A 71542-nucleotide genomic window follows, 5' to 3' on the forward strand; every position below is an offset into this window, starting at 1 on the left:
TGAGGAGATAAATGGACAAACGGTGGGTGGGAAATCTGATCAGAAATGAATGAGGAAAATGGGCGTCATCCCCTCCTTATTTGAAGCTTGGACAATATACAAACTTTCCGAGCTGGGCTACTTCAAAGAGATTTTCAACATGCTGTCTGTCAGTAATAATAGATAGTAGGGTCCATCTTAAATGGTCTGGAATTTCCTCTGTTGAACTTTGTGATAGAGGAGGAGGAGGAAGAGGAGGGGAGGAGGTGGAGGAGGAGGAGGAGAAAAGAAGAAGAAGAAGAAGAAGAAGAAGAAGAAGAAGAAGAAGAAGAAGAAGAGGAGGAGGAGGAGGAGGAGGAGGAGGAGGAGGAGGAGGAGGAGGAGGAGGAGGAGGAGGAGGAGGAGGAGGAGGAGGAGGAGGAGGAGGAGGAGGAGATGTTTAAGATAATATTTTCTCTTTCTTAATAGTGCTCCTTGCCTTATTATTCCAAGCCTTTTAGCCCATAGCAATCAGCACATCTTCTTCCACGCTTGTGAATTTTTGCAGATCTGGATGACAACTTGACAGTTGTGGCACGAAGCTGCCAAGTCCATCAAGAGATGACAGGGAGCCTCCAGCTTCCCCTTAGTTGTTTTCTTCAGCCCTCCAGCTTGTGGTGACATCTGAAGGTTGGTCCAGCTTGAGAGCAACATTGGATCTGTCCCATCCCAATGAGTTGAGTCAACTGACTTGGTGACCATGAAGTTGATATCGCTGGGAATCTGAACAGAATAACAGAGTTGGAAGGGACCTTAGAGGTCTTTTAGTCTAACCCTCTGCTTTGGTAGGGGTGTTATTGCAGTATTCTCTAGGAAAAGTCTGGTGGTCACACCTCTCAAAAACAGGTAGTCTTCAACTTACAACAGTTCATTTAGTGACCCTTCAAAGTTACAATGGCACTGAAAAAACTGCAAGCATCCCCATGGTCACGGGATCAAAATTCAGATGCTTAGCAACTGACCCATATTTATGACGGCTACAGTGTCCCGGGATCCCCTTTTGTGACCTGATGAGCAAAATCAATGGGAGAACCAGATTCACCAAACAACCAGATGACTAACTTATCAACTGCAGTGATTCACTTAGCGACTGAGGCACAAAAAGTCGTAAGATGGGTCGCAAAACTCACTTAACAGATGTCTCCCTCAAGAACAGAAATGTTGGGCTCCATTGTGGTCATAAGTCGAGGACGACCTGCGCTCTGACATTTCAAGAAGAGGTCAATGAGTTTGGGGACCCCCAATTTACATCCTTCAAACCAGGATGCCTTTCCTAATACCCAACTGGAGTTGGATGGCGTTGAAGTAAATGGAATTAATTGAAAATATCCACCCGTTCCGAACTCTGCAATGCAGGTACTCACCCTGTGCTCGTTAAGAGGGAACCGTGCTTGCAAGATGGGTGCAGATTATGGACAGCGCATGTTCCAATGCATTGGCAGGCAAAAGAACAGATAAGGAACAAAGAAGGGTGGAACAAATTAAGGCTAGAAAAATGAGAATGTGAGAGTGGTCAAGCGTGAAAGATTCCATCATCCTTAGTAAAATCTTTTCCTTCCTCCCTTCCTTCCTTCCTTCCTTCCTTCCTTCCTTCCTTCCTTCCTTCCTATCTATCTATCTATCTATCTATCTATCTATCTATCTATCTATCTATCTATCTATCACTGTCTGTCCCTTCCTTCCTTCCTTCTGTCCTCTCTTTTCCATTTATCCCTTCCTTCCTTCCTTTCCTTCCTTATTCTTTGTTCCTTTCTTTTCTTTCTTTTCTTTCTTTTCTTTCTTTTCTTTCTTTTCTTTCTTTCCTTTCTTTCCTTGCTTCCTTACCTCCCTCTTTCTCCCCCCTTTACTTTTTCCCTTCTCTTTTTCCTTTCCTTCTTTCTATCCTGCAAAAAGAGGGAGCGCACACCGGGGGCCGGGGGAAATTAGGTGGGAACATCTTGGACTGTTTCAAACATCACCATATCCTTCCTTCCTGGAAATCCATTTAAACTCTTGGAGCCTCATAAGAGATTAAAGCGAGCTGTTTCCGGTTTCAAGCTCAGATCATTTCTAAGCCCACTTCTCTCTCTCTCTCTCTCTCTATGCTTCTCCCCGACCCCTTCCCCCCCTGCTCCAAACAAACACTGCAAAAACACAACTGCGACACCCACACCTCTCTCTCTCTCTCTTTTTTTCCAGGGCTGAATTTGAACCCGCTGCTCCTATCAAGCTTCTATCTTTGCGGCCCTCAGGAGGTTTACTTTGAGCTGTAAGTATGATTAGCTCCTTCTCATCTAATAGGTCTTTCTGTATATATTATCAAATACTTAAAGAGGTTTTTTTTTTTCCTCCTCCTTCTTTTTGCAAGAGATGGGGAACCATTACAATCCCATGATCGTCCTCAAAGTTTTTTTGGAGCAGTTTTGTTTTGACAGAAAGGCATTAAGGGGGCGAAGCTGATAGCCTAAGTACCACTTACAGGCTTTGATCATGTGAAGTCATTGGTCTCCAAAGGAAAAGTTTTTGTATATATTAAAAGGGGGAAATTAATGTTATTGCCGGCTGCAGGTTCTTCTTCATCCTGCCTCAGCCACCCTCACTGGGCTTTTTCCCCCTACGTTCAGGGTGTCTTAGCCTGACCTAAGTCCTCGGACTAACGACCACGATTAACCCACCAAAATCTCTGCTGTTAAGTGAGACATCTGTGGAGTGAGTTTTGCCCCTTTCTACGACCTTCCTTGTCAACGTTTGTTCCGCGAATCACTGCTGTTGATAAACGAGTCACACGGTCGTTAAGCAGATCTGGCTTACCAGAAGGTTGCAAAATGGGATCATGTCTCTCTCTCTTTCTCACACACGTATACACACACGCACACCCCTGGGGACGCTGCAATGGTCGTAAGTATGAAGCAGTTGCCAAGCGTCTGAATTTGGATCAGGTGATCATGGGGGGTGCCACAAAGGTCGTAACTGTGAAAAATGGTCACGATTAATGGGCTGGAGGCTAAAACTGTACGATGAACAGTTAAGGAAACTGGGATATCTAGTTTAACAAAGAGAAGGACATGATCAATGTCTTCTAACACTTGAACGGCTGCCCCAAAGAAGAGGGGGTCAAATTATTCTCCAAAGCACCTCCAGGCAGGACAAGAAACAACAGATGGAAACTAATCAAGGAGAGAAGCAGTGTGGAACTAAGGAGGAAATTTCCTGACAGTGAGGACTATTAACCAGTGGAACTACTTGCCACCAGACGTTGTGGGAGCTTCATCACTGGGGGTTTTAAGAAGAGATTGGACAACCCCTTGTCTGGAATGGTATAGGGTCTCCTGCTTGAGCAGGGAGTTGGACTAGATGACCTCCAAGGACTCTTCCAGCCCTATAACTCTATGTTCTATTTATATCCGAAAGGTGATATTTCAAAAGGCAACTGGATTTTGTTTTGTTTTCCCTTGAAGATTTTGTTCCGCTTCTCATCCAAGAAGCTTCTTCAGTTCTGGTTGAGTACATTTATCTGGTGCATATAATAAATAGTATTGGTATACATTTCTTATTGAGTTTACATTCATGTTATATTATAGTCAACATTATATATCCTCTTATATCATGATTGCATTGTCATTAAGTTTTATATTTCAATTTTGAACTATCCTTAAAGGCGAATCCCAAATCTTACTAAATTATATTCATATTAAAACTTATTCAAAAATAATCAGTTTTAGTATATCATTCTTAATACAATATCCTTTAATTTCTTACTCGAAGCTTCTTCAGTTCTGACTGAATGGTGGAGAAGGGAAGGATTTATATTCCTGCAGTCAACTGGTTGTTAGTCCTCTTTCTGAGAATTATTGAGGCCAATTTGAGGTTTACCTGTGCCCTCAGGATCAACTGAATAGTGTAAATGGGTGTGAAACCCTCTTGGAACTGCTGAAAGAAAGTTTCTCCTGCCTTGAGTAGCGGGTTGGACTAGAAGACCTCTGAAATCCCTTCCAGCCTTAGGAGTCTATGTTTTATCCCACCTGGATGGAAAATGTAGAGGGTGTGGCTTGACGGCCAATTTCCCTTCTTTGAAACTAACCCTCCCGTTTTTTCACTCCTTCCCTTCCTTGACCAGGACACCTTGCAACTGGAAAAGGAAACGAGATAGGAACCACAGCCTGACTACATCAATTTCAGCCGTACCATTAATCTCCCTTTTCTACCCCCTCCTGCCTTGTTCCTCCCCCCAATGTACCCCCTTTGTTCCTGGGAATGCCATATTACAAGAATAACCTTTCCATCAACTTGCATCCCCCTAACCCGCCTCCTTCCCCCAAGGCCCCCTCAAGGGGTGTGAGGACACCCCTGTACCGGCCGGCTGGGTTCTGAGCAAATACGAAGTGTTTATTTTGAAAGATTACTGGTTATCTCTATACTTTCAACCTCTCTCCCTTTAATGAAGAGAAACCGATTTCCCAGCCGCTATCTGTTGACGAAGCTGCGAGGTTGGATGAGATGAGTCACTGGGGGTCTCGCTGTGTTGTCTCCCCACATCCCCGAAGCAGTCGAGGGTCAAGACCAGACACCCAAGCCTGGGGCAGAGAGGAAATGGTCTAAAAATGTGCATTCTGACAAACTTTACATCACGGATTCTGCCATCCGTCTGCCTTCCTCAACACAAGTACCTAATTTTTAGGGAGAGAGAGAGAGGGAGGAAGAGAGAGAACAAGGAGGAGGAGGAAGAAGAAGAAGAGGAGAAGGAGGAGGAAAAGGAGAAAGAGAAGGAGAAGCAGAAGAGAGGAGGAGGAGGAGGAGGAGGAGGAGGAGGAGAAGCAGAGGAGCAGGAGAAGAGGAGAAGAGGAGGAGGAGGAGGAGGAAAAGGAGGAGGAGGAAAAGGAGGAGGAGGGGGAGAAGGAAAAGGAGAAAAGAAGGCGAAGGGGAAGGAGAAGAAACAACTACATCAGTTCAGAACTGATGAAGCTTCTTGGATGAGAAGCGAAATGTTTTCAAAGAAAAAAAAATCAGGAAAGTCCAGTTGCCTTTTGGGTCTACAAGGAGATCTGCCAAATAGGATCAGAAAGTTGTAGTTGTCATTGTTGTAACAGCAAATCACATTGTTAGTGGGAGGAGTGTGATCATTCATAGAACCAAGACCAAAAAGAAATAGACTTTTGTCCTTTTTTTTTTTTTGCTGCAAGCTTGGGGATATTTCCTCTCTGAAGCTGGATTTTTTTGCATCTCAAAACTGCTGCAAAAGACTGCCCCATAAATCACACAAAATCTTCTTTGAATCCATAGAATTTAAAATTGTGTACGTTGACCCTAAACCGTGCCTGGAGTATCTCAAATGGAGGCTGGTTTCATTTTTCTTTAATCACAAGCACAGAATCCAGAAGCGATATCCAAATTAAAAAAAACACATAAATATATTCTCCTCTTTGAATAGAACAATCATTTAACCAAACCTGCTTTATCTTCCTTGCTGTTGAAATAATATGTATTTCTATTAGCACTTAATAATCTTTATAAACTGTCACCATTTATATTAACCAAATTCGCTGTATTTTTTCAGATTCTTTAACCTTAAAGGAAAGCGTTTTGTTTATCCATTCAATCCATCAAATACCATTACTGGCTTAACAACAATGGCACAAAAAGGCATAAAATTGGCTACAACCTACTTAATAACCATTTTTAGCAATGGAAATTCTAGTTCCAATTGCTGTCATAATTTGAGAACTACCTCTATGTGTATCTGCCATTATCATCTGTCATCTGTGAATTTTGTCCCCCTGTAAAATAAATTATCTCCCATAGATCCTTCCTAGAAAGCTTGCACTAAGCATAAAGCATATTTAAGTTCATTGTCATCCATGTGAAAAGCTCCCTCTGAAATCCCAGGTTTCTAGCCAAGGTTTCTCTCTGAAGAGATATTAGAGCAGGAACAGCAATGAAAATCTGCCACTGGCATGTTTTTAAACTGCTACTTCTTCTTCTTCTGCCATATCCATCATTGGACGTTGGTGACCGTGTTAGCAATCCTATTTGGCAATCATGTTGCTGATACTATGATGTAAAAAAGACGTGGAGACTCTGGAAAGAGTGCAGAGAAGAGCAACCAGAATGATGAGGGGACTGGAGGTTAAAACATATGAAGAACGGATGCAGGAATTGGGTTTTGTCTAGTTTGATGAAAAAAAGGACTAGGGGAGGCAGGATAGCAGTCTTCCAATATCTCAGGGACTGCCACAAAGAAGAGGGAGTCAAGCTATTCTCCAAAGCACTTGAGGGCAGGATAAGAACTAACCAAGGAGAGAAGCAACTTAGAACTAAGGAAAAAATTTCTTGATAGTGGGAACAATTAATCAATGGAACAACTTGCTTCCAGAAGTTGTGAATGCTCCAACACTGGAAGTTTTTAAAAAGATTTGGATAACTATTTGTCTGAAGTGGTGTAGGGTTTCCTGCCTGGGCAGGGGGTTGGACTAGAAGACCTCCAAGGTCCCTTCCAACTCTGTTATTCTATTCTATTCCAATATTCTATTCTATTTTCTATTCTATTCTATACTGTCTATTCTATTTTTTATTCTATTCTGTTCTGTTGTATTCTATTCTATTTTCTATTCTATTCTATTTTCTTTTCTTTTCTATTCTATACTATACTATCTATTCTGTTATTCTATTCTATTCTATTCTATTCTATTCTATTCTATTCTATTCTATTCTATTCTATCCCTAATTCTATTCTATTCTACTCTATTCTATCCCTAATTCTACTCTACTCTACTCTACTCTACTCTACATACTATTCTATTCTATTCTATTCTATTCTATTCTATTCTATTCTATTCCATTCCATTCCATTCCATTCCATTCCATTCTATTCTTATCAACCGCTACACGAAAAAGTGCTGTTGACTTTTGTCCAAACTAGTCCCTTAGATTTTGAAGCCATGATATTCTTCTTCTTCTGCCTGGACCTTGTTTGCCTTCACTCTTTCCTTGGAGAGGATTAAGTGAAAGAGGGCCGTATTTTTCTGGGTGTTGCATCACATGTCCAAAATATTCTAACTTTCGCTTTTTTTTAATGGTTGTGATGATTTCCCTTGGCTTTCCCGGGTGGCTTATCACCTCCTCCTTTCTGATTTTGTCAACCCAGCTTATACGTAACAGCTCTCTGTAAGTCCACATTAAGGATTACAATGGACATAATCGAAAAATAGATCGGATCCTTAGACATTCAGATCCTTCAGATCTGGCCACATCGGTGAAGGCTTCGGATGCACCTCCTTAAAATCTGCACAGCCTGGTGTGGTGAGATCCTGTTTAATTTATATAAGCTGTCTCTTCTGTGTACATTTTGACTTTGCTGTCATGTATAAACACCGGGTACCTTGGAGACGAAAAGGGAACCTTTGGCTATTTAAAGACCCCTGTTTCACTGCAGTTTAAATTGCTTGCACAATTACGTTTCAGAATGGTGCAAAGAATTATTTATAAATACTTTATCATCATCATAGCCGTTGTCTATCCACTTGCAGGATGCAGGCCTTTTCTGCATGTTTCCAACCCAGATGGTTCTGAGCTTTCCTTGGCCAATTGGCCCCACAATTCTTACTGATGTTGTGGTTCCTTCTTGTTATGTGACCAGCCCACTCTGTAAGCAGAAACTTTTACGTTGCTAGTAAGAAATCACCAAAGTCGCATTCAATTTCCTTTACTTTTACAGCTGGTACTAAACTCCTAGAAACGATTTCTAATTTATTTATTATTCAGAACTCATTATTTATTATTCAGACCTCATTATACGGAGGTGTTTTATAATGTACAATGTTTATTTATTTATTTATTCCAATTATTGCTCTTCCGCTGAAAGCTCAAGGCAGCTTCTGATGTAAGCAGCCAAGGAAAAAGTATCATAAATTGTATAGACCTTTAAGCCAATTTGGGGGGAAATTTGCCCCCTGGAAGGCAATTTAAATAATACGGAACATGTCCAAGAGAGAGGCCCACCTGGTGCCACTCTGTGATCATTCTTGTGCCAGAAAACGCTATTTTGGATCCTTTTCAGTCTTTTTCATTGCTTCGTATTCCTGCTGTGTCACATCGTTTAAACCCAGCTCAGTTGGGTACCGTTTGGGTTATTATTATTTTTTTTAAAAGGAGTCTCAGCTGTTTCATGAACTGCTGTTTGGGTTGGCTTGAAGTTTCTTGATGGTTTTGCTCCAATTTCATTTGTCATGACCGTTTGTCAGCCTGAGAATTTCTCCTGGGGGACAGAAAGCGAAAAATGCCTTCCAAGAAAAAAAAAAATTAAGTGACAAACTTCGCTGTTCTCACTTTCTCTGGCAAGCTCCAACAACCCCTAATTTCAAATGAAAAACCCTCGCGTTCCTCTCCCCCCCTAAATTTTGTGCAAGGAGGACATCTGAATTCTACCCAACCTGAGATGGTCAGGGACTGACACTTTCCCTCCGCGGTGTCACAACCATCGAGCGAATGTTTCATTTCCACGCTGGATGTTAGCACGCATTATGAACCTTCCTTCTCTCTTAGCCCGGTTGCAAACGATTCGTGTTCAGAGCTGTGAAATTCAGTTTGACAGCTGCATTGATTTATCAAGGAACGTGGCTTCCCCTACTTTGAGTGGTTCAATGGCCACGAGGCCCATGAGAAGAATTGAAAACCATGTTGGCCGAAGCGTGGGTGCACTCGCTTGCCTTCCCCTGCCCTTAAAAGGCACATAAGGTTTTCTTGTTTCCACTTAGGAAGATCAATACAGGATTTGCTAACGTGAGTCCGTAAATGTGCTGCTCTTCCTTCACCTTCTCTGTCTGCCTTCTAATAAAAATCTTTCATCTCCACATCATGGAACACAGAGGCTCTGAAAAAGAGTGCAGAAAAGAACAACCAAGATGATCAGAGGGCTGGAGGCTAAAACTTACGAAGAATGGTTGTAGGAACTGGGTATGGCTAGTCTAGTAAAGAGAAGGACGGTCATGAGGCAGTCCCCCCACGGTCATGAGGCAGTCCCGGCTACGATGGTTCGGCCACGTGAGCCGCGCCAAGGAAGAATCCATCATCAAATCTGTAATGAAGGTGACTGTCGGAGGAGCGAGACCGCGTGGTAGACCTAAACAACGCTGGATGGACACGATCAAGGCCGATCTAGAGATCGCGAAGGCAGACCCGACACACGTGGCAGACAGAGAGGTGTGGAAGCAGTACTCAAGGACATTAGCGGACCTCGCCCGAGCGCGAGACAAACGCTGAAGAAAAAGAAGAAGAAGAAGAAGAAGTAAAGAGAAGGACTAGGAGAGACATAAGTGTTCCAATATTTGAGGGGCTGCCCCAAAGAAGAAGGGGTCAACTTATTCTCCAAAGCACCAGAAGGCTGGACGAAGAGCAATGGATGGAAACTAATCAAGGAAAGAAGCAACCTGGAATTAAGGCGAAATTTCCTAACAGTGAGGCCAATTTATCAGTTGCCTCCAGAAGCTGTGGGTGCCCCATCACTGGAGGCTTTTAAGAAGAGACTGGACAGCAACTTGTCTGGACTAGTGTAAGGTTTCCTGCCTGAGCAGGGGGTTGGACTAGAAGACCTTTAAGGTCCCTTCCAACTCTATTATTCTGTTATTTAACCATCTTGAGAATAACATCTGGATTTTAATTCAAATTATGTCTTCTTCTTCTTCTTCTTCTCCTCCTCCTCCTCCCCCTCATCTCTCATACAAATAGTCTGACTTACAATCATTCCTTTAGTGACTGTTCAAAATTACAACAGCACTGAAAAAAATTCATTTATGACTGGTTTTTACATTTACAACCATTGCAGCATCCCCATGGTCAGATGATCAAAATTTGGATGCTTGGCAACTGACTCATATTTTATTTATTGATTGATTTGATTTGATTTGTCAATTGCTTACAAGATAATAAGTATAAGTATAAACATGAGTAAGAATACAGGAGATAGATACAAATAAATGGGGACAATAGGACAGGGACGATAGATACAATGGTGCAGTTATGCACGCCCCTTACAGACCTCTTAGGAATGGGGTGAGATCAATAATGGATAGTTTGAGGTTAAAGGAGAGTGGGGGTTAGAGGATGTAGCAACAATTCTTCTGACAAGCAAAGTCAATGTGGAAGCCAGATTCACTTAACAGCCCTGTTACTAAATAAACTTTTGTGTATTCTGGATTCACAAATCCTAGTGATCCCTTTAACTCCCATGGGGAGTGAAACAATAAAAAAAAAAACCTTTTTCCCCAAAGCGTGGTTCCTCTTCCCACTGAGCTAACCTCAACCAGCTTGGGAGAAAGTGTGATGTGAACACTTCAGCAACCCACCTGCTCTCTCTGTTGAGTTGGCCTTCCAATTTTTCCAACTCATCTCTCCTGCACTTAGGTAGAGCAGAGGAGATGGACCAAACTGGCTTCTGACCCTGGAGAAGCAATAATGGATTGACTTATTGATCCGAGCACTTGGGGCAGCGGTCCATGTGCCAGAGTGAAACCTTCCCTACTGGTAACTTTGTGCCCGGTTCCTGTTCATCTCCCACTCAGCCAAACGCAGAAGCAAGCAAACATTATGTTCGACAGACTAGTTAGCATCAAAATAGCCTCTTCGCTGTCAAAACACACCAGGTGTCCTTGTTCCTATGAGACCAACATGGTTGGCTTTGCCCGCATCAAACCTCTCTCCAGCCCCTGAAGACAGCAGAAATCATTGGCAGCCTCACACTGAGCTATTCAAGCCTATCAAAATCTATTTTTAAAAAGGTAATTAAAGACGGGAAGTATGGATACCCAGCATGAATGTTTATCTTGCCTATCTTTTTGAAGAACCATCTTGCAAGAGTCCACCTTGTGTGAAAAATGTACTAAGAAGGATTTGTAGGCAGGATCTCCATCCAGGGAGAACTTATCCTGGTTGAGTGACTCAGGTGTCCAATGTTCCTTGTCCTTTTTATTTCCCGAGAATGTAGGAAGTAATAGGAATTTAATTAACAGAATCACCGAGTTGGAAAGGGACCTTGGAGGTCTTCTAGTCTAACCCCCTGCTTAGGTAGGAAACCCTACACCATTTCAGATAAATGGTTATCCAATCTCTTCTTAAAAACTTAGTGTTGGAGCATTTACAGCTTCTGGAGGCAAGTTGTTCCACTGATTAGTTGTTTTAATTGTCAGGAAGTTTCTCCTTAGTTCTAGGCTGGTTCTGTCTTTGATTAGTTTCCATCCACTACTACTTCTTCTACCTTCAGGTGCAGATTGTTGATCAAAAATTTATCAAAGTGTCCATTTTAGATATCAACCCATCTTCTGCTGTCTGTGTGAAGGAGAACATCAAGAGAAAAAAAATACTAAAATGGAATATGTTAAATTAGTTCCTTCAGAGTTCCTTTGCTTTTACAAATAGCTATCATCAACAGAGCTCGAAGGGACCTTGGAGGTCTTCTAGTCCAAACCCCTGCTCAACCAGGAGGCCCAACACCATTTCAAACAAATGGCCATCCAGTCTTTTCTTGAAAGTGATAGAGCACTTCTACCATTTCTGGAAGCAAGCTGTTCCACTGGTTGATCGGTCTCTGTCTGGAAATTTCTCCTTTGTTGTTGTTAGTTGCGAAGTTGTGTCCAACCCATCGCAACCCCATGGACAACGTTCCTCCAGGGCCTCTTGTCCTCTACCATCCTCTGGAGTCCATTTAAGCTCACGTTGACTGCTTCAGTGACTCCATCCAACCACCTCTTTCTCTGCCATCCTCTTCTTCTTCTTTTGCCCTCCATCATTCCCAGCATTAGGCTCTTCTCCAGTGAATCCTTCCTTCCTTCTCATGAGGTGGCCAAAGTCTTTGAGTTTCATCTTCAGGATCTGGCCTTCTAAATAGCAGTCAAGGTTGATCTCCTCTAGGACTGACTGCTTGGATCACCTTGCCTTCCAAGGGGCTCACATGAGTCTCCTCCAGCACCCAAGTTCAAAGGCCTCCATTCTTGGGCGCTCAGCCTTCCTTGTGATCCAACTTTCACAGCCATATACTGCACCTTGGAAAACCATAGCCTTGACTCTATGCACTAATTCTCCTTAGTCCCCAATTTAAGGCTGTAATTGAGCCTTGATGGTCACTAAATGGATCATCCTGAGACCTCATCTGATTTTACAATTTTTTTTTAGTGGTCATTAAGCAAGAATGATGGTTGTTAAGTGCACCCAGCTTCCCTTAAGTGCCTCAACTTCTACAAAAGCAGCGGTGAGACCCCCTGAAAACTCCAACCACGGATTCTTTGGCGTCTCCTCAAACTCTTTCCCCCGTCCTGATGATAAAAGGAAGCCAAGATGCTCGGCAACCTTTGCTGACATCTGCAGCACGCCAGGCCTTGAGAAGATACAGGAGGAATTCTTAAAATATATCCTTTCGCAGACCACAATCTGTTCCATATGCTCCAAAACGAATGTGGAGTTGGGCATTCGGCAGCTACCTCTGGCAAATGTTTCCTTCCCACACTGGGGAAATGCTTATCAGGGCCCCTCCCCCACCTTCGCAGCTGGAAAGAATTTAGAGGCAAATCCTACAGGCTGCTTCAGAGGAAGACTCAGCTCAGAGAAGCTGCACATCAAACCCACGACGGCTTGGGAAGGCTAAAAGATGCCAGCCACCGAGACCGGTTCTCCTTCCTTCCCTCCAATGTGTATTTATTATGTGTAAGTCCTGGGGCCTTATCTGTAACGAACCACAGGTATGAGTCCGCATCTACTCCAGAGGCGGTATTCAGCCGGTTCAGACCGGTTCTGTAGAACCGGTAGCGGGAATTTTGAGTAGTTTGGAGAACCGGCAAATGCCGCCTCTGACTGGCCCTGCCCCATCTATTCTCCACCTCCTGAGTCCCAGCTGATTGGCTGGGTCTTCTTTGGTTGCCCTGCACAGGAGAACGGAGCTGGAAAGCAGGTTAGTGGGGTGGGGAGGGAAGGGGGACCTTGCAGTAACCTTCCCCTGCCACGCCCACCAAGCCACACCCACAGAACCAGTAGTAAAAATTTTTGAATCCCACCACTGGGCTACACTTTTCTTCTGTGGAGCAGAACAAAGAAAGGAAACTAGAAGGGAAGGAGAGAAAAAGAAGGCAAAAACAACAGATCCAACAGAGGGATAAAAATTGAGATCGCGTGAAATGTTAATACCACTTTACAATGCCTTGATAAGGACACACCTAGAATATTGCATCCAATTTTGGTTGCCACCATAAACAAAAAGACACCGAGCCTCTAGAAAGAGTGCAATCAATTGATCAATCAGAATAGAGCTGGAAGGGACCTTGGAGGTCTTCTAGTCTAACCCTCAACTCAAGCAGGGGACCCTATACCATTTCAGACAAGTGACTGCAAAATCTCCATTACCTTCCCACCCCACTAACCTGCTTTCCAGCTCCTTTCTCCTGTGCAGGGCAACCAAAGGAGACCCAGCCAATTAGCTGGGACTTGGAAGGCGGAGAATAGATGGGGGTGGGGCCAATCAGAGGTGGGATTTGCTGGTTCTCCAAACTACTCAAAATGTCTGCTACTGGTTCTGCAGAACCGGTCCGAACCAGCTGAATCTGACCTCTGATGTAAGAATCTTTTTTGCATCGTGGTGACCAGAACTGTGTGCTGTATTCCAAGGGTGGCCTCACTAGTGTGGTAGAACAGAATTACCGAATTGGAAGGGAACTTGGAGGTCTTCTAGTCCAACCCCCTGCTCGACCAATTCAGACAAACGGTCATCCAATCTCGTTCTTAAAAAAAAACAACACCAGAATTCATTAAGAAATAATTCTATTTTTTAAAACCAATTTTATTGATTAAATTATTAAAACATTGGACATGGTGTGATAGTCCTGACATTCCTTTTTGTCATACATGTTATAATTATAATACATACTTTATATACATTTGTATCATTTGTTTCTATCCAAAACTACCCATCTACAAATCCTGCTTTTTATTCTGGGTCCTTCCTTTCTTTTCCCACCATTGATAAAATTTATTCCATAGCTTGTAGCATTCTGTCTCATCCTTACATTTTTTTAATTCCAGGGTCAATCTATCCATTTCAGCACATACCAATATCTTCTTTACCACCTCAACTTCGTTGGGAATTTGTCTATTTTTCCATTTTGGGGCAAAAGTCATCCTTGCTGCCGTGATAATGTGTAAATCTCCTCTTTACTATATCTTTCTGTTCGTAATTCCAAGTAAAAATAATTCTGGTTTATAATCTATTTTCTATCCGGACAGAAGAAATAATTTTGAAAACGCAGGGGGCATTTTTACATTCTTTGGAGAACCTGGATAGGTATCGTCACACAATCCATCTAAGAGCAATCCCAATTTTGCTGCTAGACCTGGAGAGAAGGGAAAAAAAAATCAAAGGATTTGGGGAAGAGTCATTCCCCAAGGAAAGTCTCAAGAGCTGCAGCGGGAAATCACCCGCTGGACTGGCCTCAGCCATGCAATGGCATATCTGCAAAATGAAATGGATTAACAGCTCACTTTCAGTCAGCTTGAATTATGAGCTCAACGATTTGCCGGACATTTTACATGAACCAGAAGATGTGTTATCTGATGAAAATTACTTAATTTAATATCCCGGCTTGACAAGGCAGTGAACTGTACATCTTTCGGTGAAGATGCCAAGGAGGTTGGCTTTTACTTAGCTGGGAAGATTAAGGAACCTGCTCTTTTTCTGTTTCTTACACACATACACACACATACACACCACAGTGAACACCATCCTACTTAGATTGGGTAAAGGGCCTGGGAGCAGAGGTGGTATTGAGCCGGTTCGGACCAGTCCTGGAGAACTGGTAACGGAAATTTTGAGTAGTTTGGAGAACTGGCAAATACCTCCTCTGATTGGCCCCACCCCATCTCTTCTTATCCATAACAAACCATGTGTATGAGTCCGTGTCTCCTCCGGAGGTGGTATTCAGCCGGTTTGGACCAGTTCTGCAGAACTAGTAGCGGGAATTTTGAGTAGTTTGAAAAACCAGCTAATCCCGCCTCTGACTGGCCCCGCCCTCTTCTCCGCCTCCCAAGTCCCAGCTGATTGGCTGAGTCTCCTTTGGTTGCCCTGCACAGGAAAACGGAGCTGGAAAGCAGGTTAGTGGGGTGGGGAGGGAATAGAGATTTTTCAGTATCCTTCCCTGCCATGCCCACCAAGCCACGCCCACAGAACTAGGAATTGAGAAAAGAGCAACGTGGGTTGCATGACTTACAGGGGAGGAAAGGGCCCTGATTCCCTTCATTAGCCACAGCTGGGAATGAGATGCATGCTGAGTGTGGCAACTGCTGGGGACAAACGTGAGTTTATCTTGTGTTGACTTTAGTTATCTGTGTTCCTGGCATCTTCCCAACTGCGTTAAATTACTACTTCCTTCACGTCTGGAATTCCTTCTCCTGCCCTGCCAGACTAATTACCTCATTTTGCCTTGATTGGACTTATAGTTACAGTTTTTGTTGACCACGTTTTGGACTTGGCTGTTCCTGGGAGAGTTTTTCTCCAACCCAGCAGGTAACCAGGACATTGGGGGCCAAGTTGGAGCTAATAAAGGGACTCCTCCTGATTATCTGATTGTGTTGCCTTTGTGCCACGCCCATCACACTTAGCTTAGATATCCTGTGTACGGAGGCCAAATTCTCTCATACAGCCTTTTGTGATCCATTTAGCAGAATTTTTCTTCTTCTTCTTTTCATCCGAAAGCTGTTAGACGGCTTCATTTTTTTTAATGGTAATTTCTGTTTGGCTTGAGAGCTTCCAGGCCTGTTTCCCTCCACCCCAACCCCAAAAATACAAAACCCAAGGTGAATTTGTCTTTGGGGTTTGCATTCAATCACTTTTTTTAATATCTAAAACTTCTGTTCAAGTCCCTTCTTTTTTTTTTTTCCCCTCCCCCCAAATCCCGTTGAATTCATGCCTCTTCTTATCTGGCCCGCATATTCTCCCTACGACCGCAAGAGAATGCAGCTAGTATTTTAATGCGGTTTTCATCCTGGCTCATGCCTAAGACACCGGTAACTGTATTCCTTTTCTTGATTCACTTCCAGATCCTGGTAGAATATCTCCCTGTCTGTCTTCTCCATCTCTAATGTCTCTCTACGGGCAAAGATAAATTGAAAAGCACAAAGAAAGACTGTCATGATTTATTGGATGCCTGGATCTTATCTTTTTGTTTGGGGTTGCTGTGTTTGAGTTAAGCCGAAGTAACCTTGGAAGAGAGGCTGATCCATCCATTTTTCATATGGAAATCAGATGTAGGGAGTGCCTTGCATTCATCTCCTTTACCTTTCTATTGAGCTAGGTTTGCCCACGCATGTTTAACTTTTTTTTAAAAAGCGGTGTGTGTAAGGCACCAACGTTTTCTCAGTCTTTGGGGTGTACACGATCTGTTCTTTTTCCTGGCTGCAGTGGATACCTCATCAATCCTTCTGGATCATGCCAGATTGATTAGCTGATGCTAGAATGCAAGGGAGTAAAAGATGGCTCTTATTCTTTTTTTAACATTATTAATCTTTTATATCTTTTAAAAACAAACAAAGGTTATACATATCTTGACATTGACAGTTTGTGACATTCATCTCCCATACTTCTATTTTGTGTATTATTTACAAATACTGTATATACAATTTATGCGAATGTAAACATTTCACCTATTTGATGCTTATCATTAATTCTTTCATCATCTATCTATCTTAGCTCAATCCAATCATACCATTTTCTCCAAAGAGTCCTCTTTCTCTTAACATCAGGGTTAATTTATCCATCTCCGCTCAAGTCATTATTTTTTGGATAACCAATTCATCTGGTGGTGTGTTTTTATCTTTCCAACATTGGGCATAGGCAATTCTAGCTGCTGTAATATTATATATTTTATATCTCTCCCATATTTCTTTCTAAATATCCCCAGCAAAAATAATTCCGGTTTCAATTCTATTTGTTCCTTAGTAATCGCTTGCAACCATTTTTTAATTTTTAGCCAAGATTTTTGATTCTCCGGGCAAGACCACCACATGTGATAAAACGTACCTTCTTTCTTCTTATACTTCCAATATGCCGGATTCATGTTGGGGTATATCTTCGCCAATCTCATGGGGGCAGGTACCATCTGTAGAACATCTTATAAATGTTTTCTTTGTATACAGCCAATTTTGTTAATTTATAATTTTGACTCCAAATGCCTTCTCATTCTGCCAAATTTATGCTATGTCCAATATTTTGTGCCCAGTCTATCATGCATCCCTTAACCACCTCTTCTTCCAATTCTACATCCAGCAAATACTTATAAATTTTTGTAATATTCTTTTTATCTGGGCCTGTTAGAATTTTATCCAGTTGTTGCAAATTTCAAATGTATTCCAAAATCTTTTATATCTTTTTTATACCTATTTTGTAACTGAAGAAATGCCCACCAGTCAATATTTATCCCTTGATTTTGGAGGTCCTGTGTCGATTTTAAATTTCCTTGAGCATCTAAGACAGGATGGCTCTTATTCTTAGCTGTGGAGAGTTTACTGGTGTCTAAACTTGAGCATTTCCTTGTAGACATTTCATTGCCCAACTAGGTAACATCATCAGTGCTAGAAGAGAGTTGGGTTTATGGAGAGGAGGGGAGGAGGAGGAGGAAGATTGTGGAGTCCTTGGTGCTCTCTGAGCTTGGTGGTTTCCTTGCAGACGTTTCATTGCCCAACTAGGTAATATCATCAGTATTAGAAAAGAATTGGGTGTGCAGAGAGGAGGAGGAGGAGGAAGAGGAAGAGGAGGAGGACTGTGTGGAATCTTGATACACTCTGAGCTTGCTTGTTTCTTTATAGATATTTCATTACCCAGTTACGTAGCAACATATCTTCATTGCTTGAACGCTTCTGTTATAATAGTTCCTAGCTGTTATCTGAATTTTTTTTTCATAAACAACAGGATTGCTTAATTGAAGTGCTCCTGTTCGGTCAAGAATCAATTCATTGAATCAATTGCTTTTTAAAAATTAAATGAGGGAAAGTGTCCATTAAGCTGGAACCAAGCCAACTTAATGGACAAGTGCAATAATTCCACTCACCCATTAAGACATCTTTACTCGCTGAAGGGTGCTTTGCAATTAACCCATTTTTTAAAAAATAGCTATGTTGGAAAAGCGCAGAAATTTGTGCTGTTGCTCTAGCTGCAATATTTAAGCAGTCTACACTGAATAACAGAAAAATAGAGTTGGAAGGGGCCTTGGAGGTCTTCTAGTCCAACCCCCTGCTTAGAGAGGAAACCCTATACCATTTCAGTCAAATGGTTATCTAATCTCTTCTTAAAAACTCCCAGTGTTGGAGTACCCATAACTTCTAGAGGCAAGTTGTTCCACTGGTTAATTGTTCTCACTCTCAGGAAATGACTTTTTTTTAACAGAGGAAGACAAAAGTAACAGAACAAAGATTTACAGATCTGATTTTCAGTAAATTTGCAGGTTTAGTTTTTTAAATTTGATTTTGGGATGCATGCATGTAAGTTAATTCTGCAATATCCTAAATAAAACGAAACATTAATTGCCCTTGAAACAGCCCATTGCTTTGAACATGCTTAATTAAAAAAAAGAGAGAGAGAGAGACAGAGAGATTGCCAAAAGTCATGATTGCCAACAATCATTGCCACCAGTACTGAAAAAAATTCTTCGGATGAAATTAATGCTGAGAGAGCACTCAGCTGTTCACATTGTCCTCCCCCCAAAATGAACGCATCGCTTCTAGCGGCTCACAGGAAGATAATTATTAATACCAAATTATGTGATGTGATTGGATGTAGCATCCCAGTCACCCAGCTTGGCTGGGATCAATGGCGCGATTAAAATTATGAAGAGGAAAATAACTGATGGAGAAAGCAGTAGATTGTCATCAACTTAAAATTGGTTGCTTAGTGACTGATCAAAGTTATATGGACCTCCTTGGGGGTTGCGTATAACTTAGATTTGAAGGTCCAGTGGTTCAATGTCCTGCCCACCGTTACGTGACTCAGCATTGATGGCTGTTGGCAGCATCCTATGTTCACATGATCCCGTTTTAGGATGATTTTGATGAAAACTGACATTTACGTCCAGTTGAGTGGCATAGCTTTATTATAACCTCTGCATCCGCTTAACGACTGCCACAAAAAAGAGTCAGGAAATCAGGTCACTTGGCTCATGGATGACCTTTAAGGCTTTTACGAATTAACAACTCTGATGGGCAGGCTCTCACACAATCATAAGTTGAGGACTACATGAATATAAATGAGTAGAGTTAAAACAGGGCCAGAATGAGCTCAACCACACATTAGGAAGAAGTTCAATTAAAGTGATGTTTTCTATTGTGGTTTTTTTTTTAATTAAGTGGTCAGTTGGGAGGCATCCCTTGATGTTTATGGGCAGGCTTGTTCAATTCAGCCTAGGAAATCTTTCTATGTGTCCTATTAAAATTAAGACTATTGAAAGATGTGAAGCTTTGATTATACTTGGTGTGTGTTGATATAAAGGGGGAAAAAAACAGAACAGAATCGGAAGGGACCTTGGAGGTCTTCTAGTCCAGCCCCTTGCTAAGGCAGGAAACCCTACACCATTTCAGACAAATGATTATCCAATCTCTTCTTAAAAACCTTCAGTGTTGGAACATTTACAACTTCTGGAGGCAACTCGTTCCACGTATTAATTGTCCTCACTGTTAGGAAATTTCTCCTTAGTTCTAGGTTGCTTCTCTTAGACAAGTACATCCATCTGTATATGTACTTAATTTGGATAAGTATATATTTTATGCCGATTTGTGTACACATTTGTACGTGTCTCTCTGTGTTGGCACACACAACCTTGAGATTGAAAGATATCCTCCAGATCAGTGTTTTTCAACCTTGGCAACTCTGAGATGAGTGGGGCACCCATCTTAAAACCACCAAAGTTGAAAACCATTGCTTTAGTCTAGTTCCCCTTTTTAAAAATGAAATTCCCATTCTAATGGGAGTTTAATTCTAATTCTAAGAATTCTGATTCCTCTTAAAAGCCTCCATCACTGGAAGCTTTTAAGAAGACACTGGACAGATATTTGTCAGGAATAGTATAGAGTTCCTGCGTGAGCAAGGGGGCTGAACTAGATGACCTCCAAGGTCTCTTTCAAGTCTGTTACTGTTACAGCAAGTTTTAAAATGAGAGATGAGTGTGGTGTTTCCTACTGCAGTTAGAAAAAACATAAAGGGGTGAATTGGAAGTCCATATTTCGGAAAAGGGAACTGACAGCCTGGTCGAGCAGTGTCCAAAGAAATCTAATAGGATTAAAATAGCTCTCCATTCAAAATAGCTCTTTGCTCTTGAATCGTAGTTTGGCTGTGAACTTTCGTTATGCAAGTTCCAGAAATAAACCAGGAAGGGGAAGAAAAAAAAAAAGATTCCCTTCAGACATTTGCTGGAAGGTAGAAACCTTTTTAGATATTCTGTTATCTACACATTCAAGTTGACTGGTGAAGGAGCTTCTTTCCCCAAAACCAAGGAAGCTTTGGGGAGCATGTGAATCCAGGACGCTGGAAACCCATCGTAAATGGGTCGAAAAACTCTAGAAATAGTGCAGAGAAGAGCAACGAAGATGATTAGGGGACTGGAGGCTAGAACATAGGAAGAATGGATGTTGGAACTGGGTATGTGTGACTAATGAAAAGAAGGACCAGGGGAGACATGATAGCAGCGTTCCAGTATCTCAGGGGCTGCCTCAAAGAAGAGGGAGTCAAGCTATTCTCCAAAGCACCTGAAGGCAGGACAAGAAGCAACGGGTGGAAACTAACCAAGGAGAGAAGCAACTTAGAACTAAGGAGAAATTTCTTAACAGCGAGGACAATTAACCAGTGGAAGAAATAGATCTGGGAAAATTTAAGTTGCTTGTGTATTTAAGGAATATTTTGTTCTCATATTTTCCAACATTTGTCATTGAATCAAAAGAGAAGGGAATGTAGAAAAAATAGACTAAGAATCTTTTATTAACCTTTAATTAACCTTTTAAACTAAACTAAAAATTGGCCATGTTAAGATGACTTCAACTCCCAGAATTCCATTATATTTCTGGATGAATTCTGGGAGTTGAAGTCCACCCAACTTAACATGGCCAACTGTGAGAATCACAGATTTAAACTAAAAGGACCTGTAATGAAAATAAAGGGAAAAGTTGTATCTCACAACTCATTTCAGCTCCAGCTTTTAAAATTCCTGTAAAAAGAGAGAGAGGTGTCCAATTGAGAGGCCGGAAAGGATACAGAGAAAGAAATGGATATGGAGAGGGCTATATATTATCATTTATTACAGAACATTGTCAACCTCAACACCAAAAAAGAAAGGGGAAGGATCAGGAGAAGAAAATTCCACATAGTCTTATTCTTCCCACCTCACCCCTGTTGAAAGGAGATCAAGAAGAGCCAAGAAGCTCTTGACATCTGACTTGGGAGCAAAAATCAAACAAAACCATCGAAGGGGACAGGTTGGTACCAATGCAAAACCCAGGTGGCCAAGTGAGGAGATCACAGGAAAGGGCAAAGATGTGCTGTGATGGTCAGTGGCTTGGAGACACCAAAGAAGAGGCGATAACCACCCCCATGGTATCACCAGAAAAGAGGGCCTGGTCCATCTCTAGAGTGCTTATCTGTGAACGTTCAGTCCAGCTCATCCCTTCCCTTGTTAGCTGCTCTCACTCCATTCTGCAGTCATGCCCACCCCGTGAACAGAATGGTACTGATGTGGGGAAAGTGTTCTGGGCATCCCGTGGGCATAGAGGAACTCGGTTGGCTGTAAGTTTCCAGGAGGAGACTGGATGCTGGCTTGTTGCCGGCCGAGGGGCTGGTGAGGAACGGAGGTCTGATGCTGGAACATGGAATGGGTGTCCCCAAGTTGGGGCGAAGGATGACCGGCTACGGTGGCAAGGCGGGGCATCAGGGAGCCCGAGGTGAAGTGAGCTGAAAAATGTTGGTAAGGCAACCTGTCGATGGGTTGCATGGGAGTTACTGTGCAGCTGCTATAGGAGGACATGGCAGACCAGGTGTTGCAGCTGAGGTCTTCCAAGCTGGGCACCACTTCTGGTGCTGGGGCTGCGCTGGCATACATGCAGGCTTGGCGTTGACTGGACTCAGTCCTGTAGGCGCTGTTAAGTCCTTGCTGCGGGGGATAGTTGGAGCGATGGTAGAAGGCCTCTTCTTCTGCTGGAGATGTTTCCATGTAGGGCTTCTTGTAAGGGAGATCAGCGGTGGGACATTCATCATCTGAGAAGACACAAAGGAGAAGCCTTCAAGAGAAGTGCATTTGGCACTGAGATTTCACGGCCAGAAGGAAGAGAGGAGAAGGAGACAGGAAGGAGGGAATTAGAAGAACAAGGAAGAGAAGAAGACAACACAGGAAGGAGAAAAAGGAAGAGGAGGAGGAGGAGGAGGAAGAGAGGAGGGAGGAAGGAATGAGAAGAAAAAGAGAAAAAGGAGGCAGGAAGGAGAGAAGGAGGAGAAGATGAAGTGGGGAGGGATGAATAAGAAGAACAAGGAAGAGAAGAAGATACAGGAAGAAGAAAAAGGAGAAGGAAGAGAGGCAGGGAGAAAGGAATGAGAAGTAAAAGAGAAAGAGAAAGAGGAGGCAAAAAGGAGAGAAGGAGGAGAAGATGAAGTGGAAGTGGCAGGGAGGAATGAATTAGAAGAACAAGGAAGAGAAGAAGATACAGGAAGGGGAAAAAAGAGAAGGAAGAGAGGCAGGGAGGAAGGAATGAGAAGTAGAAGAAAAACAAAGAGGAGGCAGGAAGGAGAGGAGGAGGAGAAGGAGAAGTGGCAGAGAGGAAGGAATTAGATAGAAGAACAAGGAAGAGGAGAAGAGGACACAGGAAGGAGGAAAAAGAGGAGGAGAAGGAAGAGAGGCAGGACTCTGGTCCAATCCCTCTGCCTCAGCCCTCTGTCTCAGCTCAAGAGGCAGATGGGTCCAGTGGAGAAGGTGCGGAACCAGGTGTAAGGAGGATTACTCAGCTACAAGAACTGTCTGGAGGACTTTGGACCAGTCCTTCTCTATCCATGTGACCCATCTAACAGGGTTGCAAGGAAACATAGGATGCAGTTCTATGCATGATGCCTTCACACAATTCTTAACAGATAAATCAAACCCAGAAGTAAGTTTTTGCCTGAGTTGCCCACTCTGGAGAACATGTGGTCCTGACTAGACCCCTTCCAAGCCAGATATGGGCAGAAAAGCTGCCCACTCCTGAACTGGACTCAACCAGTTCGATTTTCTCTCTTCCTTCTCCCTCTTTTCCCCTCTTCTTCTCCTTCCCCTTCTTTTTCTCCTTTCCTCCTCTCCACCTTCTCCTTCTCCTATTTCTCCCTTCTTCTTGTCCTTTGTCTCCTCTTCCTCCTCTTCCTTATCTTCTCCTTTCTCCATAACTTTCTCCTCTTTCTCCTCTCCTCTTCCTCTGCTCCTTGTCTCTTTTCTGCCTCCTCTTTCCCTCCTCTGCCTTTTCCTTCTCCCTCTCCAAAAATTGTTTTTATTTAAAACCGAATGCCCTCAGACTGAGCCATGCCCTGTAGAGATGCCATTCTGGATGATGATGATGATGATAATAACAATAATAATAATAATCTCTGCAAATTGGCGTTCAAGCCGACCCTGCATTTGTGGGAATATACGAGGAGGAGGAGGAGGAGGAGGAAACAGCCAAAAGAAGCATGCAGAGCTTCCCAACCATGAAAGGACCTGACAGCTTTGATAAATGAGACATATCTTGCCCATCAAACCTGAGTCTTTGGGGAGATAGCAGGGAGACAGGGCCCTCTGTTGTTGTCTCCTGGGATGGGACATGATCTATGCAGCTAAGAGTTGGTGGGGGGGGGGGAAGTGCACCATGGGCAAGATAGCCCTCTTGCACATTACAATGCAAGGAAATGAGATAAAGTGAGCGAGGGGAGACGGCAGGAAACCACCCACCAAGAGGGTATCCCTAAACTAGAAAGAAAGTATTCTCTCTCTCTCTTTTTGTACGTCTTTATCACTCTTCCATGGCTGGAGACAAATGATGGATGGTTTTCACAGTTGACAAGGTGGCTCCAACCAGAGACCACTGCTGCTGCCCCTTCCCCGACTTTCTGTAGTTACTTCTCTGGGGAAGAGAATCAGCTCGCTTTCAAACTATAGGAAGAGGAAGCTTTACTAAATTAACACTAACAGCATCGCCAAAAAGGCATTGAAGAGTTGTTAACCTGATTTTGCGAAGCTTCTTCTGTGGCAACGTTGCATTATTGATCAAGGGCAGACAAAACCTTTGCCAGACCAATTCTCGAATACAGCTCATCCGCCTAGAACCCGCACTGTATATCGGATATTAACAGCGGAGTGGGTTCAGAGGTATTTCCCAAGTATACCACTCCTCTACTCACAATAGAATTCCCTACGCCTCCAGGCTTGAAATTTTGGCCTTGGACAATCTGGAACTGCGCTGCCTGTGGTCCCACTCAGAAGACTGAGAGTTCGATCCTAGGTAGCAACTGATATTTTTCTGTCTCAGGGCGGAAAGAGAAAATATCTACTGTGAACTTCGCATAGGCGTCAGGAAGGGCAGTTCAGCTTTGCAAGGGCACTCCAACCCCACTCCAAATCAAGGGATTATAGGGTTGTAAAAAGGAAAAAAACAAGGTTAAAATTAAATAACTTTAAAAAAATATTTTTTAAAAAAAAATTAAATAATTAAAAAGAATAAGTGGTGGATTGGGAATCAACACTCTGTTCATTTACCTGCTTATCCAATTAAGAAATCTTTTTATGCGTCCTATTGAATCATGCAAGATTTGAAGCTTTTAAAAAATATATATTATGCTTGCAAGCACATGTGAATGTACACATGCATTAAACATACGTGCCCACACACTTATGAATGAAAAGAGGCAATCTTTGTATACACGGATGCATGTGTGAGTGCTAGCCCATAAACCCTTATATGTCGTTTGTATCCTTACATTTATATTGACTGTTTCCTAGTATGATTTGGTTGCTTATTGTACCCTATGACTATCATTAAGTGTTGTACCTGATGATTCTTGATGAATGTACCTTTTCTTTTATATATACTGAGAGCATTTGCACCAAGACAAATTCCTTGTGTGTCCAATCACATTTGGCCAATAAAGAATTCTATTCTATTCTATCTCCTTGAAGTGATGATCAGGAACATTTGACTTTTAGGTTATTTTTCAACACTGAAAATTTCCCAACTATTGTCCATGAAGATTCTCAGTCATTCAGATTTAAAAGCTGAAGCAGGGATCTCTATAAAAAGCAGGGTGTTTTTTTTTATTATTAAAAAAATGATTTCAAAATGATAGTTTACCAAACGCTAGTTTTTTTCCTGTGTGCCTCCATTCCAAATTGGCTCAGCCAGCCAGTTAAAAGCTCTGAAAAGCCTGGCTAATCTCTGGGAATAGCTATAAATTTCAGCCCTCCAAAATAACCTGCCATTAGCTATTTAAGTATTGGAATTAATCCCAGGTCCTTTCTTACGGCCGCCCAACCTGATAAGTTATCTCTAACCCAGGCACCAGTTATCTTCCTGGATGTAGATTCAACTTCTGTAGAACTTGCGGGGGTCACCTCTCTGTATTTTATCTATGCTGCTGTTAGTAATATGGGCTGAAACGCTCGGAAGGGCAGTCAAGACGACTCTGCTAAATGGGAAACAGAACCGGAGAGAGAAAAGACAGTGAAGAAACATAGGAGGATTCAAACCGGAGAAGACCCGAAGCTTCAGGTTTTGGAGTGGGAAGGATGGGAAAAAAATTGCATTGGTTCACTTCTCTCTACTCCAGCCAAAGCATCGTAGGAGACAATTGGATAGCATGAGAGTCAATAACAGAATTGGAAGGGGCCTTGGAGATCTTCTAGTCCAACCGCATGCTCAAGCAGGATGTCAGGATTCCGGCAGTTACCCCAATTAAATCATGAGTCTCAAGCCAAACTCTCAAAACTTCAAAGGATTTATTGGAAGTCAACATGTCGACATGACCTGGATGTATCAGACTCTGAGACACGTAATTCACTGTCACCCTTGACCCTGCTTTTCCCCACACCCCTCTGGGTGTATCATAATTCATATTCTCCAATGGGACACCTCCATAGCCAAGAGTCATCAATCATGTTGTCCAATTAGATTCTTGTGTGGCCTGCTCTTTGAAACTCCCGTCCTTCTTTCTGTTGGCAACTATAAAACGTGTATAGAAAATGTTTTATGAGTTGACACAGGAGAGCCTATACCCGTGATGACAAACCTATTGCACCTGTGCCACAGGTGGCACTCAGAACCATTTGTACCAGCACGTGAGCTGCAGGCAAACTTACCTCACTGCGCATGCGTGTGCCTCACAGCTGATTTTCGGGGGGTTTGAGGCCTTTTTCGGCCTCCCAGAGGCTTAAGGAAGGCTTCTGCAGGCTTTGCAGGCCAAAAACTAGCCCCGTTTCATCACTTCCTGTTTTTCCGACAATACCGGAAATGATGAAATGGGGCTAGTTTTCAGCCTGCAAAGCCTGCAGAAGCCTTCCTCAAGCCTCTGGGAGGCCGAAAAAGGCCTCAATCCGGCCAAAAATCAGCTGTGAGGCACAGTGCAGGTAAGGGGGTGGCGGGGGGGGATTGCGCACACATTTGTAGCGGGTGTGGGTGGCACACATTGCCTTCTGGGTGCTGGCACGTGAGCGCGAGCGTTCAAGCACACACACAATTTTTGGCACAGGAGCCCAAAATGGTTAGCCACCACTGGCCTATACCATTTCAGACAAATGGTTGTCTAATCTCTTCTTAAAAAGATCTCCAGCGAGGAAGCACCCACAATTTCTAAAAGCAAACCGTTGCATCATTCTCAGGAAATTCCTCCTTGGTTCTAAGTTGCTTCTCCCCTTGATTGGTTTTCCATCTATCGTTTCTTGTCCTGCCTTCTGCTACTTTGGAGAATAGGTTGACCCTCTCCTCCAATGTTGGAAGACTGCTATCACGTCCCCCTTAGTCCTCCTTTTCATTAAGGCCAGACATAGCTAGTTGCTGTTCCCGTCCCCACTCGAAAACTCCCAACTCACCTGGTCTCTTGGTGCAGTGGTAAACCTGCCCATGATTCTGAGGCACAGGATAGGGGTTTGCAGGTGGCAATAAGTCCTGGGAAGTGCTAGAGACACCGTTCTCACACGGAAACTGGGATCCAAGGTTAGAAGAAGCCGAGAGAGACCTGCCTTCACTGCTGAAGGGACTGTGGTTAGAAGTCACTTTTTGCCGGATTGTGCTTCTTGGGACAACCGGATACTCCTTGCTGAAATCAAAGGCAAAACAAAAACAATTAATGCCATGGCAGCTTTGCCTACTGTATAAGCAATTCTCCATTTCAAGCCGGTATCCCTGTAGGGATTGGGGGAACCAAGAAAGTGAACGGTTCATTTTCAAGGTCAACATCATCTCTCAATCCATATGCCCAGCATACAACAAGACCAGCAGTGGGATTCAGCCAATTCGCACTGGTTCGAGAGAGGACCACAATTGAGCCCAACATTTCTTCCATTAAGTGAGACATGTGTTAAATGAGTTTTGCTCCATTTTCTGACCTTTTCTTGCTGCAGTTGTGAAGTGAATCCCCTGAAGTTGTTAAGTGAGTCACACGGTCGTTAAGTGAATCTGGCTTCCCCATTGACTCAGCTCATCAGAAGGTTGCAAAAGGGGATCATGTGACATGCAAAGGTCATAAGTCCATGCCCATTGCTAAGCCTCTGAATTCTGATCACGTGACCTTGGGGATGTTGCAATGGTCATTGAAAGTGTGAAAAGCAATCCTAACTTGCTTATTTCAGTGCCGTTGTAACTTCAAACGGTCACTAAATGATGGTACTTTGAGGACAGCCTCTATAGGAAAATATGGTGCTTGGCCAAGGAACCTGTTTGCCACAACTCTGCACTCAGTTTGTGTTCTGACCAAGGCTTCCTGAGACCGTGATTAAGCACACACTTATTTAAAACAATTCTTGTTTTATTTCAACGCTGGGAATTATTTTCATTCCCAGCTGGTAATGAGTCCCAAACAGTCCCTCGAGATAAGCACCCACCTTTCTCTCCTTTGAATGGCTGCCAACAACTAAAGTGCCAAATGACCTATAAAAAGCCAAACGAAGTACAAAGTCCACACAGAGCTTCAAGTTTTAAACCGAACAAAGCGAATGACTTTGCTTCCTGCAAAGGTTTCTCTACCTTTACACTTCCTTTATACCTTATAGGAGGTGCAATCACCTTACTCTCAGATTGTCCCTTTTGTCTCAGCTACTTTTGCCTTCTGGCAGCTCTGTGCACACGCACACTGGGAACAGGCTCCCCTTGTTCCTCTGCCTCGCTGCTGCCAGACTCTGGAGGCTCTGGAGTCAGCACCCCACTCCCCAGATGGTCCTGGCCTCTTCTCTGCATCATACACGGGACCCACATCCAAGTCCTTCCCAGACTTCTGGACCGGTCCCTGTTCTTCCCCACTCTCCGATTCCGCTGCCGTCTGCACCGGCTGCCGGCGTACCACAACAGTTTGCCCAAGGAAGAAAGAATTTGCCCAAGGAAGAATCTGTCATACGGTGTCCAGCTGTCTTCCCCCAATAGCTATCCTTTCACCGGCCGTCCTCTTCCCCCAAAAGAGAAATGCCTTGAAACCTATAAAATGTATATAGAAGGAGAGCTGGAGCATTTAGCCCAATTAGAAACATGTGGTTGTTTCTGTCTGGAACGCAATCTCTTTCCCACCCTGGACCACTGCCTTTTTGTTAAACTTCATCTTCTTCTCCCCAGTTCCATTAGGGCCAAGGATGAGCTGGAATCGGCGTCAACCACCTGTTCGTAATTTCCTACACCCCCTCCACCCGACGAAAAGAAACTTTCAAGGAAAGCCCAAAGCTTGTTTCTGACATGGCTCCTGCTTTGTTTCCAGGACGGAAGAGAGGATGGGGCCACCAAAAGGACGGTGGGTTTAATTTCAGTGGAAATGTTTTGCATTGCATCGTTAGGCGCCACATGTACCGAATTACCTTCCCTTGCATTAAACCCCATTCAGTTTTCGGGATGATCTCGATGTAAAACCTGCCCTTATCGGACTCCCAACCGTGGCTGAGAATCCACTGTGTTTCCCATCTGCCAGATGTCAAGTGAACATCTGGAGCAGGGCTCTTCAAACTTGACAGCTTTTAAGCAGAGGTGGCATTCAGCCCGTCTGACCAGTTCTGGAGAACCAGTAGCGGAAATTTTGAGAAGTTCGGAGAACCGGCCAATGCCACCTCTGACTGGCTCTGCCTCCATCGATTCTCTGCCTCCCCTTGGGACTCAATTCTTGGTTGCCCTGCATAGGAGAATGGAGCTGGAAAGCAGGTTAGTGAGGTGAGGGGGGAATGGAGATTTTGCTAAAACCTTCCCCCAGGAGTAGGGAGGGAAAGGAGATTTTATAGTATCCTTCCCCTGCCAGACCCACCAAGCCATGTCCACAGAACCAGTAGTCAAAAAATTTGAATCCCACCACTGCTTTTCAGACTTGTGGACTTCAACTCCTCCCGTCATGTTAGTTCAGGAATTCTGGGAGTTGAAGTCCACAAGTCTTAAACTTGGCCAAGTGTGAAGCCCCTTGATCTGGAGAGACCGAAAGGTGGTTTTTCAAAAGGCGGCTGGACTTCCTTGGCGTTTTCCCTGAAAACGTTTCTCTTTTCATCCAAGAAGCTTCGAACTTCTTTCTCGCTTCTTGGATGAGAAGCTGAAACATTGTCAGAAGAAAAAAACAAAAAAAAACCCACCAAGGAAGTCCAGTCACTTTTGGAAAAGCGCCTTTGGGTCTCTCCAGATGTTCACTTGACACCTGGCAGATGGGAAACACCCTGGAAAGGTTGAGAGTTCTGGGATCTGGAGTCCACACACCTTCAAGTTGAGAAATACGGCGCTGAATAATAACTTACCTCTGCACCCGAGACATCCGGTGTAATTCCATATCGTCGCTGCCTCTGAATCCTTTTGCGAAAGGGTTGTTTTCGATCTTGAGTTGTGTAATCTGAAATGAAGAATCAGAAAGAAGGGGGGGGGGGGAATCAGTGCTTGTTTGGACAGCAGCTGCCCATCAATCATCTTCAAGGAATTTGCCACAAGGAAGAAGGGGTCTATTTTCCAAAGCAGAAGAAGCGATGACAAGAAGCAATAGATGGAAACTAATCAAAGAGAGAAGCAATCTGAAATTAAGGAGAAACTTCTTAACAGCGAGGACAATTAACCAGTGGAACAACTTGCCTCCGGGAGTTGTGGGTTCTCCATCACTGGAGGCTTTTAAGAAGAGATTGGACAGCCATTTGTCTGAAAGGGTAAGCAGGGGGCTGGACTAGAAGACCCCCAAGGTCCCTTCCAACTCTGTTATTCTGTTATCCGGACCAATGTACAACTATTTTCTCTTTAAGAATTAAACTACCTTCACTCTTCAGCTCCCCTTATCAAAAGGAAATTCATCCCATCCACCTGTGGATCTTGCAATAAAAGCACGTGTTTTTCATGATGACACTTCTCATAATCCCTTCCTCAACTTCAGATATTTGGAGAGAAAGATCTCCAAGACACAAGACTACCACATAGCACCCTAGGCCACCACCTCTCTACCTGTGGAAGGCCCACCCATGAGAATTTCCCCACCACCCATTTTTGTGGGTGGCTTTTGTGTTCTAATTAGTTCCTATGTGGACTTGTCAAGGCCTTTTTGTTTCTTGATAATGTGTAATAGGAAATCAAGGGAAGGGAAGGGAAAGAAGATAAGAGAAGAAATGTGTGATAGGAAGTCAAGAGAAGGGAAGGGAAGGGAAGGGAGAGAAGAGAAGAGAAGAAGAGAAGAGATGTGTGTTAGGAAATCAAAAGAAGGGAAGGGAAAGAAGATAAGAGAAGAAATGTGTGATAGGAAATCAAGAGAAGGGAAGGGAAGGGAAGGGAAGGGAAGGGAAGGGAGAGAAGAGAAGAGAAGAGAAGAGAAGAGAAGAGAAGAGAAGAGAGAAGAGAAGAGAAGAGAAGAGAAGAGAAGAGAAGAGAAGAGAAGAGAAGAGAAGAGAAGACTTTCTTTGGCCAAGCGTGATTTTGGAATTTGCCTCCAGTGCAGAAGTTCTCTGTGTACAAGCAAAGCAAGAGTCTTACATATTGTAAGTATGTAATTTATGTGACCTAATATAAATATGTAAGACAATCACTTATATTATACTTATCCAGAATGGTATCAGGTCTCCTGCTGGAGCGGGGAATGGACTGGAAAACTTCTAAATTCCCTTCCGACCCTGTTATTCTATTATTCTTAAATCAGATTTTAATACTCCCAACATTTTCCACTGAGTTCTTTCGTGGCTTTTTTCTTCTTTTCAAGGAGCAAAAGACAGCTAGGTGGTATCTTTTGACAAACACGCTTCACATTTTAGGAACAGACTGTCTGGGAATTTGAGATATTTCCCCACTGATTTGCAGAACGTTGATTTTCCTGCTGTAGGTTGCTAATTCTTCCATGCCAAGAAGATGTAACTCAAATCGTTTGTATTCTAGATTTAAAAACATAAATGCCTTCTTCCCTTTACAAGGTCAAGGCTATGCAAATGAAAATTGCCCCTCCATACTTTCTTCTTGGAATTCCTGAAGATGATGTGGTTGAGATGCGAGAATACCTTTTCTGTCTAAGAATTTTATTAAAAGACAGCTCTGAAAAGCTCTATTGGGTTAAATCATGGTTTGTCAACCCAAGCCACCATGTTCATAGTTTTCAAAAGAAAGAAAGAAGGAAGGAAGGAAGGAGAGAGAGAAGAGAAAAGGAAGGAAGGAAGGAAGGAGAGAGGGAAGAGAAAAGGAAGGAAGGGAAGAAAGGAAGAAAGGAGAGAGGGGAGAAAAAAGGAAGGAAGGAGAGAGGGGAGAAAAGGAAGGAGGGAAGAGAGAAGGAAAGGAAGGAAAGAAGGAGAGAGGGAAGAGAGAAAGAAAGAAAGGAAGGAAGAAAGAGGATGGAAGGAAGGGTCTCCCATGCACCCTTGGCACTGTACACCATCGTTACCCCCTGATGGCAAAGCTTTTTCCAAAATCGGCCCCTTTACCTTGTGATTCTGATAGGAGGTCACTGCAATGAAGGCCGTCTCTGGGAAGATGTGGGTGCAAAAGGCTGTGTTTTTGGAGCCAAACCCGTTGTTTTCGTCTGCTTTGACAATATGCAGCCTGGGCTGGTATTTGTGCATGGAGTTGAGGATAATCTGCAAAGGAAGGGTAAAAGTAGGGCAGCCTCAATCGGTTGGGGTGGGGGAGTGGGTCACGGGCTCTTCCCACAAAGGTCTCCACCAAAGAGGCTTCTGCATGCCTCCGTTTCAGAGTTCTTCCCAGGAAGGAAAGATCTGCCCACGAGACGTTGTCTTTCCTTTACAAAGGAAAGGCACATCGCGATCAATTATGGTTTGTTCTCCAAACTACAAGGAACCTATTTCATACAACACTTAGCCATAAGCTATGGTTTGTAAAGTTCTGGGTTTGGGATTGTTATCTTGAGCAATGTAAGGATGTGTCAGTGGGGATCATGTGTAATGTAGTCCAACACAGAGAGGAGGGAGGGGGCGGAGAGGGAGAAGGAGAGGAAGAAAGGAGAGGGAGAGAGGAGAGGAAAAAGGAGAAGGAGAGGAGAGTAAGAGGGAGAAGGAGAGGGAGAAGGAGAGGAAAAAGAGGGAGAAGAGAAGAAAAAGGAGAGGGAGAGGGAGGAGAGGAAAAGGGAGAGGGAGAGGAGGGGAGAGGGAGGAGAAGGAGGGAGAAGGAGAGGGAGAGGGAGAGGGAGAAAGAGGGAGAGGGAGAAGGAGAGGAAAAGGAGAGGGAGAAGGGAAGAAAAGGAGAGGGAGAGGAGGGGAGAGAGAGGAGAGGGAAAGGGAGCGGAGAAGAGACAGAGAAGGAGAAAGAGGAAATAGGAGGGGAGAGGGGGAGTAAAAGGAGAGGGTGAAGGAGAGGGAGGAGAGGGAGAGGGAGAAGAGAGGGAGGAAAAGGAGGGAGAGGAAAAGGGAGAAGGAGAGGGAGAGGGAGAAAGAGGGAGAGGGAGAAGAGAAGAAAAAGGAGAGGAGGGAGAGAGAGGAGAGGGAAAGGGAGTGGAGAAGAGACAGAGAAGGAGAAAGAGGAAATAGGAGGGGAGAGGGGAGGAAAAGGAGAGGGAGAAGGAGAGGCTTTTCTATATCACGCGGTCTATTTATGGAGGACATTCTTATCCTAGCCAACATCTCCATCATTCCCGAAAGAACAGACAGAGGCTTCCACACAGACACACACACACACACCACCTTTGCTGCGACACCGCTTATTGGCAGCATGTGTGTGTGTCCTAATTCCCTCTCCTGTTGCCTATTATGCGCACTCCATTTGGACCGGCTTTAAAGAGCCGCAAACGTCATTGCGGGGGAGAGCCATTTCCCAAATGCAGCTCCTTCCCAGCCTTTCCCAGACTGTGGCTGAATGTTATTCTTTGGAACAAGCCCGAAAGGAAAACAAGCAGAAGGAAAACAAAACGAAAACATTGGCAGGCCGACCTCCCTTTCCACAAGCTGCTTTCCAATGCTAGGAACGGGGGTTTCGCCTGCCGTCATAAAGGCCCCGCTGCCCCATCTAGGTCAAACCGTTGAGGAATATTGTTTTTCCTGGCTGGGAAGTTGCTCCAGGTGCCAACAATGGCATCTGGAAGCCAGGAGGAAGGCCTTTTTAAGCCCGGGAGGAGCTTCTTGGAGAAGGAATAAGCCTCGGGAGAGCCAAGAGCACTGGAACCAATCCAGGTTTCCTTCAGGAATTCGACTTGATTTGGTTTTCCTCAAACCAAATAGGAGAAGGCAGGAGAGAATTTCCAGGGGCCCAATCCAAATTCTAAGGTGGCTAAATATGAGTATCAGGGAGACAAACGGATGAGAATTAGCAGGGAGAACCCAAGGCTTTGCCATTCACTTCAGAATCAGGGTAGAGCTGGAAGGGACCTTGGAGGTCATCTAGTCCAACCCCCTGCTCAAGCAGGAGACCCTATCCCATTTCAGACAAGTGACTTGTCCAGTCTCTTCTTAAAAGCTTCCACTGATGGAGCATTCACGACTTCTGGAGGCAAAGCTGTTCCACTGGTTAATTGTCCTCCCTGTTGGGAAATTTCTCCTTCATTCCGAGTTGCAGGTGCTGCAATGCTGGAGGCTTTTAAGAAGGGACTGGACAATGATTTGTCTAAAATTGAAATAGGGTCTCTTGCTTGAGCAGGGGGTTGGACTAGAAGACCTCCAAGGTCCCCTCCAACTCTGTTATTCTGTTTCGGCCAACTGTTTTAGATCGCTTCTCTCCTTGTTTTCTGCCTTCTGCACAGAGGTGGGTTTATAAACTGTACAGATATAGGTAGATAACTCGACAAGACATGCATAACAAAGAACATTTACTGGTTCATCAGGTATCCTCAATAACTCATGTTTGTGACGAAGTTCTTCTTTAATGACCAATCCTTTGCATATCTCCTTGTAGTAAAAGATGATTATCTCCTAACCCATCTCGTAGCGACAGAAAGAAGCTGCTATGAGTTGGTGAGTTCAGGCAAAAGTGAGGAAAACCTCCCCCAACCCATCAAGGGTTAAACTAGTGACCAATCGGGATTACAGATGTGGCCACGTGACATGAACTACATTTCCCAGGATGCCTTTAGCTACATTTACCATGGTGCATTCCCTTAAGGGTACAGCTCATAATTCCTAAGTAACTATCCAATTCCCATAGACTGGCTGGGACAGCACACCTGGATTAGTTTCCCTCCATTGTTTCTTGTCCTGCCCTCTGGTGCTTTGGAAAATAAGTTAACACCCTCCCTCTTCTTTGTGGCATCCTCTCAAATACCGGAATCCTGCTATCATGTTTCCCCTAATTCTTCTTTTCTCTAGAGTGGCCAAACTCAAATCCTGTAACCGTTCTTCATAGGTTGAAGTCTCCAGGCCTTTAATCAATTAGTTGCTCTTCTCTGCCCTTTTTCCAAAGTCTCAACAACCTTTTTTTGTCATTACAGCTCTACTCATGGCCCTGATCACGGACTAGGACAAAGACTCAGCTCAGCCATTTTTAATGTTGGTAAATGTGTGGGCTTAGCAAAAGAAGGACAATGATAGCAAGTTCCCAATATCTGAGGGGCTGCCACAACCTCTTTTCCAAAGCACCTGAAGGCAGGACAAGAAACAATGGATGGAAACTAATCAAGGAGAGAAGCAACTTAGAACAGTTGAGCGAAACAAAATAACGGAGTTGGAAGGGACCTTGGAGGTCTTCTAGTCCAACCCCCTGCTCAAGCAAGAGACCCTATTTCAATTTTAAATCCTTCTTAAAAGCCTCCAGTATTGGAGTACCTACAACTTCTGAAGGTAATTTGTTCCACTGGTTGATTGTTCTCACTGTCAGGAAATTCCTTTTGATTCCAGGTTGCACCTCTCCTTGGTTAGTTTCCATCCTTATTGCTTCTTGTCCTGCCTTCAGGTGCTTTGGAGAGGAGCTCGACCCCCTCTTCTTTATGGCAGACCCTCAAATATTGGAAAACTGATATCATGACACCCCTAATCCTTCTTTTCATTAAACTAGACACACCCAATTCCAGCAACTGTTCTTTATATGTTTTAGCCTCCAGTCCTCTAATCATTTTTGTTGCTCTTCTCTTCCCTCTTTTCCGAGGGAAGTCACAACATCTTTTTTTATATCGTGGTGACCAAAACGGGATACGGTATTCCAAGTCATCAGAATATTGTAGATAAGGATAATTGCTTGGGAAAGGGATTAACAGACCTCCAGGCTTTTTTTTAAAAAAAAAACTCCATTCCACACACAAAACTTAAGCCAGCCAACCTCATCGATCTTCTGCGCTGGCTCTCTTTGCTTAGGATGATATCTTGAGTTGTTTTGCCTGCTAGGGAGAATGCTCAAAATGTGGAAGAGATTTGGGGGCTTAAAAAAAATAAAATAACCCCAAACAAACTAAAAAAAAAACAAACCATGAAAAACTCCATGGAGTTTTTTTTTTTCTTTTTAACCCTGGTGGAATTAAGAACCGACCAAGACATGTTTCAAATGAAGTTGTGCTCTTTTTTTTTTTTTTTTTCCCCAAAGAGCTCCTTTTCTTCTGATTTATGACCGGTAGGAGTGGAGCCAGCCGTACGATTAATTCAAACTGTAACTTGGGCTGGGCTTGACTCCATTCTGGGTTTCCCAGATCGTTTAACACATTGTAGTGATTTGGTTTTACAAGGCCTGGCCGCCTTCCTTTTCATCTCCCCCTTTCTCCCCACTCCACGCGTCCATGAGTGCCACTTGGAGAGGCAAGCGTTCAATTAGAGTCAACTGTTGACAGATTGTGGCGGCTGCCCGGACACCCCTCAACCCGCTCGCTCCCATCAATTTAAGCCCAACCTGATTCGTGGTTAAGCACTCCATTGGCTGAGCTTCAATGCTTCAGCTTCAAGTTAATCAGGGCGTCAAGGCGACGAAGCTTGCCGGAATAATTTGGGTCGTGGATGCTCCATGTTTTTTTGGATGGCAGGATTATTTTTATTTTTATTTTGAAAGGCACACAAATCCTTCAAGGCTTTAAAAGTGGGGTTAGAATAGAATAGAATAGAATAGAATAGAATAGAATAGAATAGAATAGAATAGAATAGAATAGAATAGAATAGAATTCTTTATTGGCCAAGTGTGATTGGACACACAAGGAATTTGTCTTGATGAAAATGCTCTCAGTGTACATAAAAGAAAAGATACATTCATCAAGAGTCAAGAGTCATCAGAAACAACACTTAATAATAGTCATAGGGTAAAATTAGAACAGAAATAGAAATAGAATAGAATAGAATAGAATAGAATGTTTACTGAGAATAGAATAGAATAGAATAGAATAGAATAGAATAGAATAGAATAGAATAGAATAGAATAGAATTCTTTATTGGCCAAGTGTGATTGGACACACAAGGAATTTGTCTTGATGAAAATGCTCTCAGTGTACATAAAAGAAAAGATCCATTCATCAAGAGTCAAGAGTCATCAGAAACAACACTTAATAATAGTCATAGGGTACAATTAGAATAGAAATAGAAATAGAATAGAATAGAACGTTTATTGAGAATAGCAAAGAACAGAACAGAACAGAATAGAATAGAGTTCTTTATTGAGAATAGAATAGAATAGAATAAAACAGAATAGAATTCTTTATTGAGAATAGAACAGAACAGAACAGAATAGAATAGAGTTCGTTATTGAGAATAGAATAGAATAAAATAGAACAGAACAGAATAGAATAGAATTCTTTATTGGCCAAGTGTGATTGGACACACAAGGAATTTGTCTTGGTGCAAATGAGTATACATAAAAGAAAAGACACATTCATAGGAGTTTGAAAGCTAAAACAGAGGATGAACAATTGGCAGGAACTGGGTATGTCTTGTCACATGAAGAGAAGGACTACAAGTGACATGATAGTTATCTGTCAATACTTGAGGGGCTGCCCCAAAGAAGAGCGAGTCAAGCTCTTCTCCAAAGCACCAAAAGGCAACACAAGAAGCCACAGATGGAAACTAACCAAGGAGAGAAGCAACCTAGAACTAAGGAGGAATTTCCTGACAGTGAGAACAATTCACCAGGGGAACAACTTGCCTTGAGAAGCTGTAAATGCTCCAACACTGGAAGTTTTTAAGAAGAGACTGGACAGCCACTTGTCTGGAATACAAGTGGGGTCTCCTGCTTGAGGAGGGGGGTGGACTAGAAGACCTCCAAGGTCCTTTCCAAGTCTGTTATGCTGTATTCTATTCTGTAGCCCTTGGACAGCACACCGAGATCCCCGCCCCCTTTTTTTAAAGCAGCAAGATAGATGAATCAGATTAAAGCATCCAAAGCAAGGTATTTTATCATTGGAAGGAGGAAAATAATTAAGACTATCAATTCCAGAAAGGAATTATATTTGCTGAACGAGACCACCTGCTGTTCTGAAAACTTAAACAGGGTCAGTCTTGGTTAGGATTTGGCAGAGCATCCTAGCACTGGAGTTTAGATTGGGAATTAAAAAAAAAAAATCAGAAGAAGCCAATGGAAAACCTTTAGCCAAGAAAGCTAATAAATGTTTTCACCTAATCACTGGCACTGGGTTTGGAAAAGATTTATTTTATTGCAGCAGATTCTACCGAAGATTCATAGCACTGCAGTTAATATGAAGCAGGAACTGATGGTGGGTGGAACCAAAGCAAAGAAAGGAAGGCAGAAAAAAAGAAAGAAAGAAAGTAAGAAGGAAGGATGGATGGAAGGAAGGAAGGAAGGAAGGAAGGAAGGAAGGAAGGAAGGAAGGAAGGAAGGAAGGAAGGAAAGGAAGGAAGGACGGACCAGTTTGGTCTAGTAGTTAAGGCACCAGTCTAGAAACCAGGAGACAATGAGTTCTAGTCCTGCCTTAGGCAGGGAAACTAGCTGGGTGTCTTTGGCCAATCACCAGGAGACTGAAAGTTCTAGTTCTGTGTTAGCCATGAATATTAGGTGGGTGACTTTGGACCAGCCCCTCTCCCTCTCAGCCAAACTTACTCCCGTTGTTGTTGTGGGCAAAATAAGAAGAGGAAGGCATATTGGGCATTTTCAGTGCCTTGAGTTATTTATAAAAATAATAATTCAAAATTTTATAACAAAATATGGGCCGAGTTTGTAGGATTCTGTCTGTTAAGGTTTTTTTTAAGGTCAAGATGGCAATTATGTACTGTCTATATTTATATATTATATTACACAATATAAGCAGAGCATCTTCTTGTTTGTGTGGAATGATATTTTTACAGTATTAACATTCTAGTATTATATGACTGCAACCTTTAAATATAAAGAAGTAGTTTATATCAATATTAACTGTGATTTCCAAAATGTCAACTTTTTTTCCTTTTCCCTTTTTGTTAATATAGTTATTCATCTTAATACTTTACGTTGCTTCAATACGGTGATATTTATACAGTGTTAAAGTTCTCAAGACTCTTTGGATTGGGTAACTTAAGAGTACTGAAAATAAAGAAGAAACGAAAAGCATGTTCTGTCAGTATGAATTACACTTTAGGTTATCACTATTGCAAGTTTAACATTATTTGACTTTTTCATAGGTCAATGCTGACAAGCATCAGATTGTTTTAAATGTTGCCTCCAAAAGTAAAGGCTTAGGATATTTTCATACCTAAAGCAAAACTGGACATTAAGAGCTGACCTACATTTTCATCTCGTTGTCTCCATCTCTGACCACGTGGTTCCACCTTCAGCCTAACAGTTGAGTCAGCCCCACAGATATATGTAGGCAGAGTTGAGGTGGCATTAAATATGCCATTAGCTTGCAGTTTTTGCATTGCCACAAGCGGTCCAAGTTTAACCCCTCCTGAATTCCATTGATCTTTATCTGGCACCAATTTAGTACTGAATTTCAGTTGACCAGATTCTTGTGTATTGGCTTGAATAAATTTTCTATGCTGCAACCTTACAAATGGTCCCGATAATACAGTTGTTGGGAGTTGGTTCCTGGTCCCATATAAGAAATGGTGGTTTTCATGCTTGACTTAAGATCCACGTGAAGATATTCAGAGACCGATTGAGATTATTCATTAGGACATCCAAAAATACTCTACACCAGGCGTCTCCAACTTTTAAGACTTGTGGACTTCAGCTCCCAGAATTCCCCATGTTGGCTGAGGAATTCAGGGAGTTGAAGTCCACAAGTCTTAAAGTTGCCATGTTTGGAGACCCCTGATGGGATGCTCATAGCTATCAGCAATTATGTCCTCTACTACAGCTACAACTGCAAGAGGTAGGGGGATCTGGCAAACTCTAACGTCAGTCTGGAAAAGCTCAGTCATACTTACATGGCCAAATGGATCAAGATGATTATTGGTCAACTTGAGCTTTTGGAAGGAAACCAGCTGTCTCATCCAATGGGCCCCAGTCGCTGGTGAGTCTGGATGGACATACAATCTTCCAGGCATGGATGGTTCAGCCTTCCCAGTTACTGACCTATCAAAAGCAACACAATATTTTGGAGTTGTACTTCCCTTCTTTCCTCTTTATTTGGCCCTTAACCTGTTGGGAAATCAGAAAAGGCCAAAGCAGCAAAAGACTGACCTAAACAACTCTTTTCTGAATGACACAATGATAGAGTTGGAGGAGACCTTGTTAGGTCTTCTAGTCTAACCCCTTGCTCAAGCATGAGACCCTCCACCATTTCAGGCCAATCGTGGTTCAGTCTCTTCTTCAGAACCTGCAGTGTTGCAACTTCTGGAGGCCATTCGATCCGCTGATTATTGTTCTGTCCTGAAATTTCTCCTTAGATCTAGATAGGATCAGTCCTTGACTAGTTACCATCCATTGTTTCTGGTCTTTGCCTCCAGGTGCTTTGGAGAATAAGGTTGATCCCATCTTTTCTTGGTGGCAGCCCTTCGAATATTGGAACGCAGTTTCAAACAAGGAAGGTAAGATCTACCACCACGCTCTTATCCTTTCGTTCGAGAGCCTGAAGGACCTGACTTTGCCAATTGGCCTGGTGACCAAATTTAGGAGGTCACCGCTGGAGATAGTTGCTGGATTGATGGCAGATTTTACCTCCCACTCTCTGTTCTCCACCCGTCCATCTATTTTGGTTATCCTATTGAAGTTTTATCTACGGAGCTTCTCAGTCCTCCAGGTCCTGGTTGTCCCAAAGTCGCTTTTTTTTCAAGAGGCCACTGGACTTTCTGTTTTGTTTTGTTTTTCTTTTGAAGATGTTTTGGTTCTCATCCAAGAAGCTTCTTTAGCTCTGAGTGGTGGATGATGGTCGCTGACCAGCTGTCTGCAAGGAGTATAAATCCTTCCATTCCCCACCATCCAGTCCAGAGCTGAAGAAGCTTCTTGGATGAGAAGAGAAAAGTCTTCAAAGAAAAACCAGAAAGTCCAGTTGCTTCTTGGAAAAGAAAAACAACTTTGGGACATATTGAAGTGTGTTCTTTTTCATTGTTTATTTTATCGTTCTACTTCTTACTTCTGTTCTATTTGCATTCTTTTCATGTCCTCCTCTATGACCACAATGGAGCCTGTTGTTAAGTGAAACATTTGCTGAGTTTTGCCCCCCACTTTTTTTTAACGGCCTTTCTTCCCATGGTTATTAAGTAAATCTGTTCAGTTAACCCGGTTGTTAAGTGAGCCTGGCTTCCCCATGGACTCTGCTTCAATGGTGGGAATCAATTTTTTTTTACTATCAGTTCTGTGGTCATGGCTTGGTGGGCGTGGCAGGGGAAGGATACTGCAAAATCCCCCTTCCCTCCCCACCCCACTAACCTGATTTCCAGCTCCGTTCTCCTGTGCAGGGCAACCAAAGAAGACCCAGCTGATCAGCTGGGACTCAATGGGAGGCAGAGAAGAGATGGGGTTGGTGGAGCCAGTCAGAGGTGGCATTTGACAGTTCTCCGAACTACTCAAAATTTTCGCTACTGGTTCTGTGGAACTGGTCAGAACCGGCTGAATACCACCTCTGCTCTGCTTGTCCGAAGGTTGCAAAAGCAACTGTGAGAAGAAAAATCGTAAAATCGGGTGAAACTCACTTAATCAGTCTCGCTTAGCAGCAGAAATTTTGGGCTCCATTGTGGTTTGTAAGTCAAGGACCAATCTGTAAAATAAATAAAACACTCTGTGCGATAAATTGGGCTGAATAAGGATGAATGAACCAAGGCCCCTGTCTACGAGTAATCCTCGACTTATGACCATAACCGAGCCCACGATTTCTGTTGCTAAGTGAGCCATTTGTTATGTGAGTCTTGCCCCGTTTTACAACCTTTCTCGCCACCGTTGTTAAGTGAATCACTGCAGTTGTCACCCAGTTGTGAAGCAAGTCTGTCTTTCCCCATTGACTTTGCTTGTCAGAAAGTCGCAAAAGGGGATCCCCTGACCCCCACTGCAACCGTCATAACTATTAGTCAGTTGCCAAGCGTCCGAATTTTGATCATGAGATGATCAGGATGCTGCAATGGACATAAGTGTGAAAAATGGTCATAAGTCACTTTTTTCAGTGCCGTTGGAACTTTGAACGGTCACTAAATGAACTGTTGTAAGTCGAGGACTACCAGTGGACTAGATCTGATATCATTTCCCTTTGGTTTTTATTTTTAGAAGATATTTGGTTCCGATTGGTTGCACGAAATGAAATATCTTGCAGTCAGCCAGGGTCTGTTTTCCTTTTATTTATTTTTTTAGTCAAATTTTTTATTTATATGTAATTATTTTGAATACAGTGTAATGTCTGGGCATTTCATTTTACAAAAGAAAAAAAGATATACTGATAGTAAATGATAATACACAGAGCAATTCTAACCATATTTATAATTATATTCGCTTATTTATGATCATATTAATTATACTAGCATACTTACTGTTATGAACATTCATATTTTACTTATATATAATAATGATCATCCAATTTCTACCTCTTATCTCTAAGCATTGATAAAACCTATTCCATGTTAAGTAATACTCCGTATAGCTTTTATTTTCATTGCCAATCTATCCATCTCTGCACAATCCAATATTTTACGAATGATGCTTTCATCTGGTGGGGTGGTCTCATTTTTCCAATATTGTGCCAATACAATTCTTACTGCTGTCAATACATGTAGCCTTAAATATATAGTCCCTTTACCATAGCTTTGTGGTATAACAGAAATATTTCTGACTCTAAATCTATATGCTGCTTGATCATCTTTTCCAGCCATGTGGGTATTTTCATTCAATAGTTTCTTGCTTTTATACACGTCCATCACATATGATAGTAGGTACCCGGAGTCTGATTACATTTCCAACATTTGGGTTTCTGTTTTCCTGATGTTTGTTTTTAAACTCGGGTTGGATTTGTGATCCCACCTCTAAAGACATACCATTTGTTATCTGCAAATTTGTATCGATGGTCATCGGAGGGTACAATATCCATTAGAAGAATGTACTTCGTTTTGGGGTTCAGTCCGGTGACTTTCACTTTGTAGCTGGGGAACATTCGCCTGAGAACAAACAAAGGACAGGAAAGGAATATCACTCGAGTAAAAACAAATGTCCTGCAACAGAGACTGCGTCCTAATATTAAACAGTAAGATGGACAAGTATGTACACAAACCATAGGAATACAACAGAAGTGTGAAATTTGAGACACTGGGAATTGTAAAAGAGATTTGGAACCTCAACTGGATGGAATATTCCAAGTGTGATCCCAACTCTGAAAGTTGTCTCCTCTTCCTCTCCTGCATATTTATGAGAATTAGGGAGAGGCTTGTCTGAGACACTTTCTTAGATTACATTTCTGTTCTGGACTCAGGTTTCTGTTATCTGACTGTTGCCTTGGTTGAAGCTCTTCCTCTTGTTCTTCAAGGTATTCCCACAGTCCATTACAGAAAAGGAAGAATAAATTTATGACACTTTAGGAGGGGGAGGGGGAAGAGAAGAGGAGGAGAAGGAGAGAGAAGGGAAGAGTAGGAGAGAGAAGAGAAGGAGAGAGAAGGGAAGAGTAGGAGAGAAGGAGAGAGAAGAGAATAGAATGTGAGGGGGTAGAATTTGAGTATATAAACACGTTTTTATATATTGTATAAATACTTGTGCACACATATCTATTGCCTCCACTTATGTAGTGGAAGTGTTGTGGAAGGAGGGAAGGAAGGAAGGAAGGAAGGAAGGAAGGAAGGAAGGAGAGATTTTTTTTCCTAAAAAAAAATGCATCTTTAAACGCATCAGGTTCACTCTCGTGCCAGATCAACTGTTTTTTAAAAACATAACTTATTTCATTAAACAATATAATCGCTCACTCTTTCTGCAGTAGACAAATATTGTTTTTTCTGGATTTTCCCTCCCTCCCCTTTGTCTCTCTGGATCTTACCTTCCAGCTTTTGTTATAATCATTTCGGTTCCCACATCGTGAAATTTGAGCCATAGCTCTCGTTCATGTAAAAATACTTTGATTCCTTCCATTCCCTGGAAAGAAAAAGTACAAAAAAATAATCTGTCTGTCTGTCTGTCTTTCTCTCTCTCTCCCTCCCATCCTCCCTTTCTCTCTCTCCCCGGTAAATATGTTTCTATGATAAACACACACACACAAATTATATACCCGATATATATATTATACATAAAATAATATATTTTGTTTACCGAGAGGAGCAGCTACAGAAACTGAACACACAAACAAATAAATCTACATAAAACCAGAAGAACTTACAACTCCCAAGATAGCCAAGGTGTTTCACCCAGGAGCCCCCAACTCCGAAAAAGGAAATACACCCAAGGGTGGCGAGGGAATGGAAGCCGCCTAAATAGACACCACCTCGTTCACACGTGCTTTTACAACGCACCCGACTTCTGTTTTCATTCCCAGGTACTACTTTCTTTCTTCGGGCTTCCTCTGCGGGCCATCGCGCGCCGATTCCCCCCGGGCCCAACAAACAAACACGCGCGTTAGATCCACTTTCCTCCGCTACACTCGAAGCCCTTTCTCGCCCCCCTTTAAAAGTCCCCTTAAAATCCGAGTTGGCCGGCATCCTTTCACGTGTACTCCCCTCCCCGATCGCCGGAGCCCTCTCTGGCGTTCCACTGCCTGGGCTTAATCCGGGTGGGAGACTGCGTTACGTGTGAATGCGTCTTGGGTGGGGAAGGGGGAGAGGGACCCAGAGTCTGCCTCCCCCTTCCCCTTAGCGATAGCTCGATCTTGCGCTGTCTTTGGCCTTATCCCTCCGATATTCTTGCCAAGAAGACAGTTTTGGGCTTTATCTCCCCAAACGGGGCGGCGGCGGGGGGGCATTTAGGGGAGGGGGCGCCCAAACGCCCCGCATTTTCAGAGCTCCTCGCGCCCTCGGCCGTGAGAGCCGCTCGCAACTTTCCGATACCAGCAGCGGCAGCGCTGATAAGCTCGAGGTATCAAAATAGAAGGAGCTATAATGGGACGGGCTGGAGATTTCCTGAATATTTCTTTCTTTCTTTTTTTTTTCCGGAGGGGGAGAGTGAGGTGGAGGGAGAAAGAGTCTGTAGACAAAGAAGCCAAGAGGCTTGTGTGGGATCCGGAGCAGAGCCCAGGCATGGTTCAGATTTTGGACGAACCAAATCGTTGAATGAGGATCTGGCGGCCTTTATTCAGGATCTCGCCCCGTCTGGGCTCCTCCGTCCAGTCCAGTCCGGGTGAGATTTCTGGGGTCCCGGCTGAAACCCCAAAGTCCGGCTCCGGCACGGCAGTAGGGCGTGTGTGTGTGTGTGTGTGTGTGTGTGTGTGTGTGTGCCAAAGCTATCCTACTGAGAGCTTCACAATTCGAACCTGGGAGGCTGTGAGTTCTAATTCTGCCCCCCAGTCAATGAAGCCCAACCTTCGGCCAGCCGTGCCCCGTCTGAACCCCTGGGGATGGAGGACAGGGCAAACCACTTCCAAAAACTTGCAGGGATTCTTAGATTATATGGGATTATTGTGGGAGCGTCATCACTTGAGACTTCCAAGAAGAGATTGGGCCAACATTTGACAGAAATGCTGTAGGGTCTTCCACTTGGGTGGGGTATGTGTGTATGTGTGTGGACTAGATCAGTGGTTGCCAACCAGTGGGCCAGGGACCACTGGGTAGTCCATGAGAAAATGCTGGTGGTCCACAGAGAAATGTCACCCCCAAAGCAATTAATCCTGTCTGCGTGGGAACACAAGGCTGCTCCATCGTCCACATGGCCCATGGGACGAACAACACGAAGTAGTGAGGGGAGCGGGGAAAGGGCGGAGGGGGGGGGGATTTGCCTGGCCTGGCCACTGGGCTGCTTCTTTCTGCTTCTCTCTTCGTCTGCTTTTGGCTGCACACGAGGAAAGCAGAAGTCAATCTCCTAGTTATTGGGCCAAAGTCACCCAGCCGGCTTTCACGACTAAGGTGGGATTTGAAGCCATGGCTTCCCAATTTCTAGTTTGGTGCCTCAACTCCTAGACCAAACTGCCTCTATTTGGGCCACTCGAGACTTTTCTTCATCTGTCATCCTATCCTTCTAGGCGGGTTCGTTTTAAAAGCGATTAACCACCAGTGAGTCCCCAAATTGCAGCTGGTTTCACATCTAAGCTTAACACCAAGAGCCAGTATTAAAGGGCTGTTTCTCTCAAATGCCAGAGAGGCAGGAAACCCACACACCTTAAACACAAGAACGTAGGGCATTTCTACAAATAGTACGCTGCTTTAGGTTGCAGCTTGAGCTTGGAAGACGTTGAATGAAGAGAAAGGGAAACCTCAGGATGACAGTGGCAAAATTCAGATATACCCATCAGGCCTTCTTAATATGAAAGAAAAAGAAAGAAAGAAAGAAAGAAAGAAAGAAAGAAAGAAAGAAAGAAAGAAAGAAAGAAAGAAAGAAAGAAAGAAAGAGAAGGAAGGAAGGAAGGAAGGAAGGAAGGAAGGAAGGAAGGAAGGAAGGAAGGAAGGAAGGAAGGAAGGGAGTGAGTTTCCCTCTTTCAAGGGATCCATAATTTGGCTTTCTCATTCTCATCCTCATCTTAATGAGGAATCCCTGGGAATCAGACAGCATATACACTTAATAAACCTTCACCATCATCATGGGTAGACAAAATAAAGGAAAAACAGATTTAATCCTCTCTCTCTCTCTCTCCTCCCTCCTTTTCTTCCTCTCTCCCTTCCTTCTCTCTCTCTCTCTCTCTCTCTCTCTCTCTCTCTCTCTCTCTCTCTCTCTTTCTCTCCCCCCCATAGTTGGTAGGCAAGGAGAGAGATTAGAAAGCAAGCCTTCATCCTTAATCACCAATGAACAAATGTCAGGACTCTAGGAAGAAAAAGGAAAAAAAAATACAGAACAGCTCCAAGAGGAAAATCCTGCAGGCAGCTTGCTTACATGCATGCAAGCCAGAAATGTACAGATGGATGGAGGGCTTTCTCTTTTGCCTACAGGCTGACTTGGGGCTTTCCTTCTGCAAGGATAGACGGAAAGACAGAGCAAGGACAAAGCGGTGGACTCATGAGAGGCCCTGCCTGGAAAATGCCACCCTCCCCTCATCCCGGTAAGGGAGAAACGCAGGAGGTGAACGAAAAATGAAATAAAACCCAGCAAAAGAGACCAGATCTAACTTCTACTTTAAAGGCAAAAGCTTGTCTGGATTTAAAAACAAAAGCAAGCTGCTTTGAGAGAGAGAGAGAGAGAGAGAGAGAGAGAGAGAGAGAGAGAGAGAGAGAGAAAGAGAGAAACGGGGACCTTCGGGATAAAAGGCACCCACAAAACCTGCGATTCGGGGGTTCCTGGATTTGCGTGGAGTCCCCGTTACGAAGCCCGGCATGGCGGGTCAAGAAAACGGCGGCACCCGTCGGCGGCGCCCGCCCTCTCCCACTCACAGGAAAGCCAAATCCGAAAGCTTGGTGGAGCCCCCCCAGAGGGACCCCCCTCTCTTTTTTCTTAACCCGGACAGAGGAGAAGTTTCCTCACGACCGTCCCCATGGCATGGAGCGGCGGCGCGATCGATCAAGCCGGATTTCTCTGTTTAGACATTTGGATTTCAAAACAGAGATGGGGGGGGGGAGAGAGAGAGAGCGCAGTTAGGAGACCTGGACCCTCCCCATATCAGCGCCATCCTCTCCCCAGGGACCCCCCCCCTTTCTTGGGTTTAATAATCATACTTGTAACAGGCGCCTTGGGCGCAATTTCAAAACACTCGAATGCCGTGGGCATTGACCAAAAAAATCACCGCAGGTCAATTGCGAAAGGCAGCTCCGCTTGGCAGAGCTGACATCCTGCGAGGCTCCCTTTAACACCACCAAGGATCCACATCTGCCTACCCCAGACCCTTGGGGAAGGACTCCATAGATGGATAAAAGGGCCAAGTTCCATCTAAACATCTGGCTGACTGTGCAATGAACCCTGATAATAGGCAGATGCTGATAGGGTTGAAAGTAGGATTTCAACAACATCTCCCTAAGCCAAATCCTTGGGAAGGACTCAATAGGGTGGATAAAGAACACCAAATCCAATCTAAACCTCTGGCTGCAAGAGGAACCATGATGATAATACCATCGTAATTCGATGTTCTGAATGCCTACTTCGAAAGACAGCTCCTATGAAGGATAACAACATTCTAGAAGATTCTCTAGAGAGTGGGTAGGCAACAATAATAACAAGAAGAATGATCATCCTCTTCAGAATTTTGAATTATTCGTATAACCTGCCTAATGGAGGAGGAGGAGGAGGACGACAACGAGGAAGGAAAAAGAAGGAAAGGCGAGGGGTTTAAAAAAACGAGAGAGGAAAGGAAGACAAATCAGAAGACCGAAAGAGAAGGCGAAGGAACAGGAGATGGAAGAAAAAGAGAAGGAAGGAGGAAGGAGGAAGGAGGAAGGAGGAAGAAGAAAGGAGGAGGAGGAGGAGGAGGAAGAAGAAGAAGAAGAAGAAGAAGAAGAAGAAGAAGAGGAGGAGGAGGAGGAAGAGGAAGAAGAAGAAGAAGAAGAAGAAGAAGAAGAAGAAGAAGAAGAAGAAGAAGAAGAAGAAGAAGAAGAAGAAGAAGAAGAAGAAGAAGAAGAAGAAGAAGAAGAAGAAGAAGAAGGGAAAGAAAGAGAGAGAGAAAGAAAGAGAGAGAAAGAAAAGGCCAAGCATCTCCCACCCCCACCCTTCATGCCCCCTTACCTGCTGGGTGAAGGCTGGCTGGGGCGAGGCCGGCTGCTTGCTACTGGTGTCCCCCAACTGCCCATCTGCCTTGTCTTCGGGGCTCAGCTGTTTTGGAGACGCATCCCCCGGTGTGGCCGCCAGTCTGAACTCTTCCTCCGCCCCTGCCATCGTCCAGGCTACCTCTGCTGAAGGAAGACAGAGAGGAGGCATGAGGATAAAGGCCCCTGGGGTTCCACATATGACTCCCCCACCCTCTTCTGCCATGAGAAGCCAATGGGGGGGGCACACAGGCTATGCCACCCTGTCAGTGCCAGTCCTCACCCAAAAGCCATGCAGGCTAACAATGGGGGTCCGGAGACAACCGCCCCCTCCCAGCCCAGCAACGGAGACACAGAAATCCAGAAATGGACAGCAGGCATCTTTCCCACCCAACCCCCACCCACAAAATATGACATTGCAAACTGGCACTCAAGCGAGAATATTAAAATACTCTGCCTAGCACCTGACATCGGTGCCAATAACCCATCTTCTGAGTTTTAGTGCAAGTACCCTGGGAGAATGAATTTAAATATCATTCCTGGAGTTAAGAACGCTCAAATAATCCAGATTGGGGGTAAAAACCTCATTCCCAGGGGCGTAAATAGAGCCACAGGCTTAGAATGAGGCCATCCGGTTGGTTGAAAGCAGGAAATATAATCCTAACCAGAGATTAACCCAAACTGGATATATATCATCAATGGGTGTGTTATGGAAAAATCTACATTTACAGATGACTAGCGCTATATACCCTTTTTTTCACCTGTACACCCACTGAGGTTGGGGTTCCCACAACACGTTAAACCCAGGTTCACAAATATGGCTGTGTTCCTGCCTCCCAAGATGCCCTGCATAACAACAGCCCCAGCCATATGGTGATCTTGCAAAATGGCGCAGCTTGCAAAACATGTTAAAACCAGGGCAGTATCAATATAAATAGGCTAAATTAAAAAAATCTCCCAGTTCCTCAATCCAGGCTAGTTTATTGTGTGAATGTGGGCCCCCTGCCCATATATTATTCCACTTGTACACGTATTAAGGCTTCCCTTTCTAGAGGAATTATATAATTATATATAACTCGCAATTTTATAAGTGTGTGAGAGAGACAAAGATACGTTTGTGTCGAATCTTTCCTCTCTCACATAAATAGAAAGCAGGTATATTAGGGCCACAATTTCACACAATGCGGTTGTTTTGTTTGCAAAACAAGCTGTTTCCTCACAGACGGATGTTCCATGGAAAAAGTGGGGGTGATACAGGCACCCCCAGATCGAACGAACTGAATACTATTGCTAACAATTTCATTGTTTAAGCTTGTTTCTAAGTAAAGGCCTATGGGGTTACATTGAGGTTTTTGGCCAGGAGTGTGTGTGTGTGTGTGTGAATGAGAGATGGGGGGGGGGGGGAATTTGAGAATATATTAAGATACATACACATACACACACACACAGTATAGACACATTTAGTGCATTCAGAAAATAATGCGGAAGGAAGGAAGGAGAATAAAGGTGAAACAGAGAAGGAAGAAAGGGAAGAAGGGAAGAGAAATAGGAAAATGCACAGCAAAGGGAAAAAGAAAGAGAAAAGCAAGCTTCTATACCTCCATAAGCAGAGACAGTACACGATGGACTATTGTATGCCTAGAAAATGCATGTCAAATTCATATTCAATAGGTTTCAGACAAGTTTTCTAACGGAAAGGGGTGGAGTGGGGTCTTTCTCTTTCTCCTTTCTCAGTTTTTATTCCTACTTTCCAAAACGCAAAATTACAACCAAGTGGTGTTTTAAAAAAAACTTGCGGTAGCTCTTCCTTTTTAAATTATTTTGCAAAAGGGCAGAAAAGTGACAGGGATTTTTGTTTGGGGAGATAAGGAGAAAAAAAAACCAAGTATGCTTTTTTGTCTAAATTGAAGTCTGGGCAAAGAGTAAGAAATGTCTGAAGGAAGGTTGTAAGTTACAACACAGAGGAAAGGGGAAGAGACAGGGAGAAATTCATCCCTTGCATTCAAGAACACAATATGGATTTATCCCTAAGTATCATGCAGTTATCAGGTCTATAAATTTGGCCTCGGGGAATTTTAGCCTAGGATGTTAAGCCTTATGTTGCCTTTTCACAGTCAAACAACAACAACAATAATAATAATAATGGGAAGGAGAAGGAGAAACAAATACAAAGAAGGAAAGAAGAAGAAGAAGAAGAAGAAAAAAGGAAGGAAAGCTAAATCAAGTCAGTTTCTCAATAAAAATAAATTCCTATCTACTACCAAGCACGATTTATACTGTAATTAACTTCTCCGTGAATAATTTTGAATTCTAAACCGAATTCAAGCCTTCCCAAATCTAAACAGCTACTACAGAGAGGAACTTCCAAATAACATTACATTAAATCTAAACCTAATTTTTATATATGCCTACTCAGAAAGAAAGCTCATCAAGATCAGGGGAATTTATTCTGGAGAAAAGGCCATTTTGGAATCCAAACTGACCAAAATGTTTTCTACATTTATTTGGAAGTTAAATAAAAGAAAGAACAAAAACCCTGATTAAACTCTTACAATTAAGGCCTATTAACATGGAAGGTGGGGAGGGGATGTGGGAACTTAATAAAATCTACAACAAATTAAAATTAAAACAGAATGCCCAACTGAAATAAATTAAATGGTGTGATTTTAATGCTGCCAGACTGTCCTTTAAAACAGTAAAAAAGCTTTCATTCAATCTTAATAAGGGAATATTTTTAAAGCTTTGGGATGGGAAGAAGAATATTTAAACAACTATATTAAAGTAGTATAATATATTTACATTATATCTATCCATCTATCTACAGTTTACACACATACCGAGACATAAATACTTTATTCAATCTTAATAAGGGATTTTTTAAAAAGTTTTGAGATGGGAATATTTAAACTATTAAAGTAGTATAATATATTTAAATGTATATCTATAGCATTGAGATGGGGAAAATGTTTTCATAAATTAAAATACAATATACTGATATTTAAATTATCTCTACCTATCTACCTATCATCTATCTAATCTATCTATCTATTTATCTACAGTTTATACACATACAGAGAAACACAGATATACCACGTTTTAAAACTTTAGGAAATCAATTTCCCAAACATAATTAATGGCAGACTTTGGGACAAAAAAAATGAATAGCCTCTGTATTTTAATCCAGATTGGATGTATATTCAACTGAGGTGATTTTATTTTTCTTCAAAGGGATAAACCTTTCCACAGAGTAATTTTTAAAACAGAATAAATTCTTGGATACAGTAAATTCTCTTTTGGCCTAAATTGGGCTCATGACAATAGGGCTTAAACTAGGAGGTGGGGAAAATATATAGGGTATGTATATTCCAGAGCTCTCTCTCTCTCTCTCTCTCTCTCTCTCTCTCTCTCTCTCTCTCTCTCTCTCTATCTATCTATCTATCTATCTATCTCTATCTCCAGACGGGATTTATAAAGGTTTTTGGTTTCTAACTGACCTTCAAGGCAAGGGTTGAGAAAGTGACTTGAGAAATTGATGGGGCTGGAGAGCTAAGGATAGAGGGAGCACACCGAGGTCGTTTCAAACCGAGGCCGGCTAATTCTCCACCCTGCCTTGGAAACCGGCGGTTCCAAAGTGAAGGAAAAGCCAGTAAAAAGGGGGGAATATTGGTAGCTCGGGGGTTGTAAAAAACGGGGTGTGTAGCTCGGGGTTGATGACGTTCGCTAGATTAGGTAATGAAAGGTCTGCAAGAAAACAACGAAGCTCAGAAGAAGGAGGCGCTTTCCGGATGGAGGAAAGGGGTGTCGTGGGGGGCAGGAGGCTTCAAGGAAACCGCCGCTTTCGGGGAGAGGGGAAAGGAGAACGGACGGCGGTCAAAAAGAGCGCTGGGGTTTTTTTTATGCCCGTTATCCCCGGGAGTTGAGGACAAAAGGGAGGGGGCTTAGGGAATCTTCGATCGAAAGATTCAAGGAGACAGAAAATGAGGGGGTCCTTCTTTCCTGCGCCCTTCCAAAGCCCCGATCCTCCCTCTCTCTCTTTCTGAGGTTTGGAGCAAGAGCGCGCACCCCACTGCTTGGAAGCAACCAGGCCGCTCGGCCGAGGCCGGCCGCTGGATCGCGCTAAGCCGCCAGCCGGCTTCGGCCGAGCGGCCTGGTCGCCACCAAGAAGGCGCAAACAATGGAGGCGCGGGGGGACGACACCCCTTTGCTTTCACAGCGCTCTCGTTTGGCCCGCAACCGCCGTAAAACCCCGAGCCGGCCTGACGGTGTGAGGGGGGCTTCGGCTGGGCCTGCTCTGCCCCCAGCGCGCTCCTTCCTTCCAACGCTCCCCCGACCCACAACCGCCCCCCTTCCCTTCCCTTCCCTCGCCCCGCTCTTGGCAGCGCCCCCCGGAGCTGGAGGGAAGGTGCGTTACCTTTGGCCCGGCTGGCAGCGGCGAGTCACCGCATCTCCGCGGCGCTCACGCAGCGCGGGGTCTCCTCCGGGACGTCGCTCCAGCCGCGGCGACAGCAAGAGCCACCATCCCTTCCTCTCTTGGGCAAGCGGAGAGAGGAACCCCGGCCGCCAAAGGAAGGGCCTCTTTTTTCCACGAGAAGGGGTCGTTCCAGCAGGCAGAGCTCCGGCGGGTCGTCCCCTCCTCCTTCCCACGGCCGGAGCAGCCGTGCGCCTTCGCCTCTTTCCCTTTTTTCTCGCGCTCGCTCGCTCCCTTCCTCGCCGAGGGGGCTTTGCCAAGCACGTGCACGCGCGGAGCAACGCGGATCAGCCCCCCTCCTCCTCTTCCTCTCACCCTACCCCCCCGCCAAGATCGGTGTGGGTGCAGTAGTTTTTTCGGATTCCTCTCTTCCCCCCCGCCTTCTCTCTTCGCCTGCCCCCCCCACCCCTTTCTCTTCGTTCTCTCCAAAGGCGCACGGGGGAAAAAAAATGAAATGAAACGAAATTTGGAAAGAGAGGAGCGGGTGGGATTTGGCAAGGGGGTGGGGAGTGGGAGCAGGTTGGCTTCCCGCGACCCGAGAGGGTGGGGTGGGGGGCTTCGGGGGTGGGTGGGAAGGAAGAGGCGTCCGAGAGCCCGAGAAAGGGAAAGAGGCGAACGCGGGGAGTGGTCTGTCCTCAGCCTCTGTCCTCAGCCTATTGCGCCCTGCAAGGCGCCCAGGCGAAGGAAACGGCGCCTTGCAGGGCGCAATATTCCGGCTGGCCAACCAGCTCCGACTGTACACTGGAGGCTGTCTCTGGTCGGCCTTTCGCAGACCTCCTTCGCCTCCCTCTCCTCCCCTCCCTCCCCCCCTTATTTCTTCTTCCAGCAAAGCAAGCACAAAAGAGATTGTGCCAAGGTTTTGAAGCCTCCTTCCTTCCCTTCCTTCCTTCTGTTCCTTCCTTCCCTTCCTTCCTTCCTTCCTTCCCTCCTTCCCTCCTCCTTGTCTTTTTCTTAACCCTCTCCTATTCCCGTCTCGCCCCTCCTCCCGAATTCTGTCGCCAGTTTCTATCCATCTTTCTCAAGTTAAAAAGAAAAAAGAAAAGAAAGAAAGGGGGGGGGGATGAAAACCCGCGAAGGGGTGGGGGGGAGCGTTGGGAAATCTTTCTTTTTCGTATTCTTCTTCTCCCCTTTCGCTTTGCTCACCCCGCTCCCTCCCTTCGCTTTCCCCAAAAAGAAGCCGTTGGCTTTTTTTTTTAATAACACAAACCATACGGGGGGGGGGGCTTCCAACTCCACCCCCTCCATTATTGCTGCTCATCAAGTCGCAAGAGGGGGAAGAGTGGTGGGGGGGAGAAATCAAATCGCTTGTGATTCCCTTTCCTAGGTCGGTGGGTTATTTTTTGGAGGGTGAGAGGGAGTCAGAGTAGGAAGAAAGGAAGGAAGGAAAAGACAGGAGAAAGAACAGAAGAAAAAGAAAGGAAGGAAGGAAGGAAGGAAGGAAGGAAGGAAGAAAGAAAGAAAGAAAGAAAGAAAGAAAGAAAGAAAGAAAGAAAGAAAGAAAGAAAGAAAGAAAGAAAGAAAGAAAGAAAGAAAAAGAAAGAAGAGGAGCAAAGGGGAGGGAGGGAAGGAAAAAGGGAGGAAAGGAAACACAGAAAGAAGACAGGACAATGAAAGTAATGGATGGATAGAAGAACAGAAGGAAGGAAATAGGAAGGAAAGAAGAAAAGAAAGAATGAAAGAAAAAAGAAAGGGAAGGTTTGTTTTCCTTGCCCGTTTTTCAGGGGCACCCTTTATTTTGAAAACCGAGGCCCATTATGATACTAACTATAATCCCCCTTTTCCCTTATTCCTTCCCTTTTGCACCACCCACCCATATAAAGGCAGAAAATAAAGTCCAGGCCCTGAAGAATATACATAGCTCTGAAAACCGGCCGCACTCAAAATAAGCAAGCCGTCAAAGCAGAGGCGAAGGATCTGTTTGTATCTGGCCTTCGCCTCTCTGCCTTGAAGATTCAGCGTCTCTCCCTCCGTCTCTGTTAATGTATTATTTTGAGGGTAAAGTTGAACAGGTCAAAGGAAAATAATCAGCTTCTCTGCCTCGTTCTGGAGGCTGAAAAGAGCCAGTTTAGATCTTGGCCACATTTGTGTTGTTCTTCGCTTAACAAAATAATTTAAGACCAAAAGGGAAAAAAAAAAAAGACTTCGATTCTAGAGACACAGCCTCCTTCTTTCCTGTTACAAACCATTATATATTATATTATATTCTTAATAGGGGTCACCTATATGTCTAAACCTCCCTAATAAATGACGTTTACTTACAAGGAAGTGTGAGAGCCAGCTTGGTGTAGCTGAAGGTGCCAAGCTAGAAACCCAGAAGACTGTGAGTTCTAGTCCCGCCCTAAGTGCCAAACCAAGCTTGGGCCAGTCACTTTCCCTCGCCCCTAGAAAAGAGGCAATGGCAAATCCCTCCTTTCAAGTTGCCAAGAAAATTGCACTGGATGGAAGGGAATGGAAGGGGGGGAGGAAGTAGGAAACCTATTCCACGAGATCCCCTGTTTAGAGAGATACACCAGTGTGTTGTGACTTTCCAATTGCACCCAACCAGGGTTGGTGAGGCTTACTCCCAGGTAAGACTCATCCAACGGAAAGGCTTAGGTTGCCCCAAGCTAGATGGCCATCCAAAAGTCCTTTCTAAAGAGCGCTTCTATGACACCCCCCCAGATCCCTCTATGAGGGAGATGGATGGTTAAGAAGTTTAATAAATAGACTCAGAAAGACTTCTATTTAACTCAAGTAGAGTTTGGAGCTTTGCTTAGTCATGGTTTGATTTCTGGCTCTCCGTTGGCCTCCTGGCCTTCCTTGGCTTGTTGTGTATCAAACCACAAAACACATCTTCCAAGAAGTCCAGATTGGATTGTTTGAAAGCGAAAGAAGTCCTTGGACTGACCAGGTCTGGGGCTTTAAAAAGCCTCTTCCTTGCAATGCAGAATGCTGGAACTCTTCAGTCAAGAAGACTGTATTGCCCCATGCATTGAGTCTGTGGAAAGGCGGAGGCTATTCCTGGATCACCTGGAGGTGAAGGCATGGGAGAAAAAAAATAATAATCTGGGGTACAGCACAGCACCCTGATTTTTAAGGGGCTCAGAGGCTGGTCTTATTGCCAGACCAAAGAGCAGCCTTAGAAGTTAGAACCACATCTGAACACTCTGGGTTGCAAGCTTGCATAAGCGTGAAGCCAAAAGCTTCATAGACAGGTGGCTCTCAACTTACGATGGAGTCCAAAATTTCTGTTGTTAAGTGAGACATTAAGTGAGTTTTGCCCCATTTTACGACCTTCCTTGCCACCGTTGTTAAGCCAATCCCTGCCATTGCTAAATTAGCAAATTAGTAAATTGGTTTAGTGAATCCAAAAAAAGGATGTGACCTTGGGACACGGCAAAAACGGTCCATAAATACAAAGCATCTGAATTTTGATCACCTGAGCATGGAGATGCTGCAAGTTTTAACTCAGAAAAAAAGGTCATAAGTCATTTTTTTCCCCCAGGGGCCTTTATAACTTTGAAGGATCACTCAGTGAGCCGTTGTAAATCAAGGACTACCTGTAAATTGCTACCCTTCTCTTAACCTTACATATCATCCAGTTCCTCTTTGCACTCATCCTTGCCTGCCTTGGACTTCTCTGCCTTTTATTTCTGTCCACTTTCACCCAATCAAGAGTCTTACATCAAATTCCAAATTGCCTTGGCTAATTTACCATTAATCCCCAGACATCAACAGGTTGTTGCATTCATACACAAGGTGAAGCCTCCTTCGAAAATAATAACAGGAGCGGGAACCAAACCTCACCTATTGGGTTTAAAAACAAACGCCCTACGTCTTTTGCAGATGTAGTTTAAGGAGTTGTGGGAATACAGCCAAGCAGAAATCTTTCTGATGTGAAAAAGAGGTACAGATCTTTGCCTTTTTGTAAAACCGTACACAACACCTCTACATAGATGTGGACAAATATGTATGTATCTTTTGATCCATAGACTGGCTTGGAGATATTTGCATATCAATGACTAACTATTTAAGAATAACAGATGGGAATATTGCCTTTCTAGACAGTTTGACAGCGTTGTGGGAATTATTTGTTTAGCAGAGCGAAGGCATGGATGGAAAACCTGTCCTTGTGCCTAGTTGTTCTGGTGTGCAGTGCTCTATCCTGTCGTTTTCGGGGAAGGAGTTGAAACAGTTTATGTCCAAGATGTAAGGGGTCTGTAGATATTTTCACAGCCCTCTTTTTGACCGTGTACTGTCTGCAAAAGGCAAAAGGCACTGCAGCCAAAGGACACCAAAAATGTTTTTTTTAAAAAAACAATTTGCAAACCAATGGAAATCCATGCAACCTAAACTAGGACATTTTACGGTGAATGCCTAGATTTCCACAAGCCTCAGTGAAAATCAGAAGTCTCTTTCCTTTTTTCTCTCTTTCTCTCGACCCCTCACTCCTCCTATTCCCCCACCCCAGCCAAATTAATACTTAAAAAAAAAATTGCTCAAAACTCAAAAGCACTTTTTTCTTTCTTTTTTTTTGCACCTTGAAAAAAATACACCCTAGAAACAAGTGCAACTACAACAGAGGTTATAATAATCCTTAAGACCAAAATAAATAAATGGGAGGGGGGAAAAATTCTTACATGTTTCCTTCTAAACAAGAGTCCAACGTTAGAGGTATTGATATTTAATTCTGCCAAGAACATACCAGCATCACGCGGAAAAGAGGGGATGCGCGGATTGCTAGCTTGCTTTTCCCGGGGGTCACGAAATGAAACCCGGGCTCGATCCACCTTCCCACGGTGCGTTTGCACCCACACTCTATGGTTAGACGGTGCACTCTTGTGCCTGCAAATATACCGAATTATGCGCGGCATTTCCACGCAGAGGCCCACAGGGCGTTGCTCCTTAAATACGTGAAAGGTATTGCGATATTGTTAAAGGGGTCATTCCTCCCTTCCCCTCCCCACGCCCCTTAAATCGGATTCTGTACAACCCTAAGACAGGATTCAAGACACGGGTGTAGAGAGAAGACCACCCAGGATTCAGGATTGCGGGAGAAAACACGTACACCCCATGAAAAATCCTTACTCTCCACTCTTGCGATGGGTTTACACAAGGCTCCACCTGGACCAGTAAGGCGCATCGGTCCAGATAATACGCCTCCCCTCTCCCTGCCGATCCAAGCTCTTTTGCGCCGCAAGGCAGACCGATCCAGAGGCAGCCTGCTTGCCCGCGTTTGCCATTTAAAACAAAAACCAAAAGGGGAGAGAATTTACACGTCCACAGCCCGCTTCAGCCCCTCCCGGCTCACCTTCTTCTCCAGTCGGCCCTGCCCAGCCACTTGAGAAGGACTTCCAGCAAATAGCCCCGAGGCTTCGCCCGGCGGCCCGGTGGTCACTTTCTCCTTCCTTTCGAGGAAATTAAATCCTGGCGACCCCCACCCCCACCCCACCCGGGCCGGCCCTGCTGCAGGAAAACGAAGCGAGTCCCAGGCTCGGCTTTGCAAGCTCACGCGCGCCTGCACCTATAAGACGGGGAGACGTCACGGCCCACGCAGCTCTTTTGTCGGAGGGCGGCAGCCCCGGACCGGGTTCGCGTCCCCCATTTTTGCAACCGAGCCCCCCCGCAACCCGTTTTGTGGCCTTTTCTCCCCACCCTCCCCAAATCCACGGGGTGGGGGAGGACGGGGGAGAAGGGCGCAGATCGGGGCGCGCAGCAAAGCAACGCCGGCCTGGTGAGGTGAGCCCCCCCGCGCCCCCCTCGCGAATTGAAGGTGATGGGGGCTTGAAATGGAAGAAGAAGGTAGCCAGGGGCGAGCGGTGCCCGAAGGAAGGGAGGCGCTTCCTTTAGTGGGGAAGTGATCCTGCCCCCGCCGGGGATTTGAACCCCGGGGTCTCGGGGTGGCTCAGCCAGGAGGGAGGCGCCCCCCGAATCTGTAAATTCCTTTTTAACGATGCTTTCCCCCGCCCTGCAGCTCTCTTTGCTCAGGTCTGCAGTGGGGCGGTGGGGGGGACGTTTTGGTAAAGGCTGGCTTCCTACACACACACACACACACACACACACACACACACACACACACACACACACACACACACACACAAACACAGTGTGTGTGTGTGAGAGAGAGAGAGAGAGAGAGAGAAACAGAGAGAAATAGAGAAAGAGGTAGAGACAGAAGACCAGCCTAAAGAAACGGTGGGCCAAACAAGTAGAAAAAAAAGAAAATAAAATAAAATTGAAAGGGGGGAAGGAAGGAAGGAAGGAGGGAGCAAAAAAGAGAACTAAACCGGGCAATTGGAGCCCAGTAACCCAAGACGAGGAGGAAGAGGAGGAGGAGGATGTCGGATCGAGCTGGGAGGTGAGAATGGGGAGAGAAAGGAGGAATGTGTGTGTGTGTGTGTGTGTGTGTGTGTGTGTGTGTCTGTGTGTGTATTCTTAAGTTTTCGCGGGTACTTACATGTATGTTATTCAGCTTTGTTTGGGTATTTTCCCACATCATTATAGTTGTGCTTTTAAAGTTGTAGCAACGTTTCGGCAGAATCTCATCTGCCATCATCAGGCTTCTGTATCTGTATTCTATATACATATATGAGGGGGGAACCACATAAATATTTTTCACAGATAAAACTCCTTGGAGATCACACCCTGCATTAGTGCCACACATGTGTAGAATGATAGCACCCTTTTTTAATGATCCCTAACACTAAAATATTAAATTCTGGTTGAAGACATGGGCTGCGGTTTCAGTTGACTGGGTTCAATAGAATAGTCTTTGTAGATGTTTGAACTTCGGTTTAAAAGGAATGGGTTGTCTTGTTTTAATCGTATTTATAAAATTAAAAGGCAAGATATAAGAAACCACTGCAAACTTGGAAGGTGATCTTCCTCTCTATTAAATGGCAGTAGGAGGGAAACAAGGAATCTCACAAATTTATAATCTGCAACCCTATTTTCTTTTTAATGAGGTTCTTCCTGGCTGAGGAGAAGAACCGACAGATAGTAACAACTGGCAAATAATGCCAGAGTATCTTAATTTCTATTTGATCATTTGTCCTTTTTTATTTATTTTTGTTTTTTTGGAAAGAGTTCAGTAGTGTGTGGACTATCACACACTTGCTTGAAAATATCCATATATAAATAGATTGGTTAATTGTTTACTCAACACATCAATTCTGAGTATTGAAAGGAATTTTGAACCAACCTATTTTCAGTTTGATCCCAACTGACTTCAAAACTTTGAAAGAAATTTAACTGAAACTTAACCAAAAGTTTATTCAATGCGTTTCATATATCAAAGTTTCTTTGATGTAAAAGAAATTTAACTAAAACTATCCAACATTTTCTTTGATGTATTGGTTTATTGTCTACTTCCTTCCAGTTCAAATAACTTTTTGAGCAGTAAAAAACTGAATTGTTCAATCTTCAAAATAGCTGATAAATGTGAAGTTATCTGTAAATCAGGAAAAAAAATGAGGAAAATGATTAACTATACTGCAGGACAATTGTTCTGGAAATATTTGCACACACCAACATATTCAAATAAAGAAAAGCCACTTTTAAAAAGGTGGTGATGGTACCATTAAATTTAATGGTACCATTAAATTTAAAATAAATGTAAATGTATCATTAAACTCAAGGCTTAACCAGAAATAGATTTAAATGTCATTAAAATCAGTAGGATCTAAGTTAATTTTGCCCCACCTTTCTAGAGCTAAAATAAATTTTCCTGAATTCCAAAGCAGAATGATTTTTTACAAAAAAAGAAATGAGTGAAAGTTTCTATTTTTAACGTCCTATTAACTTTGGGGCAAAATATCAGATAAAGGCCCTTTAAAATCAGGGGCTCAGATAAGGGGATGGAAGGCCAAAGCAAAAATAGGTCCTAAAATAAAAATAAGGGATGATTTTGAAACTTTTTCCCCCTGAAGTAACTGATTTAAACTATGCATTTTGACTCTTTCCAATTCAATTCCAGGAGTAAGCATCCAAAATACATTTAGTTCAAATCAAACTTAGAATTTCTTAGCATCCATTCAGAAACTATCTCTATGAAGTCAAGAGGGACATAATTTCAAGAGGTGGTGAAATTGTCCACAGGTTAGGCTTCTCAGCAATATACATCCTTTTCAAATCCAGGGGAAGTTGATGTACAACTCTCCCTGGGTTTGGCCCATTCAAAAGTGTGTGTGTGTCTGTGTTTTTGTGTGAGTTTTCTGCAGGGAGATTTGTGTGGGCTTTCTTTGTTTACAAGCTTGTTTATTAGACACCAGTTCTAGATGCTCATTATAAAATAATGGGGCTCTTGCAGGGTTCAAGCAGATAAGTAGCTGAGAATTTGTACCCTTGCTTTACTCTTTCTCCAAATTTCACCAGCTGTTTGATGTCAATGGTTGCTTTGAAGATTCTGGATTCTAGAAAACAAAGGTTCTTTCTTTCTTTCCTTCCTTCCTTTCTTCCCTCCCCCTTGCTTTCCTTTCCTCTCTTTCTCTCTTTTCTTCTTTTCTTCTTTCCTTCTTTCCTCCTTTCCTCCTTCCTGTCTTCCTTCCTTCCGTCCCCTTGCTTTCTTCTCCTTTCCTCTTTCTTTCTCCCTCTCTCTTTCTCTCTTTCTCATCTTCTTTCCTTCTTCCTTCTTTCCTCCTTCCTTCCTGTCTCCCTTCCTTCCTTTTCCTCTCTTTCTTATGCTTCCCTCCTCTCCCCTCCATAAAGTAATTTTAAACATCCTTTTAAAAAAACAAAAAACCTTACGTTGCTTCACAATAAAATATGGTGGGTGGGAATTCTCTGAGCCCCCAACTTTTAAAAACCATGTCCCCGAATCCCAGCAATTTCTCTATGTGCGTCTATGTATACGGAACAAAGAAATACTTGAATACGTTGATTCTTCCTATTTTCCTTAGATTCTTACACATGCACGCAACTACACACCCTATTACTGCCCATTAATCTTTCTCCATCCAAAGGCTGGGTGAAATTTTTTAAAAATGTTCATAACCCCACATTGTCCTGCCAACCTTTAGAAAGAGCACCCTGTATTCGCTGAAGGAAGAACTGCCTTTTTCAGGAGAGGATTTGAAATAACTAGGCGTTTCTCTTGCTTCCTGAATTCTCCAAGATCTTGGCTGCAGAGGTGTGTAAACACGGGTAAATCCAGTATACGAATAAATATTTGTAATTCTAAAATTGGATTCTCGTTTACTCCTTGCCCCTCCCCTCAAGTACTTTTCAAAAAACCAGCTAAGCCCCTTAATGTTGAGACCCTGGAAAGAGTGCAGAGAAAAGCACCAAGGATGATAAGGGCCCTGAAGACTAAACCTTAGGATGAATGGTTGAGGGAACTAGGAATGTCTAGGAAGAGAAGGGTTAGGGCGACACAATAGCTGCCTCCCAATACTCAAGAGGCTCTCACAGAGAAAAGGAGGTCGACATTCTCCAAAGCAACAGGAATAGGACTTTTATTTGGATACTCAAGTTGGATGTTGACATCATGGGTGGAAGATCATTAAAGAGAGATCCAACCTAGAAGGAAAGAAAAACGTTCTGAGAACAATTAATCAAAGCCCACCTCTTGGAGTTATGGATGCTCCATCACTGAAGGTTTTCAAAAATAGACCATTTCTCTGGGATGGTATATAATGACTCCTGCCTTGGGCAGGTGTTGGACTAGAAGACCTCCAAAGTCCCTTCCAGCTCAACGATTCTATGATTCTAATGCTCCACTGCCTTCCAAACCAAGAAAGTTTGGAGAATGGAGACAGTGGGAAAGAGGAGTTTTAGGTGATGGGCACTGCTTAGCTGGGTTGCCCCAGGAAGGGCAGGTCTGTTGGATGGAGGCCAAGGGTTGGATTTGGTTCCTGTGAGTCCCTTGGACTGCAAGGCAATCCAACCGGTCAGTCCTAGAGGAGACCAACCCTGACTGCTCTTTAGAAGGCCTGATCCTGAAGATGAAACTCAAAAGACTTTGGTCACCTCATGAGAAAGAAGGAAGGACTCCCTGGAGAAGAGCCGAATGCTGAGAACGATGGAGGGCAGAAGAAGAAGAGGAAGGGATGGCAGAGAATGAATGGACTCCAATGGAGGATGGTAGAGGACAGGAAGGCCTGGAGTTGTGAAGTCACAACTAACAGCAACAACAAGCTATCTAGGATTAGGATAAGCGTGTGTCCTTTTAACTTTACAGGCAGCCTTCCCTCCCCTCGCCTGGGTGCGTGATCTCTCTCTTTGTGTGTATGTGTATAAAGTGTTATCTCTCTTGGCTTTCCCTTTCAGGTGGTCAAGAAGCTTTGATGGACACCTTGTTTGGCCCTTGTAGATTAGCGGCCGCCCTCTTGGACGTCCCTGAGGTCCATTAAGCAGTTGATTAAAGAAAGGGTGCGGGCCAGGAGGGAAAGTGATTTTTATTTGGGGAAGGGGGCGGATTGATTTGTTTTCACTTGGTTATCTGGGTTGTATCTGGGAGAAGGGGGTTGAAAAGGCAAATAGAAAGAAAGAGCGTCAGCTTTTGAGTTCCACAGAGCTTTTCAGCTGGGAGGTCAGTTGGGGAGGAAGCCTGCTGAGTCATCAGAAAGTTGATGGTGGTCAGAGGTGGCCAGAAGCCCTACCAAAGATGCAGGAACCGAATGTGGATGGGTCATGGCACTCGAAGGAAGGAAGGAAGGAAGGAAGGAAGGAAGGAAGGAAGGAAAGAAAGAAAGAAAGAAAGAAAGAAAGAAAGAAAGAAAGAAAGAAAGAAAGAAAGAAAGAAAGAAAGAGAGAGAGAGAGAGAGGCAGGCTCTCGAGTGGCTGCTTTCTAAGGGGCCGAAGATCCTTGGAATATGTGGGCGAACGAAAGGGAGATAAGTCGAGCTGGCTTGGGCATTCGGAAGATGTTGTGTAGTAACGTGAGAAAAGTAGAGAAAATGCACACTAGCCTGTAAAAGCACCGATACAATTGCCTACTCGGGTAATGAAATGTTTTCATGCAAACCACAGAACTCAGGGAGCACCAAGGACTATACACAAACACACAGAAACACAAACAAACATACACAGAGAGAGTTTGTTGTAGGAGGAGCACTGAGTGGATGTCCAGTAGCCAGAAGTTAAAAGAGGTATTTTAGCATCTTTTCCAAAAGCAACTTTGATTTAAAAGCGTTAGCTTTTTTTTAAAAAAAAAAACCTTACAGTAAAATATATTAGTCGGAATTAAATCAAATCTTTATTAGGGCGGCAGAACAACTTCAATGTTAGTCCAAAAATGAGCAAACTTAATCAAAGTGATTTAGTCAGAAAATATATGCTCCTTCAGTCCGTGTCGGAGTAATCCGGTTAGTTTGATTTCTACTCTGTTCGGTGAGAAATTGTTTTGGATTTCTTTTGATCCTATGCGTTTTAAGGTCTCTTTACCACTTGTTTTAAGCCGCCTGTGCAGATTGCACTAAACAGTGGTTTATTTAGCCGTGGTTTCTTAGACAAACCACAATGGGCTGGGTTTAAGCCAAATCGAAGCCACTCACTTTGGGAAGCCCAAGAGCGAGAATTAAGAAGATGTGACATTAGTCGTGAAAAGGCACAGATTTCGGGCTGAAATTGTTCACGTGTTTAGCGCCGAGTTTAATGGGAACTTAACTTCTCAACAAGACTGTCCTGGAAATTGCTGGCAGAAATTTCCACCAACTAATTTATTCATTATGGCGTGCATTATTGAATCCCTAACCTATTATATAGTATATAAGATACACTTCAGCGAGAGCTTTGATTTTCAGCCGGAAGTACACGTTTCACCTTTTGGGAGGAATAATATCAAAACAGAGTTGGAAGGGACCAAGCAATACCATTTCAGACAAATGGCTCTCTAGTCTTTTCTTAAAAACCTCCAGTGAGGGAGGCAATCACAACATTTGAAGGCAAGTTGTTCCACTGTTTAATTGTGCTCAGATTTCGCCTTATTTCTAGGTTGCTTCTCGCCTTGATTAGTTTCCATCAACTGTTTCTTATTCTGCCTTCTGGTGGCTTTGGAAAACAGCTCGACTCCCCTCTTCTTTGGGGCAGCCCCCCAGATATTGGAAGACTGCTATCCTGTCACCCCAACCCTTTTTTCCCCACTAAACTACCCATTTCCTGCAATTCTGAAAAAGGCAGAGAGGAATTCCATTGAAAGGCAAAAGGCTTCCCTGCCTGTATCGATATCTTTTGAAATACCGCCCCGCCCTCCCAAAATGCACTGACTTGGTTCTACGTTAACCAGGTTAAGTGCCCGGCTAGCTCAGTGGGTAGAGCATGAGACTCTTAATCTCAGGGTGGTGGGTTCGAGCCCCACGTTGAAGGCATGGTTTCACTTCATCATTGGAAGCTTTCAAGAAGAGACTGGACTGCCATCTGTCAGAAATGGTATAGGGGCTCCGGCTTGATTTGTGTGTGTGTGTGGGGTGCCTTCGGTCCCAGCGGTGGGGTGTTGGGGTCCAGATTGGTTATCAGTCGATTTGGTTTATTGCACGTTGCAGTCAATTTCCCATTCAGTGGCCATCTCTCCCTCCTTCTCTCTCTCTCCCTCTCCCTCCCTCTCTTCCTCTCCCTCTCTTTCTTTCTCCCTCCCTCCGCCTCTCCCTTTCTTTTTCTCTTTCTCTTTCCCTTTCTCTCTCTCTTAGCCAAACATCTGTGGAATACTAGAAAGCTTTGCTTGGTTCTCTCCCTCTCTCTCTTTCCCTCTCCCTCTCCCCCTCCTTCTTTCTCTCTCTCCCCGCCTTCAGCCCTAATTTTGCCACAGCTGCAACACTAGAAGTGATAAGTGAAAGTGGTATTTTTATAGGCCGATAACTCCAGCCTTATCTGGGCTGCTGGGCTTCTTCCTTCCCCCTCATTTTCTCTTGACCAAGATTCCCTGCCTGGCCATTCACCCCTCACAATCTACGACAAGGGGCCCACCTTGTCTTTCAACTATCTAATTTCAGGGAATCCTCTTGGTCAAGCTCTTCCATGCCCTCACCCACCAAGCAGGAGCTGTGCTCACGCATTCACTGACCTAACCTGCATCAATCACATCCTACATTAGATCTGTGTGGGAAACCATCTTTATTGCTCACGGACCTTTTCACGGACATTTATGTATGTTCCAAGAACTAAGAAACAGGCTGGGTTCTTATTGTTCTGGACCAGAAGTGCCCAACCTTGGCAACTTTAAGACTTGTGGACTTTAACTCCCAGAATTAACTCCCTTGTCTGGCTAGGGGAATTCTGGGACTTGAGGTCCACAGGTCTTAAAAGTTGCCAAGGTTGGACACCCTTCTTTTAAACCGTAATATGGTCTTGGGTTTTTTTTCTGTACCTAACATCTTCCCTGACCTGAGAAAGAGAACTGACCCTAGATGGTTGGTTAGTTTTGTAGGTCATAAAACATAACTTTGGAAACAGCCTTGGAGGTCTTCTAGTAGTCTATACAATCCTGGACAAATTACTGTCTACTCTCTTCTTGAAAAACTCCAGTGATGAAGCACCCACAACTTCTGGAGGGACTGATTAATTGTTGTCACTGTCAGGAAATTTCTCCTTAGTTCTAGGTTGGATCTCTCTTTAATGGTCTTCCACCCGTTACTTCTTGTCCTGTCCTCAGGTGCTTTGGAGAATAAGTCGATTTCCTCTTCTCTGTGGCAGCCCCTCAAGTACTGGAAGGTTACTGTCATATCGCCCCTGGTCCTTCTCTTTGTGAGACTAGACATACCTAGTTCCCTCAATCATTTATCATGCTCCTTGTGACTTCCTAGGGCAGACAGACATCTTGAATCAATAGGCGTACAGAGATAGCTGGAAGAGCTTGAGCTGAAATCTGATTAAATCCACATTTTAATGTGGTTTGTAGGACTTAATTGGGCCCGATCAATCAGCTGGAGCTTTCAGCCCTCATTTAAAACCCAAAGAATATTTTTAAGGACCACTCATTCATTTCACACTGCAGCCTGTGGTTACTGAACAGAAGCTACCCATATTCCTCATTCTTCATGCAGTATATTTATAAAGTTAAACGTATTAGGTAATTAAACGAATACAAAGAAGGAAAACATTCAGATGGGTAGAAGAGTAAGATACAAGAGTAAGATAAAAGAGCAAAGATAAAAGAGCATGTTTAAGCACCATAGATCTTATAATTCTTTGATATGCAATTAATTCATTGCACAAACCACTGTTGAACTCTGAAAACACAATGCAGCAGGATATCAGGATTTGTTTTCAGAAACGGTGGTGAACAAAATGTAAATCATGACATGAAATTATGAGCCACCACAAATTCTATCGAGGCTGCTCTAATTTAAAAAGTCTTACACAATGAAATAGTAAGACTTTATGATATGGGAAACCCAAACTTTGGATGAAATACAGATGGAGATATTAAGGGGAGGAGGCTAAGCTATTGTCCAAATCACCTGAAGGAAGAACAAGAAGCAATGGATGGAAACTAATCAAGGAGAGAAGCAACCTAGAACTAAGGAGGGATTTCCTGACAGAATAGAGTTACAGATGACAGATAAGATGATAGATAGATAGATAGATAGATAGATAGATAGATAGATAGATAGATAGATATGATATGATAGATATGATAGATATGATAGAAGATAAATAGATAGATAGACAGATTCCTTGCTTTTTTATCTTTATTTATTTTTATTTCATTGAAAAGACAACCAGACAGAAAGACAGACAAGAACACAAGATGGATTAGATAGATAGTCAGACAGACAGATAGACAGATAGACATAGATGATAGATAGCAGATATAGATAGATACATAGATAGATATAGGTAGGTAGATGATACACAGGCAGATAGACAGCTTGCTTTTTTATCTTTCTTTTCTTTGAAAAAATAACCAGACAGAAAGACAGATAAGATGGATTAGATACATAGGTATAAATAGAGATATAGCGCATACATACACAGAGAGAGGGAAGGGCATTTGATCAATCTCTAGCAGCCAGAAATCCAGACCAAGGATGTGGTTGCCCTAATGCTGTGACAGAAACCAGCATTCAGCTGTTAATTTCACAATGCAGCCATCCATCCATCCACCTGATGGCATGCTTCCCTCCAAACCAGCATGGAAGGCTTGCAAAAGGAGGAAAGACGAAGAAAAGGAGGAGGAGGAGGAGGAGGAGGAGGAGGAGAAAGAAGAAGAAGAAGAAGAAGAAGAAGAAGAAGAAGAAGAAGAAGAAGAAGAAGAAGAAGAAGAAGAAGAAGAAGAAGAAGAAGAAGAAGAAGAAGAAGATTATCAGAGCAAAAAATTGATACGACTTGGATCATATCAAGGTTTCCTTTCAAATGGCAGGAACGGAGGCAACTTTGGTGCTGAGTTAAGCAGAAGGGAAAGAAAGCCAAACACGCTTTCAAAGAGGAGAGGAGAGGAGAGGAGGAGAAAGAGGAGAAGGGGAAGGAGAAAGAAAAAGAGAAAAGAAGAGAAGAGAAGAGGGGAGGGGGACTAAGTAGGTCTGTGTTTATTTTTCTTCTTTTCTAAAGTTCCCCACTTCAAAGGAAGCCCTCCATTAAGATTCTGTTTTTTAAGGAATGATCAAAGCTGGGCAGAAGGCCCCTCCCTGACACATGACAAGGCAGAAACGTCTGCTTAAGAGACTTCATTGGCTCAGCTTACTCCATCTTGCTCCTCATGTGCTTTTGGTACCGGTGAGTGATGCGAGATATGAGGGAAGCTCCTTTTCCCAAACTGGTGCATCCAGGTGGATTCCACATCCCATCATCCACGTCACCCTGGGGACTGAGAAGTTTGGGAGGTCCAAACAACTAGAGGAGGCAAGAAGTTTTCCCTTGGCCTCTTTTAGAAATAGAGGTTGAGCATTGGAGCCAATGAACTGTGTAGAAGCCTCAAGTTTGTTATGAAATACAGGGAGTCTGACCACAATTGAACTCCCGTTGCAAGGCAGCGGCTAAGTGAGTTGTGCATCATTTAATGACGGTTTTTTTGTTAAATAAATCACCATGGTTGTTGAGTGAATCATATAGTCATTAAGCAAATCTGGCTTCCCCCATGGACTTGGCTTGTTGGAAGCCAGCTGTGAAGGTTGCGAATAGAATAGAATAGAATTCTTTATTGGCCAAGTGTGGTTGGACACACGAGGAATCTGTCTTGGTGAAAATGAGTGTACATAAAAAGAAAAGACACATTTGTCAAGAATCACCAGGTACAACACTTAATCATAGTCATGGGGTTCAATAAGCAATGAGGAGGAAGAGGAGGAAGAGAGGGAAGGGAGATTAGAATAGAAGAGAATAGAATTCTTTATTGGCCAATTGTGGTTGGACACACAAGGAATTTGTCTTGGCGCAAAGGCTCTCAGTGTCCATGAAAAGAAAAGATACCCAGACAGCCACTTGTCTGAAATGCTATAGGGTCTCCTGCTTGAGCAGGGGGTTGGATTAGAAGACATCCAAGGTCCCTTCCAACTCTATTCTGGTAGGTAGGTAGGTAGGTAGGTAGGTAGATGGATAGATAGATAGATAGATAGATAGATAGAAGATAGAGATAGATAAATAAAAGATAGAGAGATAGATGGAAGATAGAGAGATAAATAGAAGACAGATAAATAGATAGAAGATATAGATAAATAGAAGATAGATATAGATATAGAGATAGAGATAGAGATAGAGATAGATAGATAGATAGATAGATAGATAGATAGATAGATAGATAGATAGATGATAAATGGATAGATAGATATAGATAGGTAGATAGATAGACAGAAGATAGAGATAGATATATAGATAAAAGATAAAGATAGATAAATAGATGGAAGATAGATACAGATAGATAAATAAATAGATAGAAGATAGGGATAGATAGATAGATAGATAGATAGATAGATAGATAGATAGATAGATAGAGGATAGATAGATGATAAATAGATGGATAGATAGATATAGATAGGTAGATAGAAGATAGAGATAGATAAATAGATAAAAGATAAAGATAGATAAATAGATGGAAGATAGATAAAGATAGATAAATAGATAGAAGATAGGGATAGATGATAGATAGATAGATAGATAGATAGATAGATAGATAGATAGATAGATAGATAGATAGATGATGTTCTTTGGGGATTGAGGTTTAATCCATTTTGTAATGGCACCTCTCCCCCTTCTCCCTCCTTGATTTCCATCTCTCCCCCCCCCCCACTTAATTCCCCCCCTTCCTTTGTCTCTTCTCTCTTAACCTTCTTCTTCTTCTTGATATTTTCCAAAGGCTGTCTTCACTCCTTGCCATGCTGGAAGGGGGGCCCTCGGTCCTGCCCTCAATATCACAGTCACTTATGTAATGTTTTCCTTAGGACATGAATTATTCCCTTTACAAGGGACACGCTCGCCAGCTGGACCATTATCTTAAAACGTTACTGGATCTGTGTGTTTGGGGAGAGGGGGGTGTCTTGCTCAGCCCCCAGGAATCCAAATTAAACCCCAGATTAGCTTCATTTGAAAGCCCTTGAAATCTTCTGGGGGAAAAAAATAGTTTGGGGAGTTTTATTCTGAGTGGACTCAAGAAAAATGTTTGCATGATGGAGAGCTTGCTGTGTATCAGGGTTTATTTCATGTTAACTCATGCAAAAATTTCCTGCCCCTGTAAGGTACCAAAAGAGGAAGGATGCTCTAAGATACGTTTCTTCTGAAGGTTTCCTTCAATGGGTATAAAAACTGCCTACTACTAGATACCATTGGATTATAAATCACAGCAACCTCAAGTCAGAATACAGAATAAAAAAGCTGGAAGGAACCTTAGAGGTCTTCTAGTCCAACCCCCTGCTCAGGCAGGAGACCATTTTGGACAAATGGCTGTTCAGTCTCTTCTTAAAAACATCCTATGATGGAGCACCCACAATTTTTGGGAGGCAAGCTCATTCATTCACTCACCCACTTACTCATTCACTCATTCATTCACTCATTTATTCGTTCATTCACTCACTCACTCACTCACTCACTCACTCACTCGTTCATTCATCACATTGCTACCCTGTTCATCTCACTTAAATCACTCAAGTGATTTACCATAAAAAGGTAGGTCTCATCTGCTTAGGACTGTAAGCGCTTGGGGCAGGTGCTTCCCTCCAGCATGGTTGAGCACGAAGAACAACCTGAATTTATGGAATTTACATCTCCAGTAATCTTTCCTCCATCCCTTTTTGCTTTTAATTCCCAAGAAAATTCAAATTAATTCCCATCAAGGTAGGTTTTTCTGCTATCTCTTCTTCTGGTCTGCTTCAATCCAAGTACAAACCAGTAGTCAGTTCTGGAAGCAAAGGAAGTCCAGAATAATGAGGAGGAGGAGGAGGAGGAAGCGGAAGAAGAAGAAGAAGAGTAGTAGTAGTAGTAGTAGTAGTAGTTTGGATTTCACACGGGGGTTCCCACGACTGACAGACTGACCGACCGACCGCCTAGATGAGCTAAAACGAACCCC

At 43.5% G+C, this 71542-nt stretch overlaps 1 protein-coding gene and 1 non-coding gene across 3 annotated transcripts; one reads left to right on the top strand and one right to left on the bottom strand.

The window, feature by feature from the left end:
• Window positions 1–21154: 21154 nt before the first annotated feature.
• TBX5 (T-box transcription factor 5) lies at window positions 21155–53398 on the bottom strand. Of its 2 annotated transcripts, none has more exons than XM_087913242.1 (9): window positions 53077–53398; window positions 48646–48809; window positions 43898–43992; window positions 42912–43031; window positions 39879–40026; window positions 32094–32246; window positions 29955–30046; window positions 27075–27301; window positions 21155–22252 (listed from the first exon to the last, which is right to left on the bottom strand). In XM_087913242.1, the coding sequence occupies exons 2-9, from the start codon at window positions 48793–48795 to the stop codon at window positions 21675–21677; spliced, it is 1563 nt and encodes a 520-aa protein (XP_087769368.1). In that variant the 5' UTR covers window positions 48796–48809; window positions 53077–53398; the 3' UTR covers window positions 21155–21674. The 2 variants fall into 2 exon arrangements, with proteins under 2 accessions (XP_087769368.1, XP_026574424.2); XM_026718639.2 differs by having other exon boundaries at window positions 48646–48812.
• An 11944-nt stretch (window positions 53399–65342) lies between these two features.
• On the top strand, window positions 65343–65417 carry TRNAK-CUU (transfer RNA lysine (anticodon CUU)). The gene has a single exon. It is a non-coding gene; the product is annotated as a tRNA-Lys (tRNA).
• The last annotated feature ends 6125 nt before the right edge of the window (window positions 65418–71542 follow it).

The sequence above is a fragment of the Pseudonaja textilis genome, chromosome 15 (assembly GCF_049901715.1).
Source record: "Pseudonaja textilis isolate UNSWEBS1 chromosome 15, rPseTex1.2, whole genome shotgun sequence".
NCBI lineage: Eukaryota > Metazoa > Chordata > Lepidosauria > Squamata > Elapidae > Pseudonaja > Pseudonaja textilis.

Coding starts and splice junctions, on each gene's coding strand:
- TBX5 (XM_087913242.1), bottom strand. CDS start 48,795: ATGGCAGGGGCGGAGGAAGAGTTCAGACTGGCGGCCACACCGGGGGAT. Junction 43,993..48,645: donor AGCCAGCCTTCACCCAGCAG/GTAAGGGGGCAT, acceptor TTTTCTTTCCAG/GGAATGGAAGGAATCAAAGT. Junction 30,047..32,093: donor CCTCCTATCAGAATCACAAG/GTAAAGGGGCCG, acceptor TCTTCATTTCAG/ATTACACAACTCAAGATCGA.